The sequence below is a fragment of the Sminthopsis crassicaudata genome, chromosome 2 (genome assembly GCF_048593235.1).
Source record: "Sminthopsis crassicaudata isolate SCR6 chromosome 2, ASM4859323v1, whole genome shotgun sequence".
NCBI classification, from domain to species: domain Eukaryota; kingdom Metazoa; phylum Chordata; class Mammalia; order Dasyuromorphia; family Dasyuridae; genus Sminthopsis; species Sminthopsis crassicaudata.
In genome coordinates, this window is record NC_133618.1 from 406,510,035 (window position 1) to 406,582,123 (window position 72,089).

Below are 72,089 nucleotides of genomic sequence, written 5' to 3' on the forward strand. Positions count from 1 at the left end.
TCTGGTTCTGCTCATTTCACTCAGCAACAGTTGATTTAAGTCTCTCCAGGCCTCTCTGAATTCCTCCTGCTGGTCATTTCTTACAGAGCAATAATATTCCATAACCTTCATATACCACAATTTACCCAACCATTCTCCAATTGATGGACATCCATTCAACTTCCAGTTTCTAGCTACAACAAAAAGAGCTGCCACAAACATTTTGGCACATACAGGTCCCTTTCTGCTCTTTAGTATTTCTTTGGGATATAATCCCAATAGCAGCAATGCTGGGTCAAAGGGTATGCACAGTTTGATAACTTTTTGGGCATAGTTCCAAATTGCTCTCCAGAATGGCTGGATTCTTTCACAACTTGGATTTCAGTTCTAATAAAATGAGGACATTGCAATAGATGATTTTTAAGATCTCCTTCCAGGGTATTAATTTCAGAGGAGCAGGAAAAGACCATAAAGATCATCTAATTCAATTTTCTTACTTTATAAATGAGGAAACTGAGGCAAACAGGCTTAAATGACTTGACCAAATCATGTATAACAACCAATAAACTCACAATTTTAATCTAAGTCATCTGATCTCAAATTAACTATTGTTTGCCCTATGAAAGCTCTGAACCTAGGCTACTTCTGCCCATTTTTGTAAAACATCATTTTTGCTTTTTCTTCATTTGCTTTCTGAAAATATCTATAAATGAATAAACAATATACTGCATGCCATATGTGTGACATGACTTATGAAGACTAATGTATAATCCATCTTCTTTCTTCATGATGTATGCCTTTTCCTTTTCATAGTGTAATGGCAATTTATCCACGAAGTAATAAAAAACCAAGCATGTCACTGGTACTAACAGCCCCAAGTTGATTTGTACTTTATTTGGTGAGGAAATTTTGAGAATTAAGGGAGGGAAAGCAGGAATAGAAGACGAATAATAAGTGTTGGAAAGTCTGAATTAGAAAGGGGGCATTCAGAAGTGAAGGCCAACTTGATCTGATTAACAAAATGATATTGGATATTGGCGTTGGTTTTTGGCATTCTGGGATAGAAAGCCACAATGTCACACTTGAAATTGTTCAATTAAAAATCTTCTGGCAGAGTTGTTGGGTTTGTCCCCTGCTTACACACCTTTCAAGGGGACCCTCTCAAATGGTTCTATGCCACTGTATTCTCTCCAAGAAGAAATGGAACTCGGTTTTATCTCCAGTAAAAAAAAAATCTCTTTCCAGTTCTTTCCAAAAATAGAGATAGTGTAAGAAAAGAGAATATTTCCATAAGTGAAATCTCAGGTCATTAATTCATAAAATGGAACAAGATGCAGTTCTTAGTTTTCTATGATTTGTCTTTCAGGGTAACCATATTGAATTTAGCCAATGATGTTGATACTGGGATACTGGGACGTTCCAGTGGGAGGAAGGATACTGATGGCTAATAGCAGTAGTGTGCTTGGGGGCAGTGTGGTATACTACAATATATAGACAGTCAAAAGCCTGGTGTTTACATCCTGGCTCTCTTACATACCATCTGGGCTCAATTTCTTTCACTATAAAATGAAGAAAATGCCCTCTATCACCCTATAATTTTATGGTGCCATAGTGGTGCTGCCTATAAAATTTAGAAAAAGTTTTCCTCAGAATTACCCTGGAAAGTAGGTAGTGCAAGTATTAAATAATACTCATTTTTCAAAGAAGAAAATTTTAATTCCAAGGGCTGTTGCTTGCTCTTGATGGCCATCTATTAAGTGTGATAATCAGGATTCAATCATGTCTTTTATTCTCAGAGATCTTTCTAATACACTGTGATGTCTCATAATAATAAAAGCAAAGATTTACAATTTACAAAGCATTTTATTTACAGGTAACTAGAAGTTAACACTGACAATGTTTCATATTGTTATTTGGGCTTCAGATAAGACTGAAGACCTAAGAGATGTCTTCATATATTGGAATAATTTTTTTACTTTGTTAATTTTTTTAATAATAGCTTTTTACTTTTCAAAGATTATGCAAAAAATAGTTTTCAGCATTCACGCTTGCAAAACCTTGTGTTCCAAAATTTTCTCCCTCCTTACCCACCTCCCCCCTCCTCTAGACAACAAGGAATCCATTATAGGTTAAACATGTGCAATTCTTCTAAACATGTTTCCACATTTATCATAATGCGCAAGAAAAATATTAGACCAAATCTTATGTGGATTGTTGACCTATAGTATAAAGGAGAAGGATTAGAGTCATGTTGTTTGATCTTTGAAGACTTAACTAATAGCAACATACTAGATGGACATTTCAGTTTCCAACTTGATGTGAGAAAACTTTCTCAGAATTAGAACTATGCCCAAGTAGAATGAGTAGCTCAGAGAGGTAGTGACTTCCTCAGTACTTGGTGCTTCAGCTATATGACCATGTTGAAGAGAAGGGATTCTTAACCTTTTTTGCAGCATGGCCCTTTGGCAGTCTGATAAACCCTATGGACTTCCCAAAATAATGTCTTTAAATGCATGGAATAAAACACATTGGGTTACAGAATTATATTTAAGAAAGGGATCAAAAAGAAAATTTTAATAAACTCTTGTATCCTAGGTTAAGATGTAATAGAATCATGGATTTAGAGGTAAAAGGGATTTAAGGATGATCTAACTCAACCCCCTCATTTTACCAACAAAAAAATTGAAATCAAGGAAAGTTAAATAATTTACCCCAAGTTACACAAGGAATTTAGTAGTAGAGTCAAGGTTCTAACCAAGGTCCCCTGGAATCAGATGCAGTGTTCTTTTGGGACTCATCCAAGCTTGAAATTGTCTATAAAAATTATTAGTAGGAAATGCTGAATTTTGTATATAAAAATGGTGCCTTAACTGAAAATTAAGTGGGAACTTGGAATTGTTCCAGACATGGGCTATGCTTGAATCACCCACAATCTCTACTAAAGACTACCTGAGAATTAATGGCATATATTTGTAATTCACTTGACTGATTTGAAGGCTATGTAACCATGAAAACTGAGTTTCCAATTCTTTAAAACTAACAGGACTAAAGGAAACCTGTGACTAATAGCAATAATAATAATTGTAATAATAGCTAGCATTTATAAGACATATATATGTGCCAAGTACTATGCTAAGAATTTTACAATTGTTATCTCATTTTATTCTCTTCAAAAGCATGGGAGTTAGATGCTATTATTACCCCATTTTACAGATGAGGAAACTGAAGCTAAGGTTAAGTGATTTGTTTAGGCTTACATAACTAATAAATATCTGAGGCTGTATTCTTGACTCCAGGTTAAGCATTCTGTCCCCTGCACTACATAGTTGACCCTCTAAGCCAGTCCTATGCTTCATGAATCCCATGCTGTATTCCACCTTTTCACCCAGTCCATAATTGGGCAATGACCTAGGTTTGATTTTCTATTAAGTCATTGTAATTCTATAAACCATGATGCCATGAGTGTGTCATTATAATAAATATAGGAATTGACTTTCATCTATAAACCAAGAGCTATTGTCTAAGTGGAAAATGTGTTGCAGAAGAGAGGTAAATGCAAATATCTTAAGAGTTTTTAAATCTAATAAGAAAATTTTTGCTGTCCCATTGCATTGTTTTGTTGTTAACTCATTTTTCAGTTATTTGGGTTTTCTTGAGAGATACTAGAGTAGTTTCCCTTTTTTTTTTTTTCCAGTTTATTTTACACTTCAGGAAACCGAGATAAACAAGAATAAACAACTTGTCCAGAGACAAGCCTGTGTGAAATGGGGACTAATTAAAGATATTTGAGAAATGGGACACCATGGTCACCTAAGACCATGTGGGCTTAAATAAGACAAGCAAGGATGTGATTAGACTTATTTCTGGTTTCTAAAGTCATTATGTTCTTCTTGAATATACACATTCAATTTTCATAAATATCCTCTTCTATGTTATAGATATTTTCTTCAGCTCTCATTCTTTCTTCTGTTTTGGGGAATTGATTTGACATGGAGATTACACTATAGAAAAAGAAAGTTAAACAAATGTCAGCGATGATGCCCAAGAAGATTGACCTGTATATCTAATATAGAATTAAGGAAACACATTTAAAGAATGAGATACATAAGCTATCAACCTTGGCCTGTCAATTAAAAGACAAAGAGACTAAATAGTTCAATATTGTGAGTTTGGGTCTGACCTCCTTGAGTATTAATTCAAATTTTGCCATTATAATTGCCATTTTCATGACTTCTCAAAGTCTAAAATCATAGCCTTTTAGGGCTGAGCTGGAAGTGATATTAGAGATAATCTAATCCACTCATTTTACAGAGGAAGAAAGAGAGACCGTGAAAGTTTTTTTTTTTTTTTTTTTTTTTTCTGAGGCTATTGGGGTTGTGTCCAGGATCACACAGACAGGAAGTGTTAAGTGTCTGAGGTCAAATTGGAACTCAGGTATTCCTGATTTCAGGATTGGTCCTATATACACTATAGCAATTAGCTGCCCTAACCATGGAAATTCTTAATGCAAAAGATGAATATCAATCAAGAGAATATGGACTATTGCAACCTTAGATTTTTCAATTGTTTTTCTAGTCATATCCAATCCTTTATGACCCCATTTGGAGTTTTCTTGGCCTAGATGATGGAGTAGTTTTCCATTTTCTTCTCCGGTTCATTTTACAGATGAGGAAACTGAGGAAAACAGGGTTAAATGACTTACCCAAAACCATACAACTAGGAGATGTCTGAGTTTGGATTTGAATTGAGGAAGTTGAATTTTCCTGACTCTAGACCCAGCATTCTAGTCACTGTGTCCCCTACCTGCCCAATCTTAGATTACACAAATATAAACATAGGCTAGAATTCAAATGATCCCTTGTCCTATCATCAATTCACTCATTCTTTGCCAAATCCAAACAAGGGTTACCATTATTATTCACCTTCTTTGTTCTTACATCTATGTGCTGCTGAATGCTTCTGGAAAAAGTCATATAATTATATATTAACATATATGTTATCTAATTTCAATTATCCCCTCATTGCTTTTTGCTGTTTGTTTGTTTTATACAACCCTTTTCCACAACTTTCTTTCCAGAATTGCATTGTGTTTATTTTGTAACTTAAAAAAAAATTAATGTTGTCTCCATTTTAAGTTCCTTAAAGACATTCCATCTCTTATCCTAGTGTCCTGACACTGGCTCTTCTTATGGCTAGCATGCATTCTCTGTAACTCCAATATTTTAGAATCCTTAACTTCCTGCATGATTCAACTCAGATGCCACTATTATGGAAAGACTTTCCTGATCTTCCTGGGAAGCAACAAGATGCAGGATTGGGAGTCTTTGGACCAAGCTTGTTTATCTGGTTCTGTTGGTTACTATTTGTAAGATTTTGGGCAAGTAACTTCCTTTCTCTGAGACTTGATTCCCTCACCTGTAAAAATTAATGAGATGGAACAGATAACCCCTAACATATCATTCAACTATAAATTAATTCAAAATGCTTTGTAAATTATAAAGAAAAAAAGTGGGGCATCATGGACCCAAGGATGAACTTGGGAGTCAGAAAGTTCTGAATTCAATGAGTCCACTTCTTTACACTAGCTATGTTTCCCTGGACAAATTCCTTCACCTTATTGGCACTCCATTTTGTCATCTATAAAACAAATAGTTGGACTAGATGAATTCCAATTCCCTTTAAACTCTAAATCCACAATCTAATGATCTTAGTCATAAGAGAGCTCTTCCTCCTAAAATTTCATTCTATAAACTTAGCTGTATAAATGTCAATATTATATCATCCATCCTCAGAAAAAATGTAGGCTGCTGGAAGAAAAGGATTTTTATTTTTCATTTTGTCTTTGCATTCCTAGCATCTAGCACAGTAGTAGAAAGTTAAGAGATTTTTATTGAATTGAACTAAGGTCATTTATGGTTCTAAATATAGTAATGCAGTAATGCTCTGCCCTGGTCTCACAACATCTGAAGTATGGAATTTAGTTCTGGGAGCATATCTTGAGGTGGTGACCAGGTGAGGGACCTCAAGACCAAGGCTCTTGCATAATCCTCGGGGAATTGTGCTGACTTTGTGACTGTCAGAGCCAACCTTTGGCTAACAAATTAGCCTTTACTTATTAATGGACTTAGAAAGCAGAAGCCATGCAAGAGGAAAGCAGGTACCACAAGAAGAAGAGGAGTAGCAATAACTAACAGGCACAACAGGGCTGGAAAAGACTAAAAAAAAAAAAAAAAAGGCTGCTTCCATGAGGAACAGAGGTCAAGATTTTATGATGAAGGGTATATGATTAAACAAGAGATAGAGTAGGCACTGCATTGAAACTCATTGTTCCTGTCTTTGACTTCCCATCCTTCTCTCCTTAGAGGTTATGTGCCCTTCTCAAAATTTAGTTCTGCTTTTGAAAAGCTGCTTGGCCTTTCTGTTTACTTGTCTTTTCATTTAACTATTACGACAAACATGATTAACCATTGCATTGCTAGCCCATGGATGTGACTACACAAAGGTAGCAAAGAGAAACAAGAAGTGAGCATCTATATCTAGAAGGAGAAGTAGTTCCTACAACTGTAATATATTTTGCCATAATGTGATTTTCTGGCTAGGAGCTTAGGGTAGTAACAATAACAATAGCATTATTCATTCATTTTTGCTGTTGTTCAGTCATTTCAATTGTGTCTGACTTTTCATCACCTCATTTGGAGTATTCTTGGCAAAGATGCTGCAGTAAATTGCCATTTCCTTCTCCAGCTCATTTTACAGACAAGGAAATTGAGACAGTTAAAAGACTTGCCCAGTCACACAATTAGTGAGGGTCTGAGGCCAGATTTGAACTCAGGAAAATGAACCTTCAGAATCCAATCCTGTTTTTCAATCCACTGAATCACCGAGCTATCCTAATTTATTGCCATCTCAAAGTAGGAAGCAAGAGGATCATATATCTAGCATCCTTGAAGGTAGTGATTCCCAAAGTGTGATCCAATTACTCCTGAGAGTCCCTGAGACCCTTTCAGGAGATTCACAAAGTCAAAACTATTTTCATAATAATACTAAGACATTTTGATTTTTAATAAGGACCTAGAGATGTAAAGTAAATAAGTAAAGCTCTTGGGATGAGGTAGAATGGTCCTTGATATTTTGTTTTCCTCAAAAATTTTTAAGCATGTAAAGAAGTCCTAAAATCAAAAAATGTGAGAACCACTACTTTAGACAATGAATGAATCAACAAGTTAGATGAAGGAATCTGTAAATAGCAGTCTGCTATTAAAAGGAAATGCCATCATTTGTTTTCTTTTCTATTGTTTTCCTCTGTTGAGTTTGATAGGAATATCCCCTCCCAGAGAGGAGGAACTAGATTTAGGAGGAGTAACTTCCTTCCAATAGAAGAGAAGGGGCAAGTGAGAGGGTGGGGCAACTTTGCTCACCCCAGCACAGTCACTAATCATACCACTGTCAGACTTGGATCAATGATCCACAGAAAGGACATGATAGTTATCTTTAAATATTTAAAAGGATATAATGCAGAAGCTAGACTTGGCTTGTTTTGTTTGACTTTGGAGAGCAAATCAAGGAACCATGCAGAGGTGCAGAGACAGTTTTCCTTCTATTTTAAAAAAATTCTTCTTATAAATATCAAGCTTTCTCCAAAGTAAAATGGACTGCCTGGAGTGATGGGATTCCCCCATCACTAAAGTTCTTCAGGTGAAGTTTAGAACATTGTAGAGAGAATTTCTGCTCAGATGAAAATTGTATTAGATAGTTCTTAAGGTGAATTTTAGCTCTGAGAGTCTCTGACTTGCCCAAATGAAGAAGCAAATGCAAAAACAAAAGCTAACTTCATAGATGAACTAATACTCCAGGAAAAACTGTTAAATTAGTGCTTCTAGTATGTCCCCACATTTAGGCCTCTATCTACATTTCTACCCCATGGCAACTTCCTTTCCCTTGTGATATATGTCCCACACAGCTTTAAAACTTATTCTTAGATTCTAAGGTATAAATGAATAATAAAAGCTCAAAAATATTCTAGCTAGGGCTAGACTATGAATATGACTCTCCATATTTCATCTCTCTTATTCCCTACCCCAAAACCCAACCCACTTCCATCCCATCCTTCTTATCCTTCATGCCCTTTCTCCCATTGGTGAGTTCTCTTTAGAGTCTCCATTTGAGGAGGGGGTCTAGGCCAACCTATTTCTCACCTATCTCCACTTCTTGATGCTCTGGACTTTGCCACTTTGTGCATGCCTTACTGTAGGAGACCTCTCCACCCCACTTACCTTTCTTTTTTTCATCTCCCTTTTATGTGTTGCCTTTCTCCAGTAGAGTGTAAGCTCTTTGAGGGTAGGGACAATCTTTTCCTCATATTTGTTTCCTTAGGAGCTTAGCTTAGTGCCTGGTACATAGTCATCACCTTATAAATGCTTGTTGAATTGAATTTAACCAGAAAGGAAGTGTTAAGCTAAAGGAATGAAGCTTTAATCACATGAATGGAGAATTTTTATAGGGATATAGGCTCTTGTGAAATCTTATCATATAGATGATCTCATTAAAATAGAAATAACTTTCTGTTTGCTGCCTCCTCTCAGCCTGTTTATTCTAAAAGATTTGAATTTACTTGTAAGAAGGAGGAAAAAATTCAACATTCTGTTCCTGTGGAAGATATTCATTCATGATTTATTCATTCAACAATCATTTGTAGTGATTCCTATGCTGCCTTCCTTGGCTATAGTGCCTACTGGTCATGAGGAAATCAATTAGATCAGCAGAAATTTAATCAACTATCTCAAAAACCTTTGTTACCTTTATATGTTATGGTGATATGAAACTCAAAAAAGAACTAGGGGCCACTACAACTATAAATCATGCCTTCTTTCCAGCTGCCTGGGAATCACCATTTTCCCAATCTCCCAAACTGGAAATTTTGTAGTCATGCTAAATTCTTTCATATTTTAATTCTTTATCCTTTATGTCAATACCAAGAAATCATAAATTTGTTTTTCCCTTTAAAATGTCTCAATTGTTTTTTCTCTAATTCCATTTTTACCACTCTAAGTTCTCACTCATATCTCATATCATATCTGCATTATTAAACTTTAATGATATGAATCTCAAACCCATAATACTGACTTAGTTTTACAGGGTTATATTGTCTATGTTTCATTGTACTTTTACTTATTTGGTTAATGTTTTCCAATTTACATTTTAATCAGATTAGGCCAAATGGGAATATTATGGGTTGCATATGTGCAGTTGGAGTAGATTGTTTGACATTTTTGGTACTCAGTCAGGGGGATAGTGGGTTGTGAATAGTGGAAATCAAACTCTCAAGGATAGACAGTTCAGGCTGGAAACTGAAAAGCCAGAGTGAATAATTCTGAAAGAAATTAGAGAATTGGCAAAGGGAAGAGTAAAGCATCACAAAGGTAGAGCTCTAAGAAACCTTAGAAACCATCTTAGTCAACTGCCTCATTTTACAAATAAGGACACCAGCCTAGAGAGTTTAAGTGATTAGACCATGGTCACACATCTATGATGTATCTGAGGCAGGACCTGAACCCAACTCTGTCTGACTCCAAAGTTAACCCTCCATCTACTATGCATATTGCTTCTAAAGATGCTGAAGCATAATTAAAAAGTACAATCACTAGATTGGGCCTTCGTTTATGGCCATTAAAGACAGAACAGAACCTGAATAGGGGAGGCAAGGGGAGCAATGTAAGCAAAAGGAGAGTGACAAGCACAAATGTTACTTATATTAGGAACATTAAGACAGATAAGACAATAGCAAAGATTTCGTGTTTGGGCAAGTAATTGGGGAAATAATTGGAAACAACTGGGAAAAGTAGACTAAATTACAGAGAGATTTGGAAACCAGGAAATGGAATTTATACTTGATGCATGGAACAGGAAATAAAGAATTTAGGTTATTGAGCAAGGGAGTGACAAAAATATAGTTTTAAAATTCATCTGTCATTGAAGTTTAATAATGTAGATGTGATATGAGATATGAGTAAGAGCTTAGAGTGATAAAAATGGAATTAAAGAAAATACAATTGAGACATTTTGAAGGGGAAAACAAATCTATGATTTCTTGGTATTGATATGAGATGAAGAATTAAAATATGAAAGAATAAAATGACTACAAAATGCTTGGGAGATTGGGAAAATGGTGATTCCCAGGCAGCTGGAAGGAAGGCATGATTTAGAGTTGGGGAGCATGGAATGAAAGAGAGTGAGATCTGTTTTGGACATACAGAATTTAAGATAAGGGCACAAACAAGTGAAGATTTTTCTGAGGCAATTAACCAATTAGTATAGTGCATAGTTTAGAGTGAGAAAGATTGGATCAGACTTCAGATAGTTAATAGGTGTGTGACCCTGATCAAGTCATTTAACCTCTTTCTGCCTCAGTTTCCTCAATTATAAAATTGGGGTTAATAATAATACCTTCTTCTTAGGTTATAATGAGAATCAAATATGATATTTTTTTTTAAAATGCTTAGCATAGTCCCCATCCCAGAACAGGAAAAAAATATTAGGTAAGTGCTTAATAAGTGTTTGTTCCTCAATACTCTCTGCCATCACTATTAACCTTTCTTCCATTACCTCTTCCCCTGCCCCAACCTGTCACTGGTAACAGCTGGAAATACAGAACTGGAATAAAGTTGAGAGAGTTCATGGATAAATATGTAAACTTGGGGGGAAAATGCTATGTAAGGTCACTATGTGATTTAAAATTCACAAGATTGGACTGATATTTACTCAACAATTATTTTTATTCATTTATTTAACAACCACTTATTGAGCAACTATTATATACAAAGAATTGTGGTTGGCGATAGAGGAAACACAAAAGTAATAAAAACCTGAAACCTGTCTTTTAGGAATCTAAGATCTGGCAAAAGGATTATGTCGTTTACACAAATCTGCATAATTATCCTTTGGCATGGATGTATGAGATCAGGTAATGCTAGTATACATGTAAAGAAAGAAAGATTATTTCTAACCTTAGAATGGGAATAGAGAGTGGGGATGGGGGTAGAAAAAAGATCATAAAATACTTCCTATAGAAAATAGTACTTGAGCCTCAGGAAAAAGTGAAATTTCAAGAAATATAATTGGGGGTAGGTAGGAGGATAGGAAGTATATTCCAATCAAAGGCACGAAATCAAGAGAGCATTAGAAATGTTCAGAGGGCAAGAGTCCAATAAAATTGTATTTACCTGGATTCCTGCAACTTCTTTTTGGTATAGGAATGTCCTAAAAAGATTTTTTGGGGGGAAAAAGAAAAGTCAAGTTAAAATATCTGTAACAACAAATATAAAATGAGATATAAAGCTTTAAACTTTGTCTCTGAGATGGATCTGCCTTCAAATTGAAATTATTATTTTCATACTTACTTTTTGTTGTTTTGTCAATTAATTATGTCTAATTCTTTGTGACCCCTTTTGGGGTTTTCTTGCAAAATATTAAGATATCTTTGCCATTTACTTCTCCCACTCATTTTATAGATGAAGAAACTGAGGCAAACAAAATTAACTGACTTTCTCTGGCTCACACAACTACTAAGTGTGTGAGGCTAAATTTGAATCAGGTCCTTCTCACTCCAGGTTAGCACTTTAACCATTATGCCATCTAGCATTCCATCATTGTTTTCTAACTAATGTATCATCATCATTGGCATTGTCATCATAATCATCATTACTATCATCTTTAAGAATTCTAATAAACAAACTGAATTGGACTAAAATATCATTCTAGCAAAAATTATTACTCACAACCTTTCATAAGTTTTGAAATAATATTCTTAATAAAGCTATTTCAGGATGGACAGCTAGGTGGCTCAGTTTATTGACCTCTGATTCTGGAATCAGAAGAAACTGAGTTCAAATCTAGTCTCAGATACCTAGAAGTTGCTGAGCAAGACATTTAACCCTGTTTGCCTCAGTTTCCTCATCTGTGAAATGAACTAGAGAAAGAAATGGCAAACCACTTCAGTGTCTTTTCCAAGAAAATCCTAGATGGGGTCACAAAGAGTTGGACATAACTGAAATGATTAAATAAAAACAATGGTCAATATGCCTAATTTCTGAAACATATGGAAGTGAAACTATTCAAAATATAAAAAAATTGGCAGAAGAAATTGAAAATAATTGGAACCAAGATAAGAACCATGTCATCTCTGTTGTCCCATCCGCTAGTAAAGTTGTTTGTGAAATATCTTCAGTGAATCTACAAGACATGAACTTAGATTCCAACTCTTTCTTCAACGATAAAAATGTAATTGTTTTATGCTCCTCTGTAATAGTGCACAGAATACTAATATGAAAGAACAATAATGGAGTATCAATTTATCCTCAAAATACTTCTATTGGAACAGTATCAAAAAAGATCAGAATGGGATTAAAATGATGATTATGATAATAATGGTAATAACAATAATAATTTATTATGCACCAAGATTTGCTCTTTGTTCCTAGAGCAATTCATTCTGTAATAAGGGCAATTAAATCAGTGTCAACCAGATATATAGCCAACATGAGAGACAAGGAAGCTACCTCCAATATCACTTTTCTTGTATATACAAGATGCCCTGAATAAATGACAATTGAGCTTAACTGATTCTGGAAGAGGAGCAGAAATGATATTTTCCCATCTGAGGAAATAGTTTGAGATTCTATCTTCCTTCTTATCAACTTTGCATATTCCTATCAACTTTGCATATGCTATACCACAATTCTAAGAATGCTGTACCCCTTCATCCCCTAGCCTCAGAAGTGGTTCAGGGTCACCTTTTACAAGAAGACTTCCTAGAGTTAAGCAACTATTGGTACTTTCTGGTAGCCAAGAATGACTATTTATTTTGTATTTACTAATCTGCATATAACTTGTTCTTCCCACTTCCTGGAAATGATTACTTTGAATGCTTTTGGAAGGATTATTTCTTTATATACCCAAAAGATAGGAAAGAAGGGAAGGAGGAAGGAATGAAGGAAGAAAGGAAGGAAGGAAGGATACTGGGGGCTATAAACATACTGTAAATATACCTATATTCTATGGAAGAGAAATTAATTTGTCTGAAAAACATTGAGCTAAATTACATGACATTAAAAAAGAAAAAAAAATGTAATGGGCCATTTAGTACAGTATTCCTCTCCAAGATTACAAGAATGAATGTCTTTCTTAAGAACACTTATCAATACATGGACCAATTATAATTCTAAAAGATGAATAAGTATGTTGAGATGTGATGAATTGAAGATACAGAATGAGACAGATATTTTCAAATATAGCCAATATGAAAGGTTTTTGTTTCATTGTTGTTATTGTTGTTGCTTAACTATATATATATATATATATATATATATATATATATATATATATATATATATATATTTGTTATGACTTTTTTTATTTATCAATTTAGTGATGCAGAAAGTAGGAATAGAGTAGCCAAGAAAGAAAATGAAAGAAGGAAGGAAGAAGAAGAGTATCATTGGAATATTTTTAATGAATAAAAACAGAAAAAGAATCATAGAGAAAGACTACTATAAATGAGGGATCCCCATTTTCTTGTAAAATCCTTTTTTCAGTTCTAATATATATTTTGCTGAGGCAATTGAGGTTAAGTGATCTGCCCAGGATCACATAGCTAGATAATGTTAAGTGTCTAAGGTCAAATTTGAAATCAGGTCCTCCTGACTTCAGGGCTGGTGCTCTATCCACTGTGCCACCTAGCTGCCCCTCTACTACATATATTAAAAGCAATCATTTTATTTAGTGTTTGTAAAACTCAAAATAATTGTCAAAGAATGCCTTAGATACAGTCTTGGACATGGAGCACAGTTTTTAAGGTCTTAAACAGATTATATAACCAGAACCCAAAAAAATCTACTAATTTTCTGTGCAATTTTTTAATAAATTAAACTATAAACTGAAAGTTTTGCTCAAAAGGTGAAAAATGCCACCCAACACACAGAGTCCTAAGGTCTATTAAGTGAATCAGTTTAAACTCAAATCAAATAAGTAAACTCAAATTAAATATGAACTAAACTAAGGGCACATAGAAGGTGAAGAACTTTTGAGATCATGCAATATAATCATTGGTCAGAGAAACTGGGGCCATTTAGTCTGGAGAAGAGAAATCTTAGATCAAATTCGATAGATTGTATTATGAGGAATGATTTATAATATTTTTATTCCAATCATATTCAGTTTAGTGTTATTTCATGGGGGTAATTATTTTTGTTATACTTATCAGTTAATATCCATTCAGTCAGTATAATCAATTAATATAATATTAGTAAACAAAATTTTCCATATTAGATAAGATTAGATAGATTTTTTTCTTATAATAGGTCCCCAAACTACAAGCTATAAGTTACTGACTTGTTTTAAAGTTCACTTGCTAAATAACTAGAGGATCTCCATCTTTTTTTCCTGCTAAAGAGGGGATCAATTCTTGCACAACAAAGATGACTTAGGAGTTGAAAAATCCTCCTATTTTTGTTGACTCTCCATCCTTCATCACTTCTCTATTGCCTAGCATAAGAAGATGGCTATGAGAATTTGGTCAACAAGCTAGCCTGTGGACTGCCTATTTAGAGGCCCATTGGCCCATATGATTGTTTTGACATCATGATCATGAGCCCAGCCCATGGGTCTATATGTTGGTTCAGTAGCTCCTCCTGGAAGGTCAAGACATAGGTTTTTCAGCCAATGGAGCTCTATTATTATGTAGATTCTCCTAAAGGGTCACAGTCAAAATCTATCAACCAATGAGGGTCTATATCTTACTTTACTTTCTCATATCATCCAGATATCAAATACTATAAATTTAAGATCCTGGAGGAAGGTGGGCATCTCAAAGAGTAAGGAAGATCTGAGATTCCATTCATTAAAGTGGCCTAATCACTTTAATAAATGGTTTTTGGCTCAGAGCTCTGTCTCAATATCTTTTGTTGCAGATTCAACAATTTGGGACTCCATGATCTTCAAGCATTGGAAGGGGTGCCATATGAAATAGACATCTGATTTGGGAGAGTATTACTTGCAGAGGGCAAAAATAAAAACAATAAGAAGGAGAGTTTGAAAACATAAATTTATTCTTGGGATCATAAATTCAGAGCTGAAAGGGAACTTAGAAATAACCTAGCCTAATCCTCTAATTTTACAAATAACAAAACTAAGTTATTGGACTGTGGTCACATACCTAAAAAATACCAGAGACAGAATTTGAACTCAAGTCTTTCTGATTCTAAAACCAACCCTCTCTCCATTATGACACACTGCTTCTAGAAATGATGCAGCACAATTAAAAAAAAGTAGATACACTAGGCCCTTTCCTTCATAACCATTGAAATCTGAGTAGGATTTAGAGGTTGGAAAGCAGGGGGAGCAATCTGAGCAAAATTAGAGAGGCAAGTAGAGTGGCACAAAGATTGTCTTAGATACATTAAGAAGATCATTATGAATATAGAAAAGAATCACACACACACAAACATAAATGTGTGCACACACATTCACACACACATGCCCACCACACACATATACACACACATTTGGGCAAGTAATTGGAAACAAATTAGGAGAGATTTAGAAACCAAGCACAGGAGTTTATACCTGACACATGAAGAAAAAAAAATAGATTATTGAGCAATGGAGTGACATAAAATTAATATTAATAATAATTTTAGGAAGATGTTTTGCATTATTTTTTAAGAATAAGAGCCATTTTTCAATTGAAAAATGATCAAAGGATATAAACAGGCAGCTTTCCAAATTATCAATAGATATCTGAAAAAATTCTAAATAATTAATAGTTAAGGAAATGCAAATTAAAACAACTCTTAAGGTACCACCTCATACTCATTAAATTGGCAAAGATGACAAAAAGGGAAAATCACAAATATGGGAAAGACTATAGGAAAACAGGTATATATATATATATATATATATATATATATATATATATATATATATATATATATATATATATATATATATATATATATGTACTTTTGGTAGAATTGTGAACTAATCCAGCTGTTCTGGAAAGAGATTTGGAACTATACCCAAAAGACTACTAAACTATGTGTAGCTTTTGGTCCAACTATATTCTTACTGATATCCAAAAGAAATTTTTTAAAAAGAGGAAATAGAACTATACATACAAAAAAATTCATAGTAGCTCTTTTTGTAGTAGCAAAGAATTGAAAATGAAGGAATATCTATTAATTAGGAAATGGCTGAATATATAAAATATGGATGGAATGCAATAGCATTATTCTATTTTTTAAAAAGGGTGAAGGGCATGAAACCATCCTAGAGAAATCTGGGAAGACTTATATGAATTGAAGCAAAGTAAAATAAGCAGAACTAGGGGGACAATGTATGCAACAGTAATAATATTGTAACAAGATTTCAAAAGACTTAGGTACTCCAATCAACATAATGACCAAACATAATTTCAGAAGATTTACAATGTGATTTCCAGATAGAGAGTTGATGAACTCAGAATGCAAGATTGTAGCATATATGTGTGTGGGTATATGTGCATAGATATAAATACACATACAGATACATGCATACATACACACATATATAAAGTTTATGTGTGTGAATATACATATATACATATATATGTGGATGTGTATTTTGTTGTTCAGTCATTTTTCAGTCATGTCTGACTCTTCATGATCCCATTTGGGGGGTTTTCTTGTCAAAGACACTGGAATAATTTGCTATTTCCCTCTCCAGGTCATTTTACAGATTAAGGTTAAGTGGCTTGTCCAGGATCACAGCTACTTAATATCTGAGGCCAGATTTAAATTCAGGAAAAGGAGTCCTCCTGATTCCAAGTTCAGTACTCTATCCACTATCCTACCTAGCTGTTCATATGTGTGTATGTATATGTATATATGTTTGAATATATATACATATATGTATGTACACATATAGATATGCACAAATGTGTTTTTGCATATATATAAATACCTCAACAGTATATATACATATATTCACAGTTATATGCACAGATATTTGTGTGTATATGTGTGCATATGTGTATTTATATATACATATACATATAGATAAAGCATATGATATCTAGTTGATATGGCCAATGAGTTAATTTGTTTTACTTAACTATACATAGTTCAACAGTTTTTGTTATTTTTCCTCTTGCTTCCTCAAAAGGGAGAGGGGAAGATAGGATGAAAAAATTAGGAATCTGCAAATAAAATAGAATTCACTTTTAAAAGAGAATTAATAAAATTGAATTTTAAATTTGTATAAGAACCTTGCAAAAAAATAAGAAAAATTTCTTGAAATGACTTACTTTTGAGAATTAAGGTTGCAAGAGCAAGAGCTAAGACTAATACCAAAAAGATGCTAACCCCAATGTATATTCCAATATATATAGTGTCTTCAAACTTTTGTAATTCATTAGCTGGTGAAGTTATTACCTATGAAAACAGAAACAGAAATTTTAAATTAGGAGAAGCAATATTAATAATAATAATGAGGTATTTATGTACTTATCTCAGATTATGACAATTCAAAAACTCATAGCTTGTAGTAGAATCTGGGAGGAGACCCAAGAAGGTTATGACTCACTAATCTGGATTCTTGAGATCAGGGTTAGATGATAGTTGTAAGAAGTCAATTAGGAGTGAATCAAGTAACTGTTTATTCTGATTAGCTGGGATAGATGGCATCTGACCCAAACCTGACATATTTCCTTATATACAAATTTTTAGAGCAGCATTCATAAGATAAATGTTATTCAAAGTAACATTGTGTAACACAAATAAAAATGGCTATTCATGAAATATTGGGAATTATATAAAAAGAATATTACAGTTGGTGAAAAATATATTTCTTAGTTATAGGAGATAGATAAGTTTGTATATGTATATATACAACATTAGAGACAAATGGAAAAAATATATAAACCTAACTCATAACTTGGAATATGAATGGGTTAAAACATCCAATAAAATTTAAAAAGGAATAGATTATATAATTAAACCTCTAATCTATTATTTATTTTTTATTTTTAAAAATCAAATATGCTCAAATAAACCTGTGGAGGAGGGGCAAAAATTATTCATCTAAGTGAATCCAAAAAAGCAGGACATACAATTATTCTAGCTGACAAAGCAAAAACAAACATTCAAAAAATACAAAAGTGTTAAACTAAAAATTACATTATACTGAAAGGAACTATGAACAACAAATATCAGTAACAACTTCTATGCTTCAAATTCCACAGGATCAAAATCCATAAAGGAAATACTAACTAAGCTATAAGAATACATAAGTAGTAACATGAGAGTGACATGAAACTTCAATATCATTCTTTCAGTTTTGGATAAATCTAATAGATAAACAAAAGAGAAAATATGAAACTAAACACATTGCTAATGAAACTAGAGCTAAAAGACTTAAGGTATCTTTGAAATATAACTATAAAAGAATAAATATATTTCTTAGCACTTCATGGAACTTTTTAAAAATTGGTCATATGTTAGAACACAAAGGTACTTCAAAATGTAAAAAGACAGAAATAGAAAATACATCCTTTATTCACTGGTTCAGATATCACAAACTATGAAAATCTAAATAGTGAATGGATCAAGAACAAATAATAGAAACAATAATTATGTGAAAGAAAATTATAATAATGAAATAACATACTGGAATTTCTGTGATGCAGCTAAAGCCATCCTCAAGAATACTATCATATCCCTAAAAACAAAACAGAGAAAATAAAAGTAACAAAATAGTGTAAAAAAAAGGGGGGGGAGAGGGCAGATTAATTAGCTGAATATGCATTTTAAATGAGAAAATCAACAAATTAAATTAAAATAGGCACAAAAAATGAAATATTAAAACTTAGAGGAAATAGAAAAGTTGGAAAGAAAAGGAACACATAAAATCATAAATAAAATTAAAAGCTGGTTCTTTGGGAAAAAAAAAACTAATAAAATTTAGTTAATCTGATGAAAAAGAAGTGGCCATAAAAATAAATTAATAAATAGTTAGTAAGCTAAGCAAAATCACAACAAAAATAGAAGAAATAAAAAAATTAGAATATATTATGTTAACAAAACTGAAAACACAAAAGAAATATAGAAATATTTTCAAAGCTATAAAAAAAATCAAACCTAATGGAAAATCAGATAAAAATTGTATATAACAATCTCATTCACCAAAAAAGGAAATTGAAATCACTATAAAGGAGCTATCAAAGAAAAAACTTATTCTGATGGATTCACAGTAGAATTCCGTCAAACTTTTAAAGAACAATTAGTACTTCACAGTACTTCACAAATTATTTTCAAAAATATGAGAAGAACCCTTTTAAGAGACAGACATAATTAAAGTCTAAAACAGAGAATGATAAAACAAAGAAGGAAATCTACAGGCCAATATTATTAATAAATATTGACTCAAAAATTTTTTTTAAATCATGTGAAACAGACTACTACAACTTATACAAGAAAGCATTCATGATGACCACATAATATTTATAAAGAGTGAGAATGTTTAGAAAAACAATCAACATAATTTATTATATTAAACACAAAAAGATCCAAATCCATGTGATTATCTCAATAGGTACAAAGAGAAAAACAACCACCTTTGACAAAGTACAAGGCTCATTTATTCTAAAAACAAAACAACCCCCCCACCCAAAATTACAAAGAGAGGGGCCTTTTTAAATATCATAAAATACATCTAATCTTAAACTTACTGTGTGATCTTGAGCAAGTCACATAATCTTTGTTTCCATTTCTTCAATTATAAAAGGAAAATAATTTTTAAATGTTAGTTTTATTTATAAGAACTAAAAAAAAGCTAAAAACCTTTTTATAGGTTAAAAAAAAAAAAAGTTCTCAAACCTCCAAATCAAGTCTAGAGCATTAATCGAGTGATTATATATTAGGTTTCCTTTTTTCTTTAATATTTTATCTATCTATCCTATTGCAAGGATTAAATTAAATAATATATGTTAAAATATTGTGTCAGTGACTGGAACATAGTGGGTGCTATGCAAATGCTATTCCCTTTCCTGTTCATCATTTCTTCTCCACTTATCTTAAAGGATGCCATGTCTTCTTTGCTGGATTTAAAATTATTTATCTATGCCTGTATCACAATTCCATTCCATCTCTTGGAGAATTTTACTCCAATCATCATCCCTCTCTCTTTTAAAAAAAAAATGTTTATATTTAATACACATTGCTTTATCAATCATGCTAGGGGAAAAAAAAAACAGAACAAAAGGAAAAAATCACGGGAGAGGGAAAAAAAAAAACAGAAAAAAGAAATGAACATAGCATATGTTGATTTCTTCATCTGAAAATCCATATCCTTTATTGGTCTATAATTTTCTTTCTCTATTTTGACTCTTCCTGGTTTATATTTCAGTACCATATTTGTGTCATAGAAAGAATTTGACAGGATTCCTTCTTTATCTATTTTTCCAAATAGTTTACACAATATTGGAATTAATTGTTCTTTAAATGTTTGGTAGAATTCACTTGCAAATCCATCTGCCCTTGGAGATTTTTTCTTAGGGAATTCATTAATGGTTTATTCAATTTCCCTTTATTTTCTTTCTTTTTTTATTTATTAAAGCTTTTTATTTTCAAAACAAATGCATGGATAATTAATCAATATTTACCCTTGCAAAACTTTATGTTCCAAATTTCCCCCATCCCCATATTCCTTCTTCTAGATAGCAAGTAATCTAATATGTATTAAACATGTTTTAAAAATACATTAAATCCAATATATGTATAGATATTTATGAAATTATTGGGATACACAAGAAATTATGAAATTATGGATTGTTTCTGGGATTTGTTGTTTGACCCACTCATTCTTTAGAATTAGATTTAGTTTCCAATTGATTTTTTAGCCTGTTTTTCTCTGGCCCTTTATTGAATGTAATTTTTTTTTTGAATCATAGTTTGAAAAGGAAGCATTTACTATTTCTGCCTTTCTGCCTTTGATTGTGAGATTTTTCATGCCCTAATACATGGCCAATTTTTGTGTAGGTGGCATGTATTACTGAGAAAAAGGTGTATTCCTTTCTGTCTCTATTCAGTTTTTTCCAGAGGTCTATCATATCTAAGTTTTCTAGGATCCTATTAACTTCCCTAGTTTCTTTGTTGTTTGTTTTTTGGTTAGATTTATCTGATTCTGAGAGGGGAATATTGAGTTCCCTCATGAATTGCTGTCTATTTCTTCTTGTAACTAGCTTAATATTTTCTCTAGGAATTTGTATTCTCTACCACTTGGTACATATACATTTAATATGTTTACTGTATCCTTTACCAAGATGTACTTTCCTTCCTTATCTCTTTTAATTAGATCTATTTTTACTTTTGATTTATCTGAGATCAGGATTGCTACTCCTGTTTTTTTTGCTTCAACTAAAGCATAATAAATTTGGCTCCAGCTTTTTTCTTTATTCTATATGTATCTGACTGTGTCAGATGTGTTTCTTGTAAATAACATGTTGTAGGATTTTGTTTTTTAATCCACTTTGCTATTTGCTTCCATTTTATGGGAAAGTTCATCCCATTTACATTCACAGTTATGATTACTAGCTCTGTATTTCCCTCCCTCCTACAGTCTCCTCTGATTATACTTTTGTTCTCTTCTTCCATCAGTCCTTAATAGTATTTTGTGGTATTTTTTAGATCCATCCCAGTCATTACCTTATCTTCTATCACCCTCCCCTCTTCTCTTATCTTTGTCTTTTAAAGTCTTTTAAGAGCACTTCCAAGGAGCCTCTTTGAGTTGAGACCAATTAATATCACACTTTGAGATTTCCTCTATGGAGATTTTATCCTCCTCTGAGTTGGTGTTTTGGTATTCCCTGTCACCATAGTATCTTTCTATGGTCAAGATTCTTTTCTGTTTCTTCCTCATTTTCTTTCCTTTTCTTTTGGTATTTCCTCTTTTCCTTACTTTTATGGCTGAACTCTGCTCCTGTGGTAAAGGAGACACTGTTCCAAGCTTCCTATGTAGCTCTGAGTCTTGCCTTTGAGCAGAAGAGCCCCTTGTGTTTGCAGGGGGTTTCCCAGAATTTGCCTTGGGACTGAGACAGAACTGAGGATCTCAGTTGTTGATCTCCTGTGATCAAGACCCTCTCACTGCCTCTCATAGATGATGTCTGAGCTTGGCTGAACACCCTTTTCACTCCAATGAGACTGACCTTTCTTGAAGTTTTTCCAATATATCTTGATCTGGAGAATGGTTTCATTCTGTCAGATTCAGAGGCTTAGTTTCATCTGTTTTTTAAGGGAAAGTGGAAGAACTTGAGCAGCTTCTTAGTTTCACTCTGCCATCTTGGCTCCAACCCATGGAAGTCCATTCCTCTTTTTATAGCTTTATTTCTCAACTGGCTCTTTCCCCTCTATCTACAAATAAATTCATTTTTTCTATCTTCATATACATATATATACATACATATATATGTATATGTATATGTAGTTATTTCTTCTTTTTCTTCTTCCTACTAAGCTACACTGATTGTTAGCCTTTGGCCCTTTTCCTTTGTGACTCTACACTCTCTTGGTATATTTATCTGCTCCTGTGGCTTCCATGATCACCTCTATGCAACTTCCTCTACAATCTGGATTGCTTCAACATAACCCATAAGCTCTAATGTGTGTTTCAAATTGCCTGCTAAACAAGTCTACTTGGAGTCTCATTTACACTCAAACTTTATGTTCATAGCTGAGTTCATCATCTTCCCTCCAAAACTCATCCTTCCCTCTAAAGAATATTGATGGAACCAACATTGCCCCACTTACCTAGGGGTATACAAAGTCCTTTACAAATACTATCTCAACATTGTTGGTGGAATTGTGAATACACCCAGCCATTCTGGAGAACAATTTGGAACAATGCTCAAAAAGTTATCAAACTGCATACTCTTTGATCCAGTATCCCAAAGAGATCTTAAAGAAGGGAAAGGGACCTGTATGTGCAAGAATGTTTGTGGCAGCCCTCTTTATAGTGGCTAGAAATTGGAAATTGGGTGAATGCCCACCAATTGGAGAATGGCTGAATAAATTGTAGTATATGAATGTCATGGAATATTATTGTTCTGTAAGAAATGACCAACAGGATGATTTCAGAAAGACCTGGAGAGACTTACATGAACTGATGCTGAGTGAAATGAGAAGGACCAAGAGATCATTATATACTTCAACAACAATACTATAAGATGATCAATTTTGATGGATATGGCCCTCTTCAACAATGAGATGAACCAAATCAGTTCCAATAGAACAGTAATGAACTGAACCAGCTACACCCAGCAAAAGAACTCTGGGAAATGAATATGAATCACTACATAGAATTCCCAATGCCTCTATTTTTGTCCACCTGCATTTTTATTTCCTTCATAGATTAATTATACACTATTTCAAAGTCCAATTCTTTTTGTACAGCAAAAAAACTGTATGGACATGTGTATATATATATATATATATATATATATATATATATATATATATATATATATATATATGTTATATTTAACATATACTTTAACATATTTAACATGTATTGGTCAACCTGCCACCTGGGGGAGGGGATGGGGGAAGGAGGGGGAAATTTGAAACAAAAGGTTTTGCAAGGGTCAATGCTGAAAAATTACCCATGCATATATCTTGTAAATAAAAAGCTATAATTTAAAAAAAAAAGCCAAATACTATCTCATTTGAGCCTCACCTAAGAGTCTTTTCTCTTCTTTTTTAAGTCCCACTATGTATACCTCTAAAATCTCTTTCACATTGCTCTCTCCCTTCCATTGCCACCACCCTAGTTTAGGTTCTCAATTTCTTCTCCTTGTATAATATGATAGCATCCTAAATGATCTCCCTATCTCTAGTCTCTATTCTCTGCAATCTATCCTTTGTATTTCCTAATAACCTGGATGACCTAATGACCATATCACCTCCCTACTCAAAAATATGCAATGGGTTCTCATTGCCTAATGGTAAAATACAAACTAATCAGACTCCAAGCTACTTTTCCAGCTTCATTTTTGGTATTACTTGTGTATGGCTGTACTCCATTTAATAATAACCATTTGCTGTTTCATGAGCTCTTCCTGATTTTTCTTGCCTCCATGAATTTGTATAGACATTCCTTTATAATTACAGTTATGACATTCTTAACCCTGCTGCCCTCTTTTTCTATTTATTTCTTCTTGAAGGCCTTGCTAAAATACTCCCTTCTTCTATTATGAATCCCCTAATTACTTGTGCTAGAAGTTATTTTCTGCATACTTGCCTCTCACTTGTGCAAATCACTTCCCCTATCTAGGTCTCAACCTGTTTCCTCATCTGGAAAATAAAGAAGAAGGAAAGAGGGGAAGAGAACCAGTATTTATTAAATGCCTACACCAGGGCAGATACAGTGTTACTCACTTTAAAGATATTCCATTTGATCCCCACAACAATACAATGAAATGAGTGCAATTATTATCTCCTTTTTATAGTTGAGAAAATTAAGAAAGGCAGAGGTTAAAAGACTTTTCTGGGGTCACATAGTAGGAATCCAAGGCCCTATTTGTATTCAACTCTTCCTGACTCCAGGAGTAATATTCTATCCACTGTGCTATCTAGCTTCCTTTGTGCTTTCCCTCTCCCCTAAAAATGAAATACAGTTGGGAAAAAATGGTTAACAGATTTTTCAAATATTGACATTTAGAGAATAGCAATACCACCTATTCCTTTGTTTCTTATTTGAATAAACAATTTATTTAAGATGCCTTTAATTGGTATGCTACCAAAATACTATCTTACTCCACAATTATTCAGATAAGTTTTCAGAAGGGAAAAGTGAAGGAACAAACCAGAGGATATTAGGCCCACACTTCTTTGGCAGTCATTAGTCCTTCCAAAAATTGGGATTAGGAAATTCATGTACCACTTCACACTGGAGTGGGAAAAGGTAGCTTGAGAGGCTTCACACTTCACTTCAACTGAGTCACAAGCACTCAGGGTTAGAAGGAACCTCAGAGGCCAACCTCCCAACCTGAACAGGAATCTCCTTAAAGAACATACTCAATAAGGAACCATTCAGCCTTTGTTTAAAGAGTTCTAAGAAAAGGGAACTCACTGCCTCCCAAGGCCACTCATTTCACTTTTTTTTTTTTTACTAGACTTTTATTAGACTTACTAGATTTTACTAAATGAATTCAGTCAGTCAATCAGTATTTATTAATCAACATTATCTCACAAGTGAGAGTAAGCTCTTACTGTTATGTTATTTGACTGGGTATTTCTTGAAGTCTCATGTAGTTGAGGTTTGTAGGTGGTTGTCTTAGCTGAAAAGAAAGAGAAAAATAAGTTAAAATACCTAAAAATAGAATAATCTATGACATTATCAAACAACATAGGAAATTCCTCTATCTCTCTCTCTCTCTATGACTTAGGACACAAATCCTAAAGATTAAATAGTTTGCTTGAGCCAGGCCTTCTGACTTCTCTAACTACTGGGCCATGCTGGATCTTTCACCCATCCTATCCTCACTTTAGAAAAGTGACTGAAACCCAAACAATAAAGGGTGTTGATCAAGGTCATCTTTAGTGACATTTGAACTCAGAACCTCTGGTCTTAAAACCAAAATTCTTTTGACAAACTTTTTCTATTGTTATTCTATATCATGTTCAATACTTTGTGATCCTATTGTGACAATAACATGTCAATATAGTCCATGGGATTTTTTTGGCAAAGATACTGGAGTAATTTGCCATTTTTTTCTCCAGTGGATTAAGGCTCACGTGCATTAAGTGACTTGTCCATGATCACATAGCTAGTGTCTGAAGACAGACTTGAACTTGGGGCACCCTGACTCCAGGTTTAGCTCTCTATCTGCTGAGTTACCTAGCTACACCATTCTTCTATTAGCTAAGAATCTTTGCTTTTATGCCATTATGCATTTAGTTCATGCAAAAGAAGGATAGTGACCGATGCTAATTACTATATGATATGCTGTGGTATCTTCCTTGAGTTTTCACTTTCACTTCCAATTCAATATGTTACCAAGGTTTTATCTTTATATATCACTCAAATATACCCCCTTGTCTGCTCTGATATTGCCACCTAGTGCAGGTTCTCATCATCTCATGCCTAGATTACTGCAGAAGCCAGCTGGTGGGTCTACCTGCCTCATCTCTCTATAACTCCAATGCATTTTCCACTGAGCTAGCTGCTAAAGAGATCTTCCTAAAGAGTAATCTGACCATGTCATTGCTCAACTACAATCAATCAATCCACATTTATTAAGTATCTACTATGTGTTGGACACTGTGCTAAGCACTGGGAATTCTTTAAAAAAAAAAAAAGGCAAAGGACAGCTCTTACCTTCAAATAGCTTATGATCAATTGGGGGAGAAAAGATGCAAAGAAATCTGTATGAAATCATACACAGAATAAAGCTATATACAGAATAAATAATTAACAAAGAAAGCACTAGAATTAAGAGGAATTGGGGAAGGCTTCCCATAGAAGGTAAGATTTTAATTGGACCTCCATAAACTCCAGTGGTTCTCTAGCACCTCCAGGATCAAATATCAAATCCTCACCCTATTGTTCAAAGCCCTTCACATCCTGCTTCTCCCATCTCCACATTTCGTCTTACATCTCACAACCACAATGAATTCTTGCATCAAGGGACACTGGCCTCCTTGGTGCTCTTCAGATAAAACACTCCATTTCTCTTGACTCCCAGCATTTTCACTGGCTTTTTTGCTCCACATCGAATGTTTTCCTCCCTATCTTTATCTTCTGGATTCCCTGGATTCCTTCAAGTCCCAGCTAAAAGTCTAAATTCCATAGGAAGCCTTTTTTCATCCTCCTTAATTCTAGTGCCTTACATCTGAAATTCTATTTAATTTATCCTGCATCTATCCTGTTGTTACATAATCTTCCCATTAGATTGTAAGCTTCTTGAGAATAGGGACTGTCTTTTGCCTTTCTTTGTATCCCTAGTGCTTCATTCACAGTATCTGATATATAGTAGATGGTTAATAAATGTTTATTGTCTAATTGACATGAACTCAAAACAAATTGAACCAAGCAGACAAAAATATTCTATTTAATCTTGCCTATTAAGTCTGATCTCCTGAAGACAAATGCAATTTGTTTCATTCTTTCAAATTTTACCTTTTATGTGACCACTGTTTTTCACCTGAAAGAAAATCTACCATGGAATCTATAAGAAATGCATACATTTTCTCAAAAGACATGTTAAATATAAAGCAGCTAGATAGCACAGTGAATAGAGTGCCAAATCTGGAGTCAAGAAGACTCATCTTCCTGAGTTCAAATCTGGCCTCAGACACTTACTAGTTGTGTGACCCTTAACTCACTTAACCCTATTTGCCTCAGTTTCCTCATCTGTAAAATGAGTTAGACAAGGAAATAATAAGTACTTTTGTTGGGATCACAAAGAGTCATATATGAATGAAATGACCAAACATGTTGAATACAGAACTGCCTCAGAGTGAACTTTGATTGGTCATTTTCTATCTAGAGGGAATTTGGCTGCATTATATATCTGTGAAAAAAAAATACAAACATCCCAATTAAAATCCTACATTCATAGAATGTCAAAGCTAGGCGAGAACTTAGAGATAATTTAGAACTCATCTTGTTTTACAGAGGAGGAAACTGAAGCCCAGGAAGGAAAAGTATAGTTCTAAGTTGTCCTTTCTCATACAGCCAGTAAACTTGGAAAATTAATTTCATTTGTTGTTGCTGTTGTTGTTTATCCTTAATTCTTAAAGAGGACCAAGATATCAGGAAAGCAAATTGAATTTGAGTCAGGGAGGGCTGTGCAAAATCAACTGATACATTTTTCCCTTCAGAACCATCTGGATTTAGTGGCAAGATACAGATCAAGAAAACTATAAATGGCCCTAGATGAAATGGGAGACCTTGGCTTTTTTAAACTAAAGTCTTCAGTTTGACTGTACACATTCAGTGATTAAGGCTAAGTAGTAATCGGGTTAAAGAATCTTCTCTTTCATCTAGTCCAAAATAAACAAACAAATAAATAGGTAAAAAGACAAATAAATAGATAGATAAATAGTTAAATAAATAAATAGATGAATGGATAGATGGATGGATGAAGGAATCTGGATGGGGAAAATCCTCATGGGTCCTGATCAAAGCACAAATGACTGCAATTTACATTCAGTCTGAGTCAATCTAGACCCAAACAATAACCCAATGGGGCTTGGCCTAGTACCTATTGATGGTCAATGAGAATCATATTGATTTTTGTTTATGGCATGGTACTTAATAGAGAAATCTAGCCAGTAAACCCCAAAACATTTGCATTCAGAAATGCAAAAGAGGGGGAAAATGCTTTTAGAGCATTTTTAGAGCATTTCACAGCAACCAATCCCGTAAAAAAATAAAATAAAATAAAATAAAATAAAATAAAATAAAATAAAAAAAGGCCTATCCTGGAGCAGAGTTGACATGGCTCAGAGAGAGAAACTTGAACAAGCCTCACTTCTCCACAACTATCCTTGCCCCTGGAATTAGGGTTACAATGCACAGAGTTGTAAAGAAAGTTAGCTATACAGATAGAGGACCTGGATTTCAATGCTAATTTTTGTCAGTTACTATCTATGACATTGGACAAATCACACAATCTTTCTGGATTTCTGCTTTCTCATCTGTAAAAAGAAGTTGTTAGGAATAGAATGGCTTCAGAAGTCCTCCTCTGCCTATAAATTTAAAAAAGACCGGAAAATGGATATCTGACCACCTTCCTTATACTTCTTTGTCTGTACTACTGTGAAGGACATAACAATCTTGTTGTCTTATTGCTCCATTCTAATTTGTAGATTACCTAAAACAAAAATCACCCTGATCCAGGATCCATCTGCCACCGTAATTTTTCTTAAAGAGATACTACAGTGGATGGCCATTTCCTCCAGTTAGTAAACAATTAAGGTTGGATTTGAATTCAGGAAGATGTGTCTTTCTGACTCCAGACCCAAAGTGCTATCTACTGCACAGCCTAGCTGTCCCTGATCACAAGTCTCCCACTAACCAGTGATGTCAGACCTGTTCTCCCTATATCCCTATCATTCTTTCTTACCCTTCCATTGTGTTGTACGTAACCTCTGTTTTAATGGTAACCAACTGTATTTCACATTAGACTAGTGCCCTTTTTCAAAATCACTCTATATATCTAGTATTTACTTACAAATACATCCCCCTTTCCCCCCCACATTTCCCAATAAAATGTAGGCTCCTTGATGGCTAATTAATTTCTTGTTTTCCTAGCACCTGCCACAGTATCTGGCACAGTTAGCATTTGATAGATGCATGTTCAATTGAATTGAAGTGTTTTATCTGCCAATTAAATGTTATTTCATTTTAAAACTGAACTAAAAACCCAGTTCTTTGGGAAATCTCTCTTTATGCATTAGTATATTTCCAAGAAAACAAGGAAAAACCATGTGGAAATTAAAAAATAAGCAATCGATAATAAGGAAATGAAGGCTTGCTTATATTTTTCTGATCTAGAATTCCTTAGACACTTCTTAGGTCTCCTCCAGCAGGGCTCAAAGGTCTCTTAGGGGTTTGAGTTCCTTTAAATGCAGATTTAGCAAATCTTGTGAGGGCCTAAACTTCTCCACTGAATGGGACTGTATTTTCCCAACACCCAAGAGAGGGTTATCTTAGGCTTATCTCAAACCTAAACAAACTTCTGTTATCTTGTTATTGTAAAGGGAATTTGAAGTAAGAAAAACACAAGATAGTATTGTTAAGTCAACAGGAATCTGGAACAAAAATTTTCACTCTGGAAAGAAGAAGCCAATAGTAAAATTGACATTTCTTTTATAACCAATTTTTACTGCTGTGATTGTTCTTGTACCAAATCATTTTGTTATGAAAGGGAATAGTATATGTAATACTATTCTGTCAGAATTTACCTGATATTACATAGAATCACATGCTCTTGATCAGATCCTACCCTCTCTCCAAACAGGTTCATTAACTTTGAGTTGAAAGGGACTAAACCTTTTATTTTCTGGTTGAGGAAACTGAGGCTTGAGTGTTTATATGGCTTGCCTAAAACAGAAACCTTAAATGGCATATAAGTGATTCATATTGGATCACAGAAAAAGGAAAATAGAATCCAGAGCTCAAAGAAACATTTTTTGTTGTTGTTCAGTTCGCTCTGACTCTTCTTCATGAAGAATTTATCTTTGGAAAAAATACTTGAGTATTTGCTATTTCTTCTCCAGCTCATTTTGCAGATGAGGAAACTGAGGCAAACAGAAATAAGTGACTTGCCCAGGGTCAAACATTTAGTGTTTGGGGCCAGATTTGAACTCTGGAAAATGATCCCTATTGATTGCAAGAGCAGTGTTCTATCTACTGCACCACCTAACTGCCTCAGGGAAGATTAGAGTTTACCTAATATCATGCATGATGTATAATTAGTTATCCTTTCCACAACTCAACTTTTCCCATTGTGGTCTTGATATATTGCAAGTTGGTATAAGAAATTAAATGGGAATCTAGAGAAAGTTTTGCAAAAGCTGTAGACACGACATAAAAGCCAGCAAATGACACAGAAAAAGTTTAGAAATTCAGAAATGTATAAACTACATGTATAGTATTGTATAATATCAACTCAAATTTGATAACAAGGTACTGCAAACATTCCATAAAAGAAAAAGAAAGACCTTTCCTGGTAAAGAAGGCCAAAAAAATTTATGCAGATTTTCCAGATCCCTATGGGTACCTTGTTCTTAATCCTACCAAACCCACCCACCCTGCCCCTGCAGTGTGGAAAGGATAACTGTATATAATTCTCTTCCTGTACATTTAGAGCAAAGTTTCTTAAACTGTTGGTTGCAACCCCATATGGGGTTCATGTGAAGGGTCGTAAAAATTTGTCAGTGGTAAATAAAAGATTTCTGATTGTTCTACCTCCTGCAATGGCAAATATTCCTCCAAGATTTAATTCTTTATGTAAAAAGAAACATGTATATCCATTTCATCTGTGTGCAACTTTGCTTTCATCTTTAATAAATAGCAAAATTATATGCATATCAAAGAATTGCTTTAAAATAAATTTCTTTATGATTTATTTTCAATAAATGGTTGACTTGTATGCCTGTTTTATATTCCTATATATCAGAGGTCACATAAAAATTTCTCAGGCAAAAAAGGGTCATAAGTAGAAAAAGTTCAAAAAGTCCTGATTTCGAATAATTTGCAGCTCAAGAGCTACATGAAACCAAGTGTGACATAATAGAAAGAATAATGATGTATGTGACTTGAGACAAGTAATTTCCTAGCTTCTGAACTTCCTTTCCCTAACTATCATATTAATGAGTTAGGTTAAATGGCTTTTAAAAGGTTTAGGCTAAATGGCCAACTCTAAAATGCTCTGATCCTAAAATATTAGTCCTAATTCAGCCATTATTTAGTACAAGTCATATAAACTGACCCTGGACTTAATTTCTTCATCTATAAAAGGAAGTGGGCAGATTAGATAACCTCCAGTTCTGATGTTTTCTGAAGAGGAAAACCAGAGAAGAGCGTATACTAGATGTTCGATGTAACTGCATACATTTCAAATGTCCTGTTTGATACTGGAACCCAGTGTGTTGGTTCTCCAAGCCTCAGTTTTCTCATTTATAGGATGAGATTCTACTAGGTGATCTCTAAGGGAGATAATAGGGCATAGTATAATAGTGTATAAGTCTGAAGTCATACAAATTCAAACCAATGGGTTCAAATATTGGCTCTGTCACTTACTTTTATTGTTGTTTAATCATATTAGACTTTTACTGTCCCCTTGGGCCATAGTATACCAACACCTTTAGTGTTTTCTTGGTAAAGATATTGGAATGCTTTGCCATTTCTTTCTCTGGCTCTTTTTCTAGATAAGGAGACTGAGGGAGAGTTAAATAACTTTTCCAAGTTACACTTATACAGGCAAGTAGGTGTCTGAGACCAGATTAAAATTCAGTTTTTCCTCACTCCAGTACTCTATCCACTATGCCATCTAGCTGCCCCTGCCAGTTACTATCTGTTATATTAATTGTGTTTTACAAATGGCTTTCTGGTTTGTTTTTGTTTTTTTAATATGCATGACATACTTTAAAATTTAATTTCCATTATCAACATTTTCTCTATCTCTTTTTTAAGTCTAGACAATCATTAAAGTGATAAATCATGCCTTGATTTGTAATCTTTGCCAATATCTAAGGTATAAATGCTCACACTTGAACATTTAACAATCAACTTTAGTTCAAGTTAGCTGCAAAACACCTCTGATTGCTACCTATGGGACTATTGGCAAATCACTTAACCTCTCTTGACCTGATTTTCCTCAACAATGAAATGAGAGATTTGGACTAGATGCTGCTAAAGATGTCTTATCTCTAAATCTATGATTCCCAGATCACTTCTATCATTCCATGATTCCAGGTGACTTTAAATAAGTTAGTTGTTTTCAGCTCCCATTTCTACTTATTCATAAAATAGAAAGAAAAAAAAAGAATATTTTCTCTACTTCACAGTAGCTAAAGCAATAAATAAATACAAAGCAAACATCCTATTCCCAGAAAGCAAAATTTCATCTTGAAGGAGATAGCAATCAAGTCATTCTCTGCTACTTCTTATTGTTAAGTCATTTCAGTAGTGTCCAACTCTTCATGCCCCTATTTGAACTTTTCTTGATAAAACTACTGGAGTTGTTTTCCATTTTTTTTCTCCAGCTCATTTTACCTATAAGGAAAATGAGGCATACAGAGTCACACAGCTAGTTAAGTGTCTGAGGTTGGATTTGAACTCAGGTCTTCCTAACTACAGGGCTAATGGTACCCTATCCAGTGGGCTATCTAGCTGCCTACCCCCTCTACTACTTAATGCCTTAATGCCTATGTAAGAGACAGCTTAGTGTAATGATAAGGACACTGAACTTGGAATTAGGAAGTCCTGAGTTAAAATTCTGTTTCAGACATTTACTAGGTTTGTAATCCTGGGCAAGTAATTTAATTTCTCTGGGCCTCAATTTCCTCATCTAGAAAATGAGAGTGCTGTTTCTAACATTCTTTCCAATTCTAAATTTTTGATTCTGTGACTTTAGGTAAGTAATTTAATTTCTCTGATCTCCAGTTTCTCCTATGTAAAAGGAAGGATTAGACCAGTTGATCCCTAACATTCTTTTTTACTCTAAATCCCAAGATCCTATGGCATTTGATCTCTTTGAATCAGCTGAGTGCTCAGAAAATAGCAGATCCTACTGAAAAGTTTTTCCAGCCCTTAAATATATCTTCATTCTTCCCCACTCTCCACCACCCCAGTCTACTACCACTTCAAAACAGATTGGAAAACTTTTTGCTGTTTTCATCCTATATGTCCTCCTATAATTAGGAATGTGAAGAAACTAACAGATTCATTTCTTTTACTGGGTCAATCCCTTCGCACATCAAATACATCTCATCTCACATTCAATAGGAAGATATATTGCCTCTGCTCTCTCCATCATCCTCTCTCTTTCCATCCAAAATATCCTGAGATCAGATACCAACTAGAAATTTCCCTCCAAGCCCTCTACTTTCCTTAAACTGTATGCCTCATTTCCAAAATACATAGGAAACTGATTCAAATTTGTAAAAATAAGTGTCATCCCCCAATTGATAAAAATCATCAAAGCATACAAACAGGAAGTTTTATAAGGAGGAAATTAGAGTTAGCAATAGTCATATGAAAAACTATTCCAAATTCTAAATAAGTAGAGAAATATAGGTTAAAGCAACTCTGAGGTTCAAACTCTTGCCCCTCAAATTGGCAATGATAACAAAAGAAGAGAAATGACAAAAATCAGAAGAGCTAAATGAAAATAGGCATATTAATGCACTGTTGGTGAAGTTCTGAATTGATATAATCTTTCTGGAAAGCTCTTTAGAAATATTTCCCCAAAGTTATTAGACTGTGGTTATTAGACCTAGAAATACCAGTAATAGATCTATACCAAAAAACATCAAAGAAGGAAGAAAAAGATTCACATGCAAAAAATATTTATAGCAGCATTTTTGTTGAAGCAAATTAATTAGAAGCTAGATTTTAAGAATATTGGTAGAGAGATGATCATTGACTCCATGAAAACTGATGAAACCACCAAACAAAACAATATAAAAGGAAGAAGTTTCCAAGGTGGAATTTGGGGGAATTCCTGTGATCGCATGACATGAATAAAAATAGAACAAAGGAGAAAGAAAAAAGAGCAGTCAGACAGATAGAAGGCCAACTAGGACAGAGCAGTGTCAAGAAAACCTAGAGAGAAGAGAGTATAAAGAAGAAGGTGACTAACAACTTCAAAGAATGCAGCGATGAGGCACAGTAAATGGGTTATAAAATGATTAGAAAATATTAGGTAAAAAAAAGTTGCCTCTAATTCTATAAAAAATTTTTTGTAATCTTACTTGTGGATTAAACTCCACAGTTTAGAGCTTTCAGATAATGAAATTTAGATGTTAGACTTCATCATTGACTATTTACTGATTAGTTTCTTTATTTTCCTGCTTTTTTATTTTTAATTTATGGAATAAAACAAGTATATCCATAACATAGTACAATAAAAAATGATTGCACATGAAACCGTAAATCTATCACATACAACTTGCTATTCATTTTAAAATATATAATAAAATTGTCAGGTAAGTTTTTTTTTACCCTCTCTTCTTCCCTTCCCCACACCTAAGAGATAACGATCATTAGGCAATATTCTATACATGCTTCAAGTCATCAGTTCTTTTTCTGGATGCAGATAGTGTCTGTCTTCATATGATAACTAATTTGGGTGTTTATAAACATCAAAATGACTTATTTTCTCAATGTCATTCTTAAAACAGCATCCCTGTTACTAGATGTATTCTCTTGGTTCTACTTACTTTATTCTTCATTATTTCATGCAAGTCTTTCCATATTTTCTAAGATCATTGAGCTCATCATTTCTAGCACAGTAGTATTCTCTCACAATCATATAGTTCAACTTGTTCAGTCTATTGCTTTTAATGTAAATGAAACATGGCCTTCTCTTATGGGGATAATTCTTATATTCATCTTTGTTTCAAATTCAAGTCAGGGTCTAGTCTACTTCTAATACCAACCAAAAGCATTCTGTCTTAGCTCTTTCCAGTTTGGTGGTTACAAAAGCTCACAGTTCGGGGAAAGTACAGAATTTAAAGGGAAAATTTTGGCTGGTGTCCCAGCACAATTATCACCTTTGCATGTTAGAAGGCTTTCTATAAATTATGCTGGAAAGTGCTTAACAAAGACCTCAGCAGTGTGTGTATGTGTGTGTGTGTGTGTGTGTGTACTGGAAGGAAGGTGGGAGTGGAGTAGAAATGGATGACCAACACACTTTAAAATTTAATCTGTATTATTAACATTTTCCATATCACATAAGACTAAACAATAAGAAAATCAGTATCTCATTTGAAAGCTTTATTGATTTTTGAAGTATAAATATTCAGGGGGCAGCTAGGTGGTGCATTGGATAGAGCACCAGCCCCGAATTCAGGAGGACCTGAGTTCAAATTTGATCTCAGACACTTAATACTTCCTAGCTGGGCAAGTCACTTAACCCCAGCCTAAAAAAAAAAAAAAAGAAAAGAATAGAAAAGAAAAAAGAAAAAAAAAAGTATAAATATTCACACCAAAAATTTAACAATTGGTTTTACTGACATGTTCAAGCTAGCAGAACCTGCCTTTCCCTGACTCCTTCCCATGTTTCCTCACATCTTTTCTCCACACTCAGTGCCATTTCTTCCATTTAAAATGTATATCTTATATGTAAATAGTTGTTTGTATGCTGTTTCTTCCTATTGAATATAAACTCCTTGAGGGCAGACACCATGTTTTTACCTTTCTTTATGTCTCTAGTGCTTGGTACAATGCTAGCAATAGAAGCTTAATAAATGCTTGTTGATAATTACAATGATATTTATTGCTAAAATGTAAATTTCAGGTCAACAAAAGAAGAAAAAAATCTTTCTAATTATTAAATAATTATCTTTATTAATGAGTGGAATGAATTGCTTCAGGAGGTCATGTCCCACCACCAGTGGAGGACTTCAAGGAACAGCTATGTGACTAGTTATCAGATATGACTTGCATGGGCTTGTATAAATTACTTGGATTAGATGAGACCATAAGTCTCCAAAAGTTTTCTCATATATCATTGGATTTTCCTATATAAATATCAATAAAGAGGAAAAAACTGCACTTACCTGGTTTGACTAGCAACTCCAGAGATGTTTTTTGGTCATTAAATGGACCTGCAAACTGTATCCTACAGCAATAACTACCACTGTCTGCTTCTCCCACATTCTCAATTGTTAGGGATACATTCCCTTGCGCAAGAACACCCTTTAACTGGTATCTCTTTTCCTTCTGATATGTCACCTTCCATCCATCAGTTCGGAGAAGTTGTTCATTACACTGAGTCATAGGGCAGAGCCCTCTGCCCCAACAGATGGGCACATTTTTGTGTGTTGGAGTTATCACATAAGAACATGGTAAAAGTATGGTTTGACCCACCATTGCTGTGTAGATATCTGATGAAGACTCTGCAAGTAGAATTGAAAAAGAAAAAAAAAGGTCTAAGACAAAGAAAGGAGCAGGGGTATTCATTTTTTCTTGTTTTGTTTTGTTTTTTTTTTTTTAAAGCAAAGTATGTGACAGAAAAAAAACAATTCTTTAAGTAGTCCACTGCAGTGATTATATCATTCCCCCTGTTTTGAAGTTGTCTATATGGCATGGTAGGAGCAGGTAGGTGGTGCAGTGGATAGAACATTAGGTCTAGATCCTGGAAGAATTGAATAAAATCCAGCTTCAGACTTTTACTAGCTATTTGAACCTGGACAAGTCACTTAAACTCTATTTATTTGCTTCAGTTCCTCATCTGAAAAAGGGGATACCCTAGAGAATGAAACGGCAAATCACTACAGTATTTTTGTCAAAAAATACCCATGACATAGGGTCTCATCAAGTCAAACAACACTGAACCAGTGAACAACAACAAAAACTTGCCATGATAAAACTTTGTAATATCTCTAAAGGAAAGGGGCTATGAAAATAAAAACTAGAAAACGGAATAATTAACACCTAGGAAAATGGCTAAGCTAGCTCTATTAATATATCCCCTGTTTTAAGCTGAGCTTTTGAAGGACAACATACAGAGTATGTAGAATAAAGCTTCCCTCTGCGAGCTAACTTACAGTGATTTTTAAAATGACACTCATACTTACTATACATCTCATCTGCCTCTGCCATATTCTTAGCCATAGTGCCTTCCTCATGGAGAACCATTTAAATCATCTACTTACCTGTTGGCCACAGCAGAAAGACAAAAATGAAGAGATGGAACAACATGGCATCAGTTGAAATCACTAATGAGCAAGTAGGTTTAATGTAGCCATTGTTTAAACTTCCTAATTTCACTTCCACTTTGTTGCTTGTTCTCAGAGAACAATATGGGAGAATGTTAGCTTGACATAGCGTTATTTCAGAGCAAGGAGCCCGAAATGAAAACCAATGACAAAACGGAAACCTCAGAAATTGTTACTCATCTCTTCAGTGACATCTCATGTTACATACACCTATCAAGGCAACCATTTCATATAGTAACAGAAAAGAAAAAAAGAACTTCTGTCTTTCGAAACCTATTGGCGCCTCCTTTTCCTTGTTTCACTTCCTTTTTTTACTCACCACTCCAGTTCCTTGTCAATTCCTGTTTATTCTGCTTTTGCTCTCTCTTTTCCATCTCCACTAATTCAGGTTCTCATCATTCACTGATTACTCCAATAATCAGTCTCATTGCCTCATATAGATCTCATTGCCTCTATTTTCCTGTATTTTAATCTTTCTTGAGCACAATTCATATATCTAATGTACAAGTATAATCAAATAGTTTTAAAAGAAAAAAAAGGGAAAAAGGAAAAAGGAAAGAAAAAGGGAAGGGAAGGGAAGGGAAGGAAAGGGAAGGGAAGGGAAGGGAAGGGAAGGGAAGGGAAGGGAAGGGAAGGGAAGGGAAGGGAAGGGAAGGGAAGGGAAGGGAAGGGAAGGGAAGGGAAGGGAAGGGAAGGGAAGGGAAGAAAAAGGAAAGAAAAAGAGAAGGGAAGGGAAGAAAAAGGAAAGAAGAAGGGAAGAACACCTTCAGTGGTTTCTCTACTGCCTACTTTTATTTTTTTTCTCACCTCTTTATTATGACAGATAATTTGCACCATTCCATTTCTCCCTTTTCCTTTCTCCCAGTACCTTTCTCTCTTACCCTTTAATTTCAACATTTATTTATTTATTTATTTATTTTTATTTTTCTTTCTTTTTTTTTTAATTTTAATTTTATTTTATAATTGTAACTTTTTTTTGACAGTACATATGCATGGGTAATTTTTTACAACATTATCCCTTGCACTTACTTCTATTCAGATTTTTTCCCTTCCTCCCCCAACCTCCTCCCCCAGATGGCAAACAGTCTTATATATGTTAAATATATTACAGTATAATTTAGATACAATATATGTGTGTAGAACCGAATTTTTTGTTGCACAGGAAGAATTGGATTCAGAAGGTAAAAATAACAGTTTACATTCATTTCCCAGTGTTCCTTTTCTGGATGTAGCTGGTTCTGTCCATCATTAATCAATTGGAATTGGATTAGCTCTTCTCTATGTTGAAGAAATCCACTTCCATCAGCATACATCCTCGTACAGTATCATTGTTGAAGTGTATAATGATCTTCTGGTTCTGCTCGTTTCACTCAGCATCAGTTGATGTAAGTCTCTCCAAGCCTCTCTGTATTTCTCCTGTTGGTCATTTCTTATAGAACAATAATATTCCATAACATTCATATACCATAGTTTACCCAACCATTCTCCAATTGATGGACATCCATTCATCTTCCAGCTTCTAGCCACTATGAAAAGGGCTACCACAAACATTTTGGCACATACAGGTCCCTTTCCCTTCTTTAGTAGTTCCTTGGGGTATAAGCCCAGTAGTAGTATGGCTGGGTCAAAGGGTATGCACATTTTGATAACTTTTGGGGCATAATTCCAATTGCTCTCCAGAATGGTTGGATTCTTTCACAACTCCACCAACAATGCATCAGTGTCCCAGTTTTCCCACAGCCCCTCCAACATTCATCGTTATTTGTTCCTGTCATCTTAGCCAATCTGACAGGTGTGTAATGATACCTCAGAGTTGTCTTAATTTGCATTTCTCTGATCAATAGTGATTTGGAACACTCTTTCATATGAGTGGAAATAGTTTTAATTTCATCATCTGAAAATTGTCTGTTCATATCCTTTGACCATTTATCAATTGGAGAATGGTTTGATTTCTTATAAATTAAAGTCAATTCTCTGTATATTTTGGAGATGAGGCCTTTATCAGAACCTTTAACTGTAAAATTTTTTTCCCAATTTGTTACTTCCCTTCTAATCTTGTTTGCATTAGTTTTGTTTGTGCAGAAACTTTTTAATTTGGTGTAATCAAAATGTTCTATTTTGTGATCAATAATGCTCTCTAGTTGTCCCTTGGACACAAACTCCTTCCTCCTCCACAAGTCTGAGAGGTAAACCATCCCATGTTCCTCCAATTTATTTATGATTTCATTCTTTATGCCTAAATCTTGGACCCATTTTGATCTAATCTTAGTATGTGGTGTTAAATGTGGGTCCATGCCTAGTTTCTGCCATACTAATTTCCAGTTTTCCCAGCAGTTTTTGTCAAATAATGAATTCTTATCCCAAAATTTGGGATCTTTGGGTTTGTCAAAGATTAGATTGCTATTTTTATTCACTATCTTGCCCTGTGAACCTAACCTATGCCACTGATCAACTAGTCTATTTCTTAACCAATACCAAATGGTTTTGGTGACTGTTGCTTTATAATATAGCTTTAAATCAGGTACACTTAGACCACCTTCCTCTGACTTTTTTTTCATTAGTTCCCTTGCAATTCTCGACCTTTTATTCTTCCATATGAATTTTGTTGTTATTTTTTCTAGGTCATTAAAATAGTTTCTTGGGAGTCTGATTGGTATAGCACTAAATAAATAGATTAGTTTGGGGAGTATTGTCATCATTATTATATTTGCTCGGCCTATCCAAGAACACTGAATGTCTTTCCAATTATTTAAATCTGACTTTATTTTTGTGGCAAGTGTTTTGTAATTTTGCTCATATAATTCCTGACTCTCCTTTGGTAGATATATTCCCAAATATTTTATACTATCGACTGTTATTTTCAATGGAATTTCTCTTTGTATCTCTTGCTGTTGGATTGTGTTGGTAATGTATAAAAATCCTGAGGATTTATGTGGATTTATTTTGTACCCTGCAACTTTGCTAAAATTCTGAATTATTTCTAATAGCTTTTTAGCAGAGTCTTTGGGGTTCTCTAAGTATACCATCATGTCATCTGCGAAAAGTGATAATTTGATTTCCTCATTTCCTACTCTAATTCCTTGAATCTCTTTCTCGGCTCTTATTGCCGAGGCTAGAGTTTCTAGTACTATATTGAATAGTAATGGTGATAGTGGGCAACCTTGTTTCACTACTGCCTACTTTTAAAAGTCCAAACTTATTTAAGACATTAAAGGCTTCCACAAACATGGCTTTAGCCTTTCCACATAACAAACTAGACTACTCAAAATACTCTCAAATGTCTTGTGTCTCCCCTACTACTATATATTTTTTTACTTTTGATCCCTCTATTTCTTAGTTTTAAAATTTATCTACCTTTTTGAATTTTGTCCTTCCATAAGAAACAGCTCAAACATCCCTTCTTTTACAAAGTCTTTCCTGGTTCTCCTCTTTAAACTACATCATCTTTCTCCCCTATATTCATTCCACTTTTATTTCATGTGTTGATTAACATTTACTACACACCAGGAACATAGCAAACTCAAAGCATATTATTCAAAATAATTCTATATGTTATAGTTGTTATATTTCACTTCTTCTATTAACCAAATATCTCATTTCTACTATATCATAAGTTCCTTGAAGGCAAAAGTTTAAGAAACTTGCTATTGAAACAAAGGAAAAGAAGTTGAGGATCTCCATCAGATCATTAATCAGTGTTAAAAGATCTTAACCAGAAATGGTATAAGAACTTAAAAATAGTTCAAAAAGCAAGGCTCAGAATTTTTAATCAGTAGGAATATGTTTCAGGAACTCACTTAGACTACATAATGTTTCTAGTTCTATTATGTCTATTTCTAAGTGAAGACTTGGTCACTTCCTAGATGAAAACATAAAGGGAATCAAAGAATATCTGTCCTTATTTCAGGTTAAAAGAATAAAATGACAATGAAGTTCTTCTGACAACTTTGGAAAAGCAGATTTTCAAGGGTTCAGAGGTAGTTTAAATAGGATCTCATTCATTAGAGCTCTATTGGATAAGACAATTCAGTAAGGAGGGGAAACTCTCAAGAATAAAGTTCCAAAGATATAAAGAGGACATTATTCCAATGAAAAAAAAAAAAAAACTGAAGTTATCTAAAGAGACAGATAGGGAAATAAAGGGGACATCAACTAAATTATATTTTTTAAAGATTTGCACAAGTAAAAGTAGGTAATAGAGGATGAATATAATACCAAGGTTCACCTTCTAAAAATAAAGGCTGAGGAAAAAAAATAAAGTTGAAGCTAATAAAGGAAACTAAGGGCAACTAAGGGGGTGTTTTGAATATTGTTTTCATTTTTTTATTATACTGGGGAAAAGAGAAAGATCAAAGAAGAAAGAAGGCCATTGCTTGGGGAAGGGTTTGGGATAATGATAACTGACAACAAAGAGAAGGCAGAACTATTCATTAATTATTTTGCTTCTTCTTTTTTTCTCTGCCAAAGGGACTTAGCTTTGTACTTGAAATGACATAATAAAAATGACTTAAAGAGAGAGATATCCAAGGTAAGAAAGGGAATAAAAGAGAGCAGCTAGTTGCCCTAGATGAATTTAGGTTGTCTGGTCTAGATGAACAATATTCCTAAGTACTGAAAGACCTGACAAATCAGTGTGCCACTGTCAGTGATATGAGAAAGATGTGAAAAATGGGAGAGGTATCATAGGACTAAAGAAGAGCAAGTATGATCTCAATTTCAAAAAAGGAAAAAGAACATGCTATGTATACTGTAAGTCAATTAATTGACTTTGCTTGATTTCTGGGGGAAATTCTATAATATATCACTAAGGAACAATGGAAATCTTGAAAAGGAATCAATGACTACCAATTATCAATGGTCAACATCATAAAAAAAAAATTTGTTGTTGGAAAAACATTATTCTTTTTTTTTACAAGCTTATTAGATAACTACAGCCTATAAACCTTGAGTAAAAAGGTTCCTACATTTTAAAATAAAGTTTTGTTATATTTTGAAATGTAAAAACAAAAAACAATCTTAGCTCACTAGCCATGAAAAAATGGGAAACAGCTTGGATTTGGTTTATGGGCTACAATTTGTCAATCTTTTGATTAGTAGTATATAAGGGATGCTGTAGAAAGAGTTTACTAGAATTTAATAAATTATCCCATACTATTTTTGTGTGAAACATAAGGAAATGTAGACTAGAATATAATACAATTAGGTGATTTGGAATTAGTTGAATTAGACTCAAAAATTCATGGTTCAAGTCAACTTAGCACAAAGTTTCCAGAGGAATGTGTTAGTAATCTATACTTGGATTTATACTATTTAATTTTTTTCTTTTCTTTTTCTTTCTTTTGCTAAGGCAATTGGGGTTGACTTACCCAGAATCACATAGCTAGAAAGTGTTAGGTGTCTGAAGCCAAATTGGAACTCAGGTCCTTCTGACTTCAAGGCTGGTGTTCTATCCACTGTGCCACTTATCTGCCTCTATTTAACTTTTTTTCCCAGTGATTAGATAAAAGCAGAAGTGCAAATTTATTAAATTTGGTAATGACAAAAAGTTGAGAGTGAAAGCTAGCACAAAGGATAGAAAAGTACATAATACTCTTGATATTCAAAAACATTGGGCTGAATATAAAAAGAAGTTCAAATGAGATAAACATAAAATCTTGCAATTTGGCACCCAAAATCATTTTCATAAAAATAGAACAGAAAAGACAATATCAGAAATAACAACTCTAAGAATTTTAAGGTAAACTGAGAGTCAGTCAGTAGAGAGACATAAGTGAATATGATCTTGGACTGCATTTAAAGAAGTAATGATAGGGAAATAAAAGTCATTCTATACTTTAATCAGGATAGCTAAGTGGTACAACTGATAGTGTTTTGGACTTGGTATCAGGAAGACTCATTTTTCTCAGTTTGTAGTTCCTCATAGGTAAAATGGTCCAGACAAGGAAATGGCAAATCACCCCAGTATCTTTGCCAAGACAACTCCAAATAAGGTCATGAAGAATGGGACATGATTTGTGAAAAACAACTGAATTAAATATTTTAAGTCAGACCACATCTTAAGTATTGTGCTCAGTTCTGGTACACTTATGAGGGGCCAAGATGGAGAGTAGTCAGAGAAAGATAGCCAGAAAGAATGTCAAAGGGTCATGAGTCCATATCCATATAAGGATCAGTTGAAGAAACTCAGAGGATATTTGATAAATATTTTCAAGAATTTGAAGGGTTATCTATCATGCTTAGATCCAGAGGCTGGAAACAGGAAAAATATGTGGGAGTTATAAAAAAACAGATTTAGATTTGATGTCAAGAAAACCCTTCCTAAGAACTTGAATTCTCCAAAAATGTAATGGGTCACCTAGAGAGCATAGGTATTTCTTCCTTAGAGGTCTTCAAGTAGAGGACAAATGGCCACTCTCAGGTTTTTATAGTGGACATTTTCGAGTTTGGTTTGGAATCAATTGCTACTGAAGATTTTTCTGACTCCAGAATTCTGTTATTCTGTGACAGGAAACTGCCTAAGAAGAAAAAAGGCAGGAGAACTGATAGGACTTAGCATCTGATTGAACATGAAAAATGAAGGAAAGGAAAAAGTCTAGAATAACTGTCTGGCTAATAACTTGGTTGAGTAGTTGTGACACCCATTATAGTATAATGTGTGTATTTTTTTTTCAGATTATGAATGTCAGAGAATTTTACATTTGATCTAGAAAGTGATAGGGAACCACTGGAATCTTTTGTGTTTTTAATTAATTAATTTTATTTTTACTCTATAGAATAAAACAAGCATTTCCATAACAACATAATGAAACTGAAAGTTTGTTATATATAACTTGCTCTTCCTCTTAAATATATAATAGAGTTATCATGTAACTTTCCCCCCTTTTTTCTTGCCTCCCTACCTTCAAGATGGCCATCAGTAAGCACAAATATGTATTTATGTATATATGTATGTACATATATATGTGTATATATGTAAAAACCATTCTACACATCTATTTCTATTTATCATTTCTTTATCTAGATGCAAATAGAATCTTCCTTCTTATGTCATTCATAGCTAATTTAGGTATTTGTAATAGTCAAAATGACTTATTCACTCAAAGTTGTTCTTAAAACAATATTGCTGTTATATATACAATATTCTCTTGATTCTGCTCATTTCACTCTTCATTATTTTATGCAAGTCTATCCATGTTTTCTAAGATCATTGAGCTTATCATTTCTTGTAAGAATAGTGGTATTCCATCATAATCATATGGAATTTGTTAAATAGATAAATGTTCAGGGGAAAGGGCAACATTCTGCTTGAGTTCTGTTTTGGACATGTTGAATTTAAATTGAACCATCCAAATAGGAGCAGATAGCTGATAATTCAGGACCTGAGTTCAAGACAGCTAGTCAGACTGAATAGAAGAATTTTTAGGTCATACTGTGAAGATCATACTCAAACCCATGGAAAGCAATGGCATCATATCTAAATTCCAAGGAGAGTAGAGACAGAAAGGGTGTCCAAGAAGAGTAGGAGGTAGTCAAAGTATCAAAAGTTATATACAACTTAAGAAAGATGAGGTCTGAAAAAATGCTTAAGTTTTAGCAACCAGATCATTGATTATATTTCAGAGAGGGATTTGGTGAAAGTCATGTTGCAAAACATGAGAAGTATATGGTGATGAAATAAAAGTACTAAGTATAGATGTCTCTTTTTAGGAATTGGGCAATGAAAAAAGGAGAAATGCAATATGACAGTTTAAGAGAATGGCAAGGTCAGATAAAGTTGTTTGTTTTGTGTTTTGTTTTCAAAGATCAGAGAAGCCTGTACATATTTCTGGACTCATCCTCAGACTGAAATAAAGGAAGGAAGAATGAGGGAAGACTTGGAAGGAGTTTGAGATGTCAACCAAAAGTGGTTGTTGTTTCATTCTTGAAGATCAAAATGATATCATTATATTTGAGGCAATTACAGTATGTCCAACTGTGGCTTATGAGATCAATATTGGAATGCTCTGCCACAAGTCAGACACCAAATAGTCTCTATGAATATCTGGGATGGACTCTAAATTTGTTTCTTCCAAGCTACTTCAATTCTGCTTTGCTCACAGAGCATAGCATCTTCTCTAAGGAGAGCATGCCATGACGGGAAATCCTGTGCCAGTGTCTCCCATATCATATAATCAATTCTAGAGTTCTTAAGAGAGACCTTAAGAGTTTTTGTATCACTTTTTCTGACCACCTTGTGAGTACTTGTCCTGTGCAACTTCTCCATAAAATAGTCTTTTGGGCAAGCATACATTTGGCATTCAAACAATATTGAATTGTGCTCTTTGCAATAGAGTTTGAATGTTTGGCAATTTAGTTTGAAAAAGGACCTTAGTGTCTGATATCTTGTCCTGCTAGATCATCTTCAAAATCTTCCTAAGACAATTCAAATAGAAGTGGTTTTTGTTTCCTGGCAGGTATTATCTAGATTTCACAGTATACAACAATGAGGTCAGCACAACAGCTCTGTAGACATTGTTTGGTAGTCAATCAAATATCTCTCCCATGCTTTCCTTCAGAGTTTCCCAAACACTGAGTTAGCTCCACAATGCTTGTGTCAACTTCATTTTCATTGTGAACATCCCTGGAAAGTATACAGCCAAGGTAAGTGAACTTATCCACAGCATTCAAAACTTCTTCATACGCTGTAACTAATGGTTCCACATATGGAAAATTATTCATGGAGTTGAGAATTTAAGTCTTCTCCCCTCACCCTATTCCACAAAATTTTCCTGACAAATACATTGGACTATCAATCAACCAATCCACAACAATTTATTAAGCATGAACCATGTGCTAGGCACAATCTACTAGTTGGAGGGATACAAAGACAAAGATGAAATAAATTTGCCTGCCCACAAGGAGATAACATTCAAACAAGGGAGAAAGCATGTACTTCTCTAAGTAAAGACTACATTATATAATAAGTGTGTACATATATGCACATATGTATGTGCATGCATGTTGTCATTGTTGAGTTGTTTCAGTCATGTCCAACTCTGTGATCTCAACTGGACTTTTCTTGGCAAAGATACTAGAGTGCTTTGCCCTTTCCTTCTTTAGATCCTTTTACAGATAAGGAACTAAAGCAAATCCATTTCATTTGTGTACAGGAACATAAGTAGAGCTAGAAGAGAACTTAGCGGGCATCTGGTCAAACATGCACATTTTACAAATGAGGAAACAGGTTAAACGACTTGCTCAGGATCACAAAGACTCATAGGTATTAAATATCTGAGATGGCATAATATTTTAAAATACACAAAACATGTGTGCATGTATGTGTATATAAATATATGTATGTGTATTCATATATATGTGTATGTGTGTGTATGTGTACTTTTTTACTTCATTCACATTTCCCAAATTCTACCCATGGTGTTTCTTTCTTTATTTTTCTGACATCATGCCTAAAATGATGTCTTTATAACTTCCACCCTAATTTTATGCTCTGGAGTTAAACAGCACAAGTCTACTTCCTTCTCCACAAAACAGCCTATCATCTGATAGAAGACACCTATTATCCTTCCTCTTCTCCCTCACTCCCCAGTCTTCTCTTCTCCAAGCCACATGACTATTTCTTTCAGTCTCCATATAGCAAAAACAGGAGTTGCTCCACTCTTGTTTGCCCTCTTCTGTACACTTACCACCTACCTTATCAATGTAAATACTTTTGAAAAGAAGGTGCCTAGAGCTGAACAAAATATTCTACAGGAACTCCATAATTTTCTCTAAGGATTAGTTCAAGTATTACCTTCTACAGGAGATCTTTCTTGGTTTTCCCAATTAATAATGCTTTCCCATTTAAGGTCATCTAGTGTCTAATTTATATATCTGTTAGAAATACCAATTGGTATCTAATCCCTTTTTCAGAGGCTGCAAAAGTCATACTGGAGAAGGCTCAGAGAATTTTAGTGCAGACAGTCTCTACTTCTTGGTGGCTTTTGGTAAGGTGATAGATATTTCTCCTCATCCTGAAAAGGAAGAGCTTAATTTGAATGAGATCAAGAAGTAGGAGGAGGACTTGGAGCTTTGAAGGGGGTAAAAGGGATGAGGAATAAAGAGAAGGAAGCAGAATAAAGCAACTGATAAGCTCTGCCTTCCCAATCACCAGTTCTGTAACAAACAGAACCAAGAGTCACAAGATATATACAGTATATACAAGCCCTTGAGGGCATGGTGATATTTTACCTTTGTTTCTATATCCCTTTCCCTTAATTTTTTAAACTTTCTTTTTATTATTGTAGTCAACAAACACTTATTTTCTTTTATTTAATCTTTCTTCAGTGAACAAAAATCAATTCTTTTTCTCTTATTTGGAAACAAATAAATCAAAAATCCTTGTAACAACTATGCATAATCAAGTAAAACAAACCCTCATACTACTATGTCCAAAAATACATACAGTGTACATACATATATGTAATGTATCCTTCTGCATCTTAACATATCACCTCTCTGTCAAGAAGTGAAGAACATGGTCCATATTTGGTCATCTGGAATTATGTTTAGTCATTGGACTAATCAAGTTCTCCTGTCTTTCAAAGTTGTTTTTCTTTACAATATAGGTTATATAAGTCTTACCAGATAATAAATGCTTATTGACCAGAATCAAATGTAGATCCATCACCTCCTTACCCCTTGAAGATATGCCTTTCTCAATACAATCCATAAATTAACTTTGAGGGAGTGACCAACATATCCTATTATTGATTCATATTGATCTTGCAGTCCACTAAAACCCCCATAGTTACAAATCTGTCTTCTGTATCTTCTACTTGAGAAGTCTACTCCAAAACCCACATATAAAGCTTCATATTTATTTCTAATAAATGTCACCTTGTTAGATTATCCCAATATTCTAGTTTAACCAGATTTTTTTTTGGATCATGGCTGTCATATAACGTTTTAGCTTGGATACTAATCAGAGACTTTTTCAGGAATACTCAAGAAATACAATAGCAATTTTGATGAAAAAAACTTCTCTTAAATTTCATTGTCCTGATCTGTAAAATAAGAAGCTTGGATCAGTTTATTTCTAAGTTCCCTTCCAGCTAAAAGTACTATTATTCTATAAAGGAGATAAGAGTAATAAGGCAAATATAAGGCATTATAATTAACTGCATTTTATAGAGGAGAAAACTAAAACCTAAAAAAAAGATTTGTCTAATGTTTCATTGTTAGAATCCGAAAACCTAGATCTGGTCAGCCATTCTTTTGCAAAGTCCAGTGCTCTTTTTTTCTATATCCTCCTGCCATACCTCTGTGTACTTCAGGCACCCCACTTGTAAAATGAAAGGGTAGGGTTTAATGACCTATAGAATCCTTTTCAATTTAATACTTAATGTTCAAACATTTCCTTTGAATTATTACTGCTTTTCTTGTTGGGATTTCTCCCCTTGCTAGGCAATGGGGGAGTAGAAAGAAAAATAAATAAAACTGCTAAACAAATTCAGTTTATTGATTGTGGAATTCTCAGTGGAGATAATTTAAGATGGAAAGTCAGATAAATGTATTTCAATGCAATTCAACAATCATTTTTCTCTGTATTTCTTTTTTAACAGCATTTTTTCCAATAAAGATAATTTTAAGTAAAGATAATTAAGTAAAGATAATTTTCAACATTCTTTTTTAATTTTATTTTTTTTTATTTTCAATAGTATTCTATTTGTTAAATATATGTAAAGATATTTTCAACATTCATTTTTGTAAGACTTTGTGTTCCAAATTCTTCTCCCTCTCTTACCTCCCTAAGACAGGAAATAATCAGATATAGGTTAAGTTTGTGCAATTCTTTTAAACATATTTCCATATTTGCCATGTTATGCAAGAAAAATCAGACTAAAAGAGAAAAAACCATGAGAAACAAAGAAATAAGCACACAAAAAGTGAAAATACCATGCTTTGATCCACATTCAGTCCCTGTAGTTCTCTCTCTGGATGTGAATGTCATTTCTCATTCCAAGTCTGTTAGAATTGCCTTAAATCACCACATTGTTGTGAAGAACCAAGGAAGTCACATATGATCATCACATAATCTTGCTGTTATTGTGTACAGTGTTCACTTGGTTCTGCTCACTTCACTCAGTACCAGTTCATGTATGCTTTTCCAGGCTTTTCTAAAATCACTCTGTTCATTTCTTACAGAATAATAATATCCCATTACATTCATATATATAATTTATTCAGCCATTCTCCAATTGATGGGTATCCACTTAGTTTCCAGTTTCTTGCCACTACAAAGGGATACCTACAAGGACATGAGGGCAGTCCTTTTCCCTCTGTTATGATCTCTTTGGGATATAGACCTAGTAAAGACATTACTAATCAATATTCATTTTTTATAACATTTTGCGTTCCAAATTTTTCTCCCTCCCTCCTTTGGCTCCCTCCTCCCCAAGACATCAAGCAACCTTTTATAGGTTATTGAAGTACAATAATTCAACAAACATTCATTAAGCTGTTTGCATATAACTAGGAACTCTGCTAGCTGCTTAGGATCCAAAAATAACAAAAAATAAAAAATAAATAAAACAATAAGTCTCCATCCTCAAGGAACTTACATTTTACACAAGGAAACAACATGTACATAGTTAAATAAATGAAAATATATAGACATATGTGTAGATTAAGAGATGTGATGTACATGCAAAGTATTTTAAAATGTCTTTTCTATTTGTAATGAGGTAAAAGGTCACCCACCAGGATAGCTGTTTGAACAATGCATGAATGTCTGAGATCAAGAAACCATGACCTTTTGAAATACTGTTTCTTCCTTCCTATAGGTTGTAGAAATTAATCATCATACTACCACACCACTCTCATGAAGTGGTTATGTCCTATTCTAAGAAGTGTAGACAACAGACATTTCCCAAGGGAACCATATTTTGCATAATAACTAAATTCTATACAATCAACTCCTTTTGGTTTTATCACCTATTCCTACCTCTAACTTTTGCTTTGACTCTTTCAATGTGCAACCCCAAATTTGGTAAGCGAAGAGATGAGAGTTCCCGCTCATTGGTGGATTTGCCATACTGCAGTTTGCAATGGCCCATGTGGGGAACAAGTGTTAAGATGAGGCATGTAGAGAATTAATCAATGATGGTGAATGACAACTGAATTGGAATTGCATCAAGAATTATAAGTGCAACTTCAGTAACAAATATGCTTTCATCTTTTTAAATGTATATTGATATCTTTTGCTGGTATTATTTTTATTTCCTAATATATTTTCTTCCTTTCCCCATCTATTCATTCATTAAACATTTTTAAAAGAAAGAGAAAAAAAGCAGTTCAGCAAAAGCAACCAATACATCAATGAAGTCTGATAGTATATACGCAATATTCCATTTCCATAGTTTTTCACCTCTTCAGAGAAGAGAAAGAACTCCTTCCTTTGAAACAAATGGGTGACTAAAACAGCAGGTTGTTCAGGTGTTTATTAAAAGAACTTGAAAAGGTTGCAGAATAATATCCAGAAGTGTTACCTTCATTTTGTGATCAATGATCCCCAAATTAATCTAATCTCTCCAAATGATGGCACCCAACGGCCCCTTTTTCTGTTATTCATTTGATTGTCCTTTTTGAAAAGTCATTTAGTCAACATGCATTTACTAAGCATCAATAATAGGAATACAAAGAACAATAAAATATAGTCCCTGCTCTTGAGGAGCTTACCATCTACTGGGTGAGTTCTTGCTTCCTGAGAAAGTGTTGATTCATGTATGGATTCTTTTTGATACATGTGTCACTTATCCTTCTACCAGAAAGGAGTTCAAATGTAAAATACTATGTAAATGTAAGTTACTGTCACCATTATTAGTTTGCTTCAACAAATATTTTAGGCACCTACTGTGGTTAAGGTATTCCAACTGATGTCTGTTATTGTTCTGACCTATAACCTTCTTTCCATGTGTGTGTTAAAGATATGATTACTACATGAATAAGAGTACTGTATAATAAACCTGGAAAGGTGGGCATCATATCATGAGGGATTTTAATGAGAAACACATAAGTTTATATTTGATGCTCAAGGTACTGGGTGGCATTGGAACTTTGTGAGCAGGGTATGACATGGTCTTTCCTGAGTTTTAGGAATCTTCCTTTGGCAATTGTGTGAAAGAACTAAAAGAAAACTTGAAATGGAATGGACAGTTCAGATAGAAGTAATAAGGGTTGAACTAGGGTTTTGCCATGTGATAAATGGAGTGGTTATATAAATGGGAGGGGGTAGGAGATCCCATAAGGAGAGTGAATGGGTAGACATACAGAAAAAGAACTGAGTAATATTATGAAAACCTGGAGAAAGCAGTAATCTGAAGATAGTAAGGTCAATAGTTTATAACACTATCTGAAAGAATATAAAAGACCATCAGATTTCAATAATTAAGAGATCATTGGTAACTCTGAAGAGAGAAGTCTCAGTTAAGTGATGAAGTTAGAAGTCAGATTACACAATAGGTAAAAGAAGTGAGTGGGAGGAGAGGAGATGGAAGCAAAGTATATAGACAGAGTTTTCTAGAAATTTGTCTGTGAACAAGAGGAAAGATATAGGATGATAGTTTAAGGGGATGTCATGTATGCATGTATATTGCTTCTGTCTCTTTCCCTTAGCATGAACTGATTTTTCAAACTAACAAATTGACATCTTGAACTATGAAGTAATAAATTGGAAGACAATTAGGTCTTAATGGAGGAGAACATGGCCTTGAGGAGCAAAGGTTACCAGAAAGAGCCGAATTGGCAAGATGGAGCTAATGAAAGGGATGATGTACTCCCAAGTAAAATAAGAAACAAAAAAGGGATTTTTTTTCTAATTTTCTGTTTTTACCTAGAATCGTTCTTGAATCAAGGATTTCTTTTTTTCTGTTTTTTTTTCTTTTTTTTTTATTCTGAACTTAAGAAATAACAACAAACAGGAGCATTTTAATATAAAAGAAAAAAATAAAGACAACAATATAATCATAACTATATGACAGTTTAGGTAGAGAGAGAAGACAACAGTACCTGTTATGCTTTTGTTTATATACACCTTTTGTGTACAGAGTTTTGATTCGGCAGCCAATTAAAAGGCTTTCTACCATTCAGAAAGCCAACAGGAAACAATCAAAGAATATCTGTGAAAGTTCTGAATTAAGGACATGGCCTCTCCATTGTTTATTAATGTGAATTTCCAGAAGCAGGCACATCAAGTGTCCAAGTGGTTTGATATACTATTCATGTTCATGAGTTATGGCAAGGATTCTAAACCTTTGTTTGTCATGAAATTCAGTCTGGTGACGCCTGCAGACCCCTTCTTAGAATAATCTTTTTAAATGCATAAAATAAAGGGTTTTTTTACATGTTGGTATACATATATATGTATATGTAAATACACTCACATTATTTATATGACAAGTTTACAGAATTCAGATTTAGAAATTTAGAAAACCCATTTTAAAGAGTGGGTCTTTATTGAGAAGTTCAACATTTCATTAATATGATAGTAACAAAATTATCAGGTTTTGTTTTGCTTTTTTCTCTTCTGAATTTTTTGTATATTAAAATAAAATTGTGTTTTTCTATGATATATAGGTTTTTAAGTGAACTTAAATTGAATGTAAGATATAGGTAAGTAAGGTTCACCATTCCAACCCTTTCCCCCAAAGAAGTCCTCTCTTATAACAAATAAGTACTGTTGAGCAAAAAAATAATAATTATAAATTAACACATTGGTAATGCTTGAAAATATATGTCTTATTTTTAGTTTACCCCCATCTGTCTTTCAAGAAGTGAGTGACATACTTAATTATCAGTATTCTGAAGTCATTATTTGGAGTTGTACTGATTACAGTTCTAAAATTTTTCAGTTATTTTACTTTATATTATTACATATCAATTGTTCTTCCAGCTCTGCATCAGTTCCTACAAGATGACTTTAAGGTGATTAATGTGGGTGACTAAGAATGGTGGTGCAGACTACAGAAATGAAGAAATTGGGATGTGGATAAAGTTTAGACATGCTGAATTTAAGATACCTATGGGACATCCATTTGAAAATGTTTAACAGGTAGTTGATGAGACCAGACTAAAGTTCAAGAAAGAGAGTAGAACTGGTTATATAGATTTAAGAATTATCTCTATAGAGTTGATAGTTGAATTGATCAGAATGCATTTGATGTCAGTGACTATATTTCTTTTTTTTCAAATTTGTATCCCCGGTGTTTATCTCAGTACTTTGAAAAGACTTAATAACTGTTTGTTAATTTTTTTTTTTATTAAACTCATAGTGAGAGAGAAAAAGTGTAGAGAGAGAAGACCTACGCAGAGCCTTGTGGGACAGCCAAAGTTGGAAACCAGAGCTAGAGAATGATCAAGCAAAGGAGAAAGAAAAGGAGAGGTCAAAAGGTAGGAGGAAAACTAGGAAAGAGCAGTGTCTTGAAAGCAATGGGTGAAGAAAGTAATCGAAAGTAATGGTTGACTATTAAAAGCTACAGAGAGATTAAATAGAATGAGGACTAAGAAAAAGCTATTCAATTTAGTAATTAAGAAATAATTGGAAGAAACATATTGGACAGAGAAATATTCTTAGAGTCTACATGACCTGAGTTCAAATTTTAGATCTAAAATCTCAGATAAGTCACTTAACATCTCAGGGCCCAGGCAATTGTCTAAGACTGCAAATTTGGAAAGCAATCACTGTCCTGCATTTATAGAAGTCTGCTTACTATATCAGTAAGTTTGTTTACTATACTAAGAAAATTAGAGGCCCAATGCCATCTTGCATTAAAAAAGTCATTAGAATCTTTGGACAAAGTACCAATTTCAGTAGAGCGGTAGAGTTAAGTGAGAAGGTTTGGACTGAAAAGTGATGAACTATAGTAACAAGTATAGGCAATTGTTAATAGGGATCTGACTGTGAAAGGAATAAGAGATGCAAACTGATACCTTCAAAGATAGAAAAGAATGAGATCTGTTTATAGAGAGCATGGGAAAAATAGGCAAAGAGAAATAGGCAAAGAGAATATGAAAATGAAAAACAAGAAAGGGAATAAGTAATAGGTCAAAATCCCAAAGGCCATGGGAGAGAATGGGATCAGTATGTAAGAAGAGGGTTGGTCTTGGCAAAGAGAAGGGAGGATCTCTCCTATAACAAATGGAAGGAAATGAGAAGAGAGCAAGTCATAATAAAGAAGAAAAAAGAAGTCCAAAATTACTCATGCATATATACTGTGAAAAAAAATTATAAATAAAAAGAAAAAAAAGAAAAAAGAAGTCCTAGCAGCTTACCTTGATTTTCTCACTAAAGTAGAAGTCAAGATCTGCTTAGATTAGGTTTGTTTGTTTTTTTTAACCTGGTATCCATGTCTTTGGATGAAGGGGAAAAATGTATTTTTATGAGTATAATTTATATTCAAGATTTCCTTCAATTTCTTAAATATATGTGTGTGTGTGTGTGTGTGTGTGTGTGTGTGTGTGTGTGTATAAAATAAGGGGTCCATATACTTCATGAGGCTGCCAAATGATCTGTAATATAAAAAAGTTAAGAACCTCTGATCCAATGGGAAAATGATGTGAGAGTATTAATAAAGAGAAGATCTGCAACAATTATTATGGTGAATGGGGTGAGGAATTACTTAAGGAAAATAACAAATCATTTCTGGGCATCTGTGAGCACCCAGTTGAAATTAAATAATAATGAATTTTTAGTGGATCTAGACCATATAGTGATGGTATTGACTTCATTAGAGTTCAGCAGCACAAAAGTAGGAATCAAAAAAAGCAAATTGTGTAGGAGATTCCAGAGTTGAGATATGGGAAGGTTTCAAGCAATGATAGGATAAGGAAAGAAAGGAGTCAAAGATGTAAAGATGATGTAAAGATGAAATGATCAACTATAGAGGCAGAACTGATAGAGGAAAATCTGAGACTAGATAAGGAATGTTGGATTAAGAGAAGAAGAAGCTCCTGAACATCCCAAGAAGGATGACAAATTGGTGCAAAAGGAGTTAGGCAGATGGAAAGATATGTAACCCTCAGCCAAGAACTAATTATGATACCTAAGTACAGGTTGGTGACTTTTTTTTTTAACCAATTCATACTCCATTGCAATTATCTCCTAATGAGTTACCCTGCACTGCTCTTCCTCTTAAATTCACCTTTCACACAGATGCCAAAGAATTATTCCTGGGAAGGGAGAAGAAAGGGAGAAAGGAATAAAATTTGGAATTCAAAACACAAAAAAAAGACAAATGTTAAAAAATTGGTTTTGCATGTAATCGGAGTGAATAATTTTTATTTTGTTATCTCTTATATATAGGTCTGACAATACTATTTCTCTGCTTAATAAATTCCAGTAGTAACCTTGAGGATCAAATGCAAACTCCTTTGTTTGATATTTAAGGTCCAATCTGGTCTCAACCTGCCTTTCTAGTCTTATTAGATATTACTCTCTTTCACACACCCTATGACTCAGCCAAACTGGCTTTCTGGCTGTCCTTCATGCACAACATCCCCTCCCCTATCTCTCTGCCTTTGCTGTCTCTCCACAGCTGGAAATTCAGGATTTCCTCTTCTCTTCCACTTCTTACGAATCCCAGCTCCCTTAAAGTTCAGCTCAGATGATTCCCTCTTAGATGAAGCCTTTCTTAACCCTCTCTCAACTTCTAGTGCCTGGTGTTTTTCCCTTCAAAATTAATTTGTAGTTATTGTCATATTTTGCATAAACTTCTATGTGTATGTATATCATCTTTTGTAATATCATTGAAACTCCTTCAGGGAAGGGACTGTTTAAGTAATGTCTTTAAATATATAGGCCCCAGAAAAGTACCTGGTAAAAAGTAATAATAATAAAAGCATGTGGATTGATTTATCCCCTAACCCAGGGTTTAGAGGAAAATGGTTGTAGCTAGAAAGTGTGTTAGACTTGAAGAGAGGATATCTGAATTAAAACCAGCATCTGGTACTACTAGTTAGATGCCCATGGGTGAATTACTTAGTATGTCTCTTTGAACCTCAGTAGCCTTATCTGTAAAAATGAAAATAGTAAAACTCTACAATATTTACTTTATAGGACCTTGTAAGGATTAAATCTACCAATAAATGCAAAATGTTTTGCAAACTTTAAATTACCATGTAAATGTCATCTGCTAGTATTTTTAGTCTATGTCTAGGTAGAAAGAAATAGATTATCATTTTATTGTTGCTGTAGTTATTGTTATTGTTATTGTTTGGTCATATCCGATTCTGTGTAACCACACTGGGTTTTTCTTGGCAAAGATACATTTTACTGATAAAGCACTGAACCAAATTAAGTGTTTGAGGCCAGATTTGAACTCAGGAAGATGAATTTTCCTGATTCCAAGCCTAGCACTCTATCTACGACACCACCTATCTACCCACAGATTATAATTTGAGAAGGGAATTTCAGAGTATAGAATATGGAAAGGCATAGTTGTGTATGATGAAGAAATCTAGAGTTATAATAATGGTAATTACTAATATTTTCTTATAAGTTTGGATTTAGTGATCTTGAGACCATATGAAAGTCTCATCATACGGGAGGTTATATCTTATAGGAACTATGTGTGGAAAGCAGTATTATAAAATTAAGCCTAATAGTCATTCCTAAAGGGAGATTGTAAACTTATAGAATATATTCATGAAAAAAAATACTGACAATAGTATTTTTCAAAAGTTAGTATAGCTATATCCCCCAATAATATTTTGTCTTACTGCCATCTTGTCTTTCTCCCTAATATGCAAACCCCTAAAATAATATTTTCTCTACCACCAGCTCTTTTTTTTCATGATAACTAATCACAAAATATTGTGCCCTGATCCAACTCTATGGAGACTAATTTTAAAAAATCAAAATATAAGTACTTTACTTACAAAAGTATACTTTGGAGCACATCCTGTCCACCAACAGGAGCACTCCTTCCTTCTGAAGCACTTCCTTATCTCTGAATGGATCTGTATTTGTCCTTCCCAATGCAGAGCTACTTTTATGTGAGTTATATTCATGTAAATATGTAAATTCATGTATATTCCTCTGCCAATCTTTTTTTTTGATCTCACCCTATTGTTGATGTAAATCTTAAACATAAAGTATACATTTATCATGTAAAAAAAATAAACAATATGTCCGCATTTAAACAGTTTGTCTATATTAAGTTCCTTAAAACTGATCTTTGATATTAAGTTTTACATGTTAAATTTTCTGTTAAGTTCAGGTTTGGTTGATAGAAAATCCTGAAAGTCTACAAGTTCTTTGAATGTCAGAAAAAGACATTCAAAAATTTTCTCACTCAAAATTGTAGACAATTTTACTGGATATGATATTTTCAGTCACAGGCCTAGTTCTTTTGCCTGTCTGTAGATATGATTTCAAGACCTTCAACTTTTTAATATGGCTGCTGCTAAGTCTTATACAACTCTAATTATAGCTCTAACATATTTGAATTTCTTGTTTCTTGCAAAATTTTGCCTTTGCTCTGTGGGTTTCAAATTTTAGAAAAAATATTACTGTGTGTTTTCCATAAAGGATCTCTTTGAGGTGGTGATCAGTGGATTTTTTTCTATTTCTACTTTCCCCTAAAGTGTTCTATCATTCTAGAACAATTTTCTAGGATAATTTCATCCATTATTATATCAAGGTTCTCTTTTTGGTCACAACTTTCTGGCAGTCCAATTATTCCTATATTTTCTCTTCTTGATCTGTTCTCCAAATCTGTCATTTTTCTTATAAAATGTTTCACATTCTGTTCTATTTTCTCATTCTTTATAATGTTTTATGATTTCTTGGTCTTTTGTAGCTTTACTGGCTTCCCCTTGCCTAATTCTAATTTTCAAAGAGTTATTTTCATCTTTGAGACTCTGTATCTTCTTTTCTAATTAGTTAATTTTTCCCCCTAATCTTGTTTTTCTTGAATGATTTTTTTTCTTTAGCTTTTCCTGTAGCTTTCATTTGATCTTTGAATTCTTTTTTGAGTTCTATAAATTTTCTCTGGGCAGAGAACCATTTCATGTTACTCCTTAAGGTAGAAGATTTTTTGTTTTTGGGGGGTGGGTTTGTTACTAAATTGTCCTCCTCTGAAGAACCCCAGATTTTCCTTTTCCCATATGTTTCAATGATGGGGTTCTTTCTTCTTTGCAGGTTCTTTTTTTTTTAAATAAAAGGTATTAATGTAAGCACCTCTAATCATGGGGTGGACAGATGGTGCCTAAAGTTTCCCTTCAGCTCTTCACTATAAACAGGAACCCCAATCCAAGAGCTTTACCCTCCTGCAAGTGCCCATACCTGCTCTATTGCTTCTGCATTCACTAAGTGCTGGTTTCTTCTCGGCCAGGGCTGTGTCTCAGCATTCCCAATCAGCCAAGGTTCATTCTGTCTTCCTGGACTCAAACCCCTACTGGACAAAGTCCAGGAGGTAAAAGTGCATGTGATTCCTGCTGAGGCTCCATCCACCACCAGCTAGCCCAAGGGATACCCACTTGATGTTTCTGTGGAGCCAGCCCAGAGGTGTTTGAACCTCAGACAGGTTAATCCTTCAAAATATCACTGAAAGTACCATGCTGGAAAAGAATGGAGAAAAGTGGAAAGGAATAGGGGAAGAGATGAAAGAAAAAGGTGAAGTTTCAACTTAAAGATAGTTCAGTACCCTAGGCTATCTACTCAAAAAAAAAAAAAAATCATTCATGCCTAGGGTACTCAGTAACTAATTAAATCTCTACTATTTGACTCAGTTCCCACCTATCAAAAAGTAGAATGTTTGTACTAGATTTAGTTTATACTAGATAAAATACATTTCTGACCAAAAAATCTGAAGCATGAACTGCTTGCTATAGTCCCTGGAAATGCAACTGTGTGAAATAAAAAGAGCAAGGAGGACTTAAAATGAGAGTTCAGATTTCACCTTACTAGTCATAAGTCACTAAACCTTCTTAAGCCTTAATTTCCTCTTCTGCAAAATGGGTATAATAAAATACATCACAGCATCTATGATGATACCTGACAAACCTATTAGCAAAGATCAAATTGAGTACTATCTAAATCTTTAGAATGTTTTATCAAAACCCACAATCATTACTTGAAATTCCCAGCAAGTCAATTTTATTGTTATGGATCACTTTTGTTTTAATATCTTTACTAAGTTTGAGAGACGGATAACTATATGCCTGCAGTAGAAAGTATAGTGCAGCCACAAACTTCCACCAAAGAAGGAAAGGTAAAAAAGAGAAAAACAAAAGACCTAAGCAGCATGACAGATTGGCAAGGACATGGATGGCTGGTCTAAGAGCTTAAACAAACAAAAAGCACACTTCAAAAATAGCGTCCAGCCTGTCAATTCCTTGAGGGAGGAAGAGAGGAAAAAATCCGAAGCAGCAGATGCTGGGTTTGCTCTCTTTGAGAGGAAGAGTTTTGGCTGAAAGACAGCAAGTTATCCCAGAGCTGGTGAAAAAATGGAGGAGAAGAAAATGATCTAGTTGCTGTTTTTAATAGTGATAATGATGTAGAATAGATTAAAAGAATTGAAAGGGAAGAAAGACTGGCTGTTTGGGAAAAAGGAGCTTGTCATTCTGTAGAAGGCAATTTCTCAACAAAGATGTTTTAGTTAGATTTCAACAACTTTCAGACTTACCTAAGGAAAAACATCAATATCAACAGACAAGCTAGACTGAATAAGAATTAGAGGCTTGTAACTGAAAAAGGGCAAAGAAAGAGAGGGAGAGAGACAGAGAGACAGAGAAACTGGAGAATTAAAATCCCAGAACCTCTAAAATACATAAATAGAAAATAGTTTGAGGCTGGCACTATTAACTTTGAAAAGTCTAACTAAAGATACTATTGACCACAGTAATCACAATAAAATATTATAAAAATGCTGATAAGAAGGTTCAGGTTTGGAAATGAAATGTCAAGACCTCCCATTGAGGCTCAATTAGAATGAAAGGAGTTAGCTTGAAAACAAAAGCTCTCAAGCTTTTATGGTGTATCAACTACAAATTCTTACAAGGATGCTATCTGAAAAGTCATGTTTTCTCAGTACATTGAGATGGAATGAGAAGAACCAACTTGCTCATCTCATTTTATACATTGCTAGCTGACAGCTAGGTGGTAAAATGGATAAAAACACTTGGCCTGGAATCAGAAAGACTCATTTTGAATTAAAAGTCCCAGCCTAGGATAGTTGTTAGCCAAATGACCTTGGGCAAGTCACTTTATTTCAGTTTTCTCCTCTGTAAAATGAATTAGAAAAGGAATTGACAAGCCATTCTAGTATCTTTACCAAAAAAATCCCAAATCCTCAAAAAAAGACTAAATAAAAGTTGACAAAAACTTACACACTGCTGAACTAATTTTATAACCTATATCCTTAATAGTACTATTAGTACGGTTAATGATGTAGGATAAACTATTTCATTCCTTTGGGAATTAGTCTTTAACTCCAAAGTTATGTGGGTTGTGTGGAAAATGGTCTTCTTTTATGCTGAAGGAATCATGGGTAGATTTGAAGGGACTTGTCATTTATACCTCATTAGACAAATACTATAACCTATTGCATATTCTGTATACAAACTATGTTGTGCTCTAATACGGTGAGAAATGTTAGGTATTGACACTGACCCAAGTCTATATTCTGTTGTTCCCTCTCTCAATTTGGCAGAAGTCTTATGTATATTTTGTATAATATATTTCTGTACAGACTTCCACTTTCATTTTTTATGAAACAAAAATTTCAAAATTCCAAAAATTTCAAAAAAAGAGGATTTTAAAAATAGTTCAACAAAATCAACTACCAGATCATCTGAATCTGACAATTTGTGCTAAATTCCCTACCCATAGATTCCTCTATCTCTGCAATGAAGGGAGGAGGCTGCACTTTCTCCTCTCGGGGGGCCAATCTTTTAATATATGTTTTTTTCTATGCAAGGAGAATGAAAATATCAATAGATAATTTGGATGTTACTTTTTCTCTCTGGTGTCATTTGTTTAAAAAAATATAATAAAATAAGAGGGGAGGAATTTGAACACCTTTGTGTGTATGACATATCTGGGGTTCAGAGAGTCATCTTGAAGTAAAATGACAACCAATTATAGCTGTTAAATACATTTAGTTGCTGTGATTTCTCCAAAATCCCAAAATCAACCCCCCCAAAAAAAAACCCAAAAACTTTGGGGAAGAGACAGGAAAGACACTATAAGTCATAAAGCTACTGAATTACATTGAGATTAATGCTGGAAATTGGATAAATCATAGTAACTGAAAGTACTTCGAGGTCATTTAACATGAACATAGAGCATTTGTTTCAAATACACTTTTCGATTTCATGAATGTAAGGCATTTTACAAAGCTCAAAGCAATTTTTATTTTATGTACTCGCTCTTTGATCTCAGGCAAATGGCTTCACCTCCTAGTTTGTTTCCTCCTCTATAAAGCGGTGATATCGACGCTTAGCTGTACGAGCTAGGGAGGATGTAGACTCTCCACCAATAGCTGAAGTCTCCAGAGCCGCTCCACTCCAACGCCTGGCAGGCAACCAGACCTCGTGCAGGTATTGGAGGGATAGTGAGGGAGGTTAGGATACTTCACTGACAAGTGCAATTGCAGGTGAGCAAAGAGTGGTCGATCTTCGAGTGCTGCACCTGGTGGAGCCAAAGATTGAATCATTTCTTGTGTGGAGGAAAAACTCACAAACATCCTGCATGTAACGCCCCGCCCCGCACCCGCCCCAAACATCTGAATTCCCAATTTTTTTTTTCTGCACGTATTGTGCAGAAAGCATAATTATATTACATATGTAATAAATGAAAGGGGGAAAAAAAAAGATGAACGAATAGGAGTATTGGTACAAGTAGTTGACACGGACGACAAGTAATTGCCTCCCAAATTAGGATAAAATTTAAAAGTAAATTCCTTTGAGCATGCGGCAAACGGCCTAGGGACTAAGGCCCTTTTTTTTTTTTTTTTTTTTTTTTTTTTTTTTTGAACTTTTAGACCAATGGGGTCTCCCCACATAAATTCGAACCCTGCTTGCAACCTAATAAGGAGGAGCACTTTATGTCTCTCCTAGAATTTAGGTACGTGCGGAAACAGAGTTTGTCACTCGGCTGGCAAACCTGCTTCCTGTGAAAAGGTGATTTTTATGGAGACTTCAGACTTCAACAATTTCCTTCACTCCAAAGTTGAAGGACTTGGGTGTAACTCTGACCCTGTAGGGTCGTTGTAGGCTAGGTGATAACTCAGAAAAGGTTGCAAGAAGTACAAAGGCTGCCTGCGGGCTTCCTATCTCCACTTTTACATTTATGGTGATTGATTAAAAAAAAAAAAAAAAAAAAATTGCCAAGCCGCAAGGAACAAAGGGACGTGCATTGGGGGGAAAAAAAAGAAAGGAGGAAGTAAAGATAGCGGCTCGGATACGTCTTCGTGTCGGGGTAAACCCTGCGGCTGGTGAGAGGAAGAGAAAAGAAATGAAGGGAAGCACTATCCACGAGGCTGCAAGTAGCAAAGTAGAAGTTCCAAAGCCTGCTGTTATTCTTTTATGAGTAGATAGTAATAGTGGAAGACTCAGAACTTGCAAAGAACCATGGTAACTTATTTGGTCTAGCACTAAGTCACTTTTTTCTTTTTTGTTTTTTTTTTGTTTTTTTTTTTTGCAAATAAGATCCAAATAGATTTTAAAAATGAGAAAGGAACCGCTATCCCCTTTAAAAATATTTACCAGTGATTTCTCCATTAAAGAAGGATTCTCAAAGGCCCCATCCCCGTTCCACCATTGCCTTTCCCCTCCTTCCTTTCTTCCCCTTCTAAATTACGAATCCTAAGAGTGACAAATTTGCTAGAAGTTGAGAATCGAAAGATTAGCTTCCTCAAGAGGATTTATGCGGTAATACACAAAGTCCCTGGGATTTTCTCCCACGTGGCAGTCTGTGACGGGGACCTAATAGAGTTTGATTGAATAACAAAAGTTAAGTGACTTGGCCTGGATCAAAAATCTAGCCAGAGTCAAAGACAGAATATGAAATAATGTCTTTCAGATTCAAAGCCCTGCACTTTGTTGCTGCACACTAAGCTACCGCTACTTGTAATACCCAAATTCAAAACTAATAGTAACAAAAAATATAGGGAGGCAGCCTACAGTTAAACTAGTCTCTGCTATTTGTCTTCTATGATATTGATACCTGTAGAATCCTTTGGTAATGACTCATATTTTTATAACTGAGAATTCTAAAGTTTACAAATTCATTTCCTCACAAAAACTCTGAAGTAGATGGTGCAGTTCATTATCTCCATTTTATAAGTAACAAAGCAAATTCAAAGAGGTTCAATTCATTCCAAGAATTTATTGAGCACACACTATGTCAGACACTGAGGGACAAAAAAAAAAAAAAAAAAAAAAAAAAAAAAATTAACACCCTTCCACTTCTAACACATTTTTAGGAATTTATATTCTAGGGGTAAAAACAGCAGGTATAAAGATAAGTATATGAAAATTGTACATGGAATGAATACAGATACATTTCTGGGGGTTGGAAGTTCAGAAAAGGTACACCTGAGCTATATTTTGAAGTTAGGGGCTCTAAGACAAAGCTTTGAGGAAGAGAATTTTGATTGTTTGTCCTTCTATTCTCAAAGAGAATCAAAATAATATCATTATATTAGAGTCAAGAGAAAGTGCATTCAATTGTGGCTGATCAGACCAATATGAGCTTGGAATGCTCAGTAATAGGTCAGACATAAATAGTTGTGAACACATTTGGGGTGGATTCTCTAACTTTATGTCTTGTATTTCTTCTGAGCTAATTCAATTCTGCTTTGCTCATGGAGCAGAACATCTTCTCTGATGAGAACATGCCATGCTGGATGGTCCTGTGCTAGTATCCCGTGTCATACAATCAATACTAAAGTTCTTAAGACCTTGAAAGTATCTTTGTATCACTTTTTCTGACCCCCTTGTGAACACTTGCTCTGTGTGAGTTCTCCATAAAATAGTGGTTTTTTGTTTGTTTGTTTTTTGTTTTTTCTTAAGCATACATTTGGCATTAGAATAATGAGGCTAGATTGATGGTGTTGTGCTGTTTGTAGAGTTGGAATGCTTAGCAGTTTAGTTCACAAAAGGATTTCAGTGTCTGGCATCTAATGCTATCAAGTGATCTTCAGATTCTTCCTAAGACAATTCAAATGGAAGTGATTCAGTTTCCTGGCTTGCTGCTGGTATACGGTCTGGGGTTCATAGGCAAACAACAATGTGGTTAGCGCTAAAGGACAACCTATTCAAAGTCAATGAAGGCAGAAGGTGCCAAGTGGAGTTCAGAGAAGAGTTAGTAAGTCAGTTTGGCTTGAATATAAAGAGTGTGAAGAGAAACAAGGTGACAGAAGTGTAGTGAGATAGGTAAAAAGCAAGATAGTAGAGGGTCCTAAATGCTAGATGATGAAATCCACATTTTACCCTCTAAACAATAGGAAACCAGGAATGTTCTTGAGCAAAGAAGTAAACACGGCCAGATCTGTATTTCAGGAAGATTATTTTGGCAACTGTGTAGAGAGCAGATTGGAAATGGGAAACATTGGAAGCAAGGATACCAATTAGAACTGTATTATTACCATAAAACTGTTGGAAAATAGAGCCTGTAGAATATAGCAATTGTGTGAAAGGAGAGAAAGAGACTGATGTCAGAGACGTAGAATCAACATGATTTGGCAACTGATTGGATAAAGACCTGGGGTGAGTAGAAATAGGAGAAAGAGGGAAAAAAGTCCAGGAGACTCAGAGGTCACAAACTTGAATAAGTAGAAGCAAGGATGGTAACTTCTGCAGAAATAAAAAATCTGGAAGGGTGTTTTCAGGAAAATAAATTGAGTTCTATTTTGGACACATTGAATTTGAAATGCTTATTACGATCCTGTTGGAGACACCCAACTGGCAGCAGGTAGGAGATAAAGATAGAGATATCAATTTGGGAGCTTTAGAGATAGAGATATCAATTTGGGAGCTCTTTTTTTTTTTTCTTACATATTTTATCCTTGAATCCAGGAAAACTTTTGAGTTTACCAAAGAAGAGAATATAGAGAGAAGAGAGAAGATCCAGGTATAAATTGAATAATCCCCAACCTTTGAAAAAAAAAAAAAATTGTCCTTCCCTACATGCCAAAGGTTCTGAAATACCCCCATTGGAAACTAATATATTTGGATTGAATATTGTATTTCCAGGCTTCTTTTAAAAGTGTACATTCTCTAGGGAAGTGTAAAAGATTAAACTGTTCATTTAGCAAGTTATTCTTGAGCTCCTGGTTTATAACAAGCTAGGCTAGGTTCTGTGGGAATTTTTTTTAAGTATCTCAATTTTCAAAAAGCTATATTGATTTTTTAAAATCCTTTTAATAACTTTTCAAAAATTAATAAGCATTTGTTTTGTCTCCTTCTGGACACCTCGTTCCATCACCACACTCCCAAAAAGAAAAAAAAAAAAAGAAACCCTTGTAATAAATATATATGTAGGTAGGCAAAATAAATCCCCATGTTGACTGTTTTCAAAAAATATATATCTAATTTTGCATCTTTAGTCTCTTCCCTCTCTGTAAGGAAGTGGGCAGCATTCTTCATTATTATTGGTCTTGCCTAGTTTCATATTGTCTTTGAACTTTAGTATGACTAGAAATCAAGTCTTTAAATTCTCACTTGAATGCTCTCATCTGAGATCTCTAGCCTCAAGTAATACTTTAGTATAAATTCATTCCATCTTCTAGCAAAATAAAGACTTGAATATTTGTTGAATTGAAACAGAACCACTTGTAGCTATATAGCAATCCTTTGTAAACTTCAGGCCCTCAACATTTCCCTCCCCCCTTTTTTTTCCTGCTAGGCATCTGTTGTTTAATCATTTTTCAGTCTTGGTCAACTCTTTATGACTCCTTTTGGGCATTTTTCTTGCCATTTCCTTCTCCAGCTCATTTAACAGAACAATTGAAGAAACTGAGGCAAACAAGGTTAAGTGATTTGCCCTGTGACAAAATTTAAAAGTGTCTGAGGCTGAATTTGAACTCTGGTCTTTCCTGTCTCTAAGGCCTGAGGAAAAATGCAAGGGTCTGGGATTGAATTACCCAGAACTTCTTTTAAAAAGGTGCTATGTAAAATCTTTAAGTGGTATATTTAAATTGCAAAGAGTTGTCAGCTTAATGATTATTGTTTGTCCTTTTTTCTTGAAAGAGAACCAAGCCGGCAGAGAGGTAATGCCTTGACGTGCAGATGAATTGAAATTAAGTGAGGGAGGACAAAGTTCCAGACTCACTTTTTCCTTCAGAGGCATCTGGGGCCAATGGCAAAATATATATCTTTATGACTGGAGATGGTGGCCAGAAGCCATATCTATGAAAGCACTAAAGAACTTAGGCTGGAAGCTATAAGCTTGGATCACCACCTGGTGGTCCATGAAGAGGTTGCACTCTGAGGAGCTTTATTCCAGACCCTACCCACAGGAGGCACTTGGCCTCTGACTGCCCTTTCCTAATCTGCCTTTCTAGCTCTCTTGACAATATAGAACAAAAGCACCTTAGAAGAGAATGAATGGTCACTGCTGCCACAGAAAATAGAGCTCTTAGAGAACAGAAATTTTGATGAGAGAGGAAAGAAAGGAATAAATATAGATAAAATAATCTAGTGTTAATTAGGTTATAATCTTTTTCCAACATGGAGCCTATAGTGAGCCACTTCAGCATTACACCATTTCCTACTTTTACAAAATCCACCTCTTATGCCTAAAATATATTTTGGGAGAGGCAGAGCTAAAATGAGTTTGCATGTCCTCTCCAAATTTCTTTAAATAATGATTCTAAACAGAGTGTCAGAATACCCCAAAAGACAGAATAGACCATTTTCCAGCTGAAGGTAACTTAGAAGAACAGCAGAATAGATCTGTAACATCAAGGTGGGAGTCTAGCATGCTATCTCCAAGCAGTCCATGCTAGCGCAGCCCTGGATCTAGCCCTGTTCCTGGACAAATATGGTCCTAGCCAGACCTCTGAATGAGTGGCAGCACTATAACTTCCAGACCTCTCAGCTCAGAGACAATAAAGCAGACTTGAAAGGTCAGCAGAAAACGTTTGTGGAACCAGGATGGAAACCTAGCACATAATCCCAGCATAGGCTGCACCAGCGTAGTCGCAGCCCCCAGTTCCAGGACCAGCCTGAATTCCTGCATCAGCAAGGGGAGACCTCTGAATCAGCAATAGTACTAGAGGATTACTTTCCACCCAGAACACCAGGAAAGACTTGGAATGTCAGGGAGTCTGTGGCACCAGGGTGGAAGCCCAGCCAGCACACAATTCCAAAGCAGGTCACTTCAGGTTAGTTCTGGCCAGCACACTAGATTTTACACCTACAGTTGGGGGTTGGGGGGGAGATACACCTAAAGCTCCAGAGGAGAAAAGGGTGCTTGTGGTCAGTTTCCTGGAAGGATCTCTGAAAATAGCTGCACAAAACCCCTGAAGCTTGGAACTATGCACTTTCCACCCAGGAAACAGTCCTATTTTATTTTAATTTTTTTCATTATAGCTTTTTATTTACAAGATATATGCATGGGTAATTTTTCAGCATTGACAGTTGCAAAACCTTTTGTTCCAACTTTTCCCCTCCTTCCCCCCACCCCCTCCAACAAATCCAGGACTGAAAATTTTTTTTGAAAGAAGCTTATTGTCATCCAGTACAAGGAGCAGGGATGGGGAGAGGAGGGAGCAAAAAAGGGGGTAGCCTTTTCCCTACAAGTCTTTGTAAGTTTTACTTTGTATACAGTTCAAAGGAATAAGGAAACAGTAGCTAATTGGCCAGCACAGAAGCAGTTTCTAATAAGATACATCTGTTATTTGAGATGTGTAATGGAAGGAAACTCTTTATATTCCTTGTATCAATATTCAGTTCTAACTTCTCTAGAAGATTTTTGTTTGTTTTGGTTTTTTTGTTTGCTTGAGGGGAAGGTCAATATAATCTGGAGTCCTGAGTTAAGCTTTAAATCAATCAGAGCTCTAAACAATAAATCTGGACTGACAAGCAATTCAGGTATATATCTTAATCCTATGCTTTCTGATCTCCACAACTTTATCTCATTTTGAATCTTCTTCCCTGTTGTTTATAAATACATCTATAAATAGTGCCTATTTTTGGCCCTACAACCTTAATCAAACCCCTCAAAAAAAAAAAAAAAAAAAAAAAAAAAAAAAAGAGGCTGATGACTTCCTACAGTTCTACTTTACTCAAGTCCAAATCATGTGCAAATCAAGACATCCTATTCTCTAAGAGAGAATGAAGGACCAACAACTCAAATTAAACCTCTCCTCAAACTTATCAGTGATTTCTTGATTGTGGAAACCAAGGGCCTTTTCTCATTTCTCATCCTTATTAACATTTTTTGAAGCATTAAACACGGTTGACTATTCTTTCCTCTAGGATACTATATCCTTTTCTGGGTTTTTGTAACACTAACTACTCTTAGTTCTCTTTTGGCTGAAACTTTAGAGCCTGAAAAATTTCCTGAATTACCATCTATATTATAATCTCTTACCTACTTTGGGTGTAGCCTAAGGCTCAAACATGGGTCTTCTTCCCTCTTTACACTTTCTCTCTTGGTTATTTCATCAAATTCCATGGATATAATGATTTTATCTGTGGATATCTATGAAATGATTCCCCAAATCTATATACTCAGCCCCAATCTCTCCAGAACTTCAATTGCCAATTTCCCATTTGACATTTTCAACTTGATATTCCACAGGCATTTCAGACTCAACATGTTCAAAGCAGTATTTATTCTTTCCTCAAAAACCCATCCCTTTTCTGAACTTTCTTATTTTTTTGAGGATACTGTCATCCTTTTAGATTTATTATCTTGACTTTGCCTAGTGGTTGGATCAAATGATATAACACTGTAAAGCACTTTGCAAACCTTAAAGTATTATATGTTAGATATTATTATTACTGTCTGATTTCTCACTCTCGCTCATCCCACATAGTCAATCAATTGCCAAGTCTGTCAATTCTGCTTCTATATCTCTCATGTGGTTGCTTTTTCTCTACTCAGGCTCTCATCACTTCTTGCCTGAAATATTTCAATTATCTCTTAATTGGTCTTCCTGTACCAAATCTCTCTTTTCCCCCCATCACTTCCAGTAAATATCTAGACAGCTTCCAAAGGGGCATTCCTGAAGCAAATGTCCAACAATGGCACTCTCCTGATCAAGAAAGTTCACTGATTTCTAATTTCCTCTAAGATCAAATATAAGCTCCTGTGAGGTATTTATAGCCATTTCATAGTCTGCCTCTTATCTACATTTCCAATCTTATCATATATTGCTTCTTTTCACACATTCCATGTTCCCACCAAATGGAATTCTTGATGTTTCCCATATATGACAAGCTATCTCCTATTCCATGTCTTTGCATAGATTGTCTCCCATGCCTAGGGTGTACTATCACTTCTACAAATGTATGTATTGGGTTAAAAAGTACCATAAGTTTTGTAATTCTTAGTTCATTTTGCCATATTGCTCTTCAAAATATTTGCACTTCATAATTCTATCAAAAATGTATTAGAGTACCAGTTGTCCCACAGCCCAGCCAACAATGGACTTAATATTTATAAAGCAATATGAGTAATACTAGTTGGCATCGTTTTTGGTTTAAAAATGGAACTTTTGCTGTTCCTATGTCAGAAACACACTGACAAAATTTTTTTGTCTTAAATTAATATAGAATTCAGCATAACAAAAGTTGCTTCACATAAATGTTAGCACAACTACTAAATATTTTTGTCCATTATAATTAAATATTGAAATTCCTTTACAATTAAGTATATAATTTAGATAAAACATCATCCCTGCATTCAGAGAGCTTACAATATAGCATGATAATGATAGGGTGCAGCTTTTAGGAGAAAAATAACAATAATCCTAAAGCCCCCAGATTTTAGGAGTGCTATTATTCTAGCAATCTGTTTGTTAATAATCTTAAAGTCTCCTAGCCTTAGGAATACTATAGCATAGTCCTAGAAACATTGCAGACTTCCAGATAACAATCTGTTGGCCACACATATCCAGGGTTTCTGAGATAAATGGTGAGGTACACACCAGACTATTCCTCAGTTCTATCTCTAAGTCATAAAATTAGCATATCAATGACATGAAGAACAAGATCTCTCTTTTCCTATAAATTTATCTTCTTGCTCCTGGTTCTTTGCTAAATCTTTTTGGAACTTAGCCCACTTGATGGGCTAATTGATGTTACAATTATAATAAACTTTGTCCCTCGACTTAGAGATAGGTTTAAGCCTGCAAATTCTTTTGAGATACTTCAAGACACAGGTGTGCAACCCCAACCTTTTGTGGTCTTCTTTGGAACCTCAACAATAAACCATCAACAGATTTAACTAAAATTCACAATATCAATCCATATTTTTAAAATGAGGGATTTTTTTTTTTGTTTTTTACACTGCTTCAATTTCCTCCTTGCCCCATCTTCCTTCCTTTTCCTCATGAAAGCCATACCAAATAATACAGAATATCAAAAAATAAATAAATAAATAAAAATGAAAAAAAAAGAATTAGTAAACCCAATTAATATATTTTTAAATCCATTTACAATATTGTGAGTATTCTATACCTGTGTACCTCCTACCACCACAGAGGATCACAGGCAAGCTTTTTTCCTCAGATTTTTTCTAAGGGGAACAAGCTTTCAACAAGTATTTTGCACAAAGTGTTTACTTTGTGCAAGACCCTGGGCTAAACATTCAGGGCAGCAAGAAAAAGCCAGCCTCTTGGTCCTCAAGGAATTTGCATTCTAATGAAGACACATGTATGTAAATAGATATATAGAAAATGCATATAATTATTAATATAGTTAGCATCTATCTATAAATATTATAAAACACTTTACACAAGATCTCTTATTTAATGTCCATAATAATATCACAAATCACACACACAAAAAAAAAGGTATGATTATGGTGCCCATTTTGCAGATGAAAAAAACTGAAGCTGATATGTTAAGTGGCTTGCCTGTGTCACACTGCTAGTGTCAGAGACTAGATTTAAACTCAGGTTCAGCATTCTAACTATCTGATGCCCCACCTAACCAAATCAATGTGCAGGGTACACACAAAGTTGTTATTACTATTGTTTGCCCTTCATTCTCTAAGAGAAGCATGACATCAGGGAAGAGATGCCATGACATGTAAATGGATTGGATTTAAGTGAGGGAAGGCTGTACAAGGTCACCTGCCTCACTTTCCCCTCCAGAATCATCTGGGTCCAGTGGCAAGATGTAGATCAGGAAGACTGGAGATGGCCCTAGATGAAATGGAAGAAAACCTTGGCCTTTTTAAGCTAAGGTCTTCCACAGGTCGCAATTTGACTAAGGTCATACCCATTCAGTGTTTAACGCTAGGTAGCAATTGAGGAAAAGAATCTCTTCTTTCGTCTAGTCCAAAGAAATCCAAATAAATAAATAAATAAATATGGGAGGGATAGACCTTCAGGGTTTCTGGCTGAAGCAGAAATGACTGTTATATTCAATCTGAGTCAATCAGTCCCTAAAACAATGACCAAATGGAGCTTGGCTTAG

At 34.4% G+C, this 72,089-nt stretch overlaps 1 protein-coding gene across 1 annotated transcript; it reads right to left on the reverse strand.

Moving 5' to 3' along the window:
- Positions 1–1,828: 1,828 nt before the first annotated feature.
- On the reverse strand, positions 1,829–37,566 carry LOC141556937 (hepatitis A virus cellular receptor 2 homolog). Its single transcript, XM_074291917.1, has 7 exons — positions 37,395–37,566; positions 36,297–36,635; positions 25,272–25,339; positions 18,676–18,726; positions 17,315–17,441; positions 11,199–11,235; positions 1,829–3,980 (listed from the first exon to the last, which is right to left on the reverse strand). The coding sequence occupies exons 1-7, from the start codon at positions 37,438–37,440 to the stop codon at positions 3,884–3,886; spliced, it is 765 nt and encodes a 254-aa protein (XP_074148018.1). The 5' UTR covers positions 37,441–37,566; the 3' UTR covers positions 1,829–3,883.
- Positions 37,567–72,089: the final 34,523 nt, after the last annotated feature.

What these genes read in the sequence shown, in the direction of transcription:
- LOC141556937 (XM_074291917.1), bottom strand. Translation starts at nt 37,440, where the DNA reads ATGTTGTTCCATCTCTTCATTTTTGTCTTTCTGCTGTGGCCAACAG. An exon ending in CTTTCTGCTGTGGCCAACAG is followed by an intron (nt 36,636 to 37,394) that starts GTAAGTAGATGA and finishes TTCTACTTGCAG; the next exon opens with AGTCTTCATCAGATATCTAC. An exon ending in CCCAGTCAAATAACATAACA is followed by an intron (nt 18,727 to 25,271) that starts GTAAGAGCTTAC and finishes TTTTGTTTTTAG; the next exon opens with GGATATGATAGTATTCTTGA.